Raw genomic sequence first — 72,089 nt, forward strand, 5'->3', positions numbered from 1 at the left:
GCAGAGTGGGGATATTTAATAGAAGATCATGTAGTTACACTAAACTATTCTAAATTTGATGAGTTTGATTTCACTTTTGCTGTGCTTTTCTGGTGAGATGTGCTTTCTTTTCTTTTTCCATCTCAAGATGCTAACTTTTGTAACAAATGGTTACGAGTAGTAACTTGTCCAGTGTTGGCAATTTTCATCTCTTTGACGTGTCTTCTAAGCTTTCTTGCTTAGTGAACTTTTTGCTTTCATTTTCTTGCAAAACATTGCCTTTAACATATATGCTTAAGGCATGAAATTTAAATGTTTGGCTTATAAAATATCTAGTTGCGTTAGATTCTATTCTTTTACAGCCTGAAGTGAGATTTCTTTTCTTATTTTAACTTCCTGGTTTGGGTGCAGATGATTCTTCCAATTGCTGTTGAGGATGTCAAGCGAGAGGTCAAAATATTGGAAGCACTGAAAGGCCATGAGAATATGGTTCAATTTTATAACGCATTTGAGGATGATTCCTATGTGTACATTGTTATGGAGTAAGTCTTGTAATTTATCTTCTTTTTGGCAGCTCATTCAGTTCTGATTTTCTTTGTATTATCTCCTTCTTCTCGTCTTTTGATGCTCGGTTCTGCACCAAATTGTTACAAACCTGACTGACTCTATCGTGTGTTGTTGTTGTATGATTCTAGATTATGTGAGGGTGGAGAATTGCTGGACAGAATTTTAGCCAAGTAAGGATGCTTAGTTATTTTTTAGAGCTGTTACTTATCAATAATTTGTTTTTATTGTCAAAATATAGTAGTCAGCACTTCCTTTCCCTTGATTTTTTTAATAGTGCAAGCCGGTTGTAACTTATGCTTGCCGTCTTCTATCAGAAAAGACAGTCGTTATAGTGAAAAAGATGCTGCAGTGGTTGTACGGCAGATGCTCAAAGTTGCGGCTGAGTGTCATTTGCGTGGCTTGGTGCACCGTGACATGAAACCTGAGGTATGCTCAAGTACAATAACATGGCTTACTTGTAAACTTTCCTATAGGAAGTCATGCTGATTGCTTTTTTCCTTGTTTCTTACCTGTAGAATTTCCTTTTCAAGTCAACCAGAGAGGACTCACATCTGAAGGCTACAGATTTTGGTTTGTCAGACTTTATCAGACCTGGTGAGTGGCATTTGCTTAATTTATGCTTTTAAAAATTATCAGGATCCGTGTTCAATATATGGCTTTTGTTATGATTTTTGCAACTCGTCATTGTGATTAGTTTCTGTTTAACTTGCACCTTGCTAATGTTATAATCCTCACCCAAGCAATACAATCCTAAACTACAACTAAATGCAGGGAAGAGGTTTCGAGATATTGTTGGCAGTGCCTATTATGTTGCCCCTGAAGTACTAAAAAGAAGGTCAGGGCCTGAATCAGATGTATGGAGTATCGGTGTAATTACCTACATTCTACTCTGTGGGAAGCGTCCCTTTTGGGATAAGACCGAGGATGGTATATTTAAGGAGGTGTAGTACATTTCCATATCATGGACCTTGATTTTTTTTCTTCATTATGGGTTCAGTCATTTTATTTATTATCAGACATGGAGAGAATATTACATTGGTGCTATGCATGTTTCTGCACTTTATTTAACCCTTTATGCTCTAGCTTTTGGTTGTCTTCTATTTCCACGAATAATCACGCTTTTTCCCATGAAATTTACTTGGTAATGTCCTAAGACGTGTTTTATTATTTTGTTGTAAAATGTGTTTATTTTCTGGAACATTTATATGAAACTGTCCATAACTACAGGTACTGAAAAACAAGCCTGATTTTCGTCGGAAACCATGGCCGACAATTAGCAATGGTGCTAAAGACTTTTTGAAGAAAATATTGGTGAAGGATCCTCGGGCTAGACTGACAGCAGCTCAGGCCCTATGTATGTTGCATCATCCCTTAGTAAATTATTTCTTTTCCGATTTTCTCTTTCTCTAGCTCGAGGAAGTGAATATCATGCCAATTTTGCTTTTACCCGCTTAAGTAATTCTTCTGTCGCGTTATGATTTCATCGTCCTGTTTATTTCTATAATATCTGATTGGTTTCAACTTCTCCAGCACACCCATGGGTTAGGGAAGGAGGAAATGCATCTGATATTCCCGTTGATATATCTGTTTTGAGCAATCTCCGGCAATTTGTGAAGTATAGTCAATTGAAGCAGTTTGCTCTGAGGGTAAACATAGAATTTCTTCCTCTTGAAACAGTACTGGATTATTTTATCATTATAGGCTTAAGAGGCTACTGTTCCCTCCTTTCATTGTTCACCTCTTTATATATAATGATTATTATCCTGTAGGCATTGGCTAGCACACTTAATGAAGAGGAGATAGCCGATCTTCGGGATCAATTTGATGCAATTGATGTGGATAAGAATGGCTCTATTAGCCTTGAAGAGATGAGACAGGTAAACATTTCTATAAAGCCTAACATCTATTAGATTGTAGAAAGCATTTTTCTTTTGGCCTAACTAGGATGGGTATCGGTGCAGGCCCTTGCTAAAGATGTTCCTTGGAAGCTAAAGGAATCACGAGTGCTTGAGATTCTTCAAGCGGTGAGTTATTGTTTCCCTTTTCTCCATCCAACATCATTCATTTTTGGTTCCATCTCTCAAATATTATTTCCTTTTAGTGGTTTAACTGTTGTAGCCTTATTTATTTCCTTTCATTTCAGATCGATAGCAACACAGATGGACTTGTTGATTTCACCGAGTTTGTTGCAGCAGCTTTACATGTGAATCAAATGGAAGAACATGATTCTGATAAGTGGCAGCTGCGTTCACAAGCTGCATTTGAGAAATTCGATGTAGATAGAGATGGTTTTATAACTCCGGAGGAACTAAGACTGGTAAGGGTTCTTTTTTTGGTGTCAATCTTTTTTTCCTTTTCTGAAAAAGCTGTTAATTCTGCTGAAATTGTCAAACATTAATCTGCAATTCAATCTAGTCCTTCTGTTTGGAACTGACTTTATTGCTTGTAAAAAAGTGTTTTTATCTAAACATTTTATAAAGATTGTTACCAGCATAATACTTATGCTCCCACGTGTACATTGTGGTTGTTTTGTAGCATACGGGCTTAAGAGGTTCGATTGATCCTCTGCTTGAGGAGGCCGACATTGATAAAGATGGAAAAATAAGCCTTTCAGAATTCCGACGACTTTTACGAACCGCAAGCATGGGTTCACGTAACATAACTAGTCCATCTTGCAGGAACAACAGAAGTTGTAGATTAAACATGAAAAGAGAACAAGAAAAACAGACCCTATGTTTTTCGGATTGTGCTCATCCATCTACCGGCCTCCATCAGTACTTCTAGGGATCCCTTTTTCACTAGAGTTTCGTTTGATGGCATCTGCTTAAAGGTATTGGATATAAGAGTTGATGTTAGGCTCTGGTTGTGGGATAGCTCCAGGTATATCGTCATTCTATGTACATATCTTTGGTTGGGGTATTTCCTGTTTTGCCCTCCTAATTTGTAACATGTGACTAAATAAAATTATCAATGAAAATATGGTGCATCGGAAATGAAGTGACAGCTCCTCCTCTACTAACATAATTTAGCAATCCAACCGACGTTGGCGTGAGGGGGGGGTGTTTGATTAGTGTTCCTTCTATATTAGGTGAAATGCCCTTTTAATACTGAGCTGCCTGATGGGAAACCAGTCTTTGACTTGACTGCTTGAAAGATAACAAGTACCTGCTTCAACTATAAGTTATTCGAACAGATAATTTTCAAAGAAAACTTGATCCAAGGAGAGAAGAAACTCAACTTTCAAACATTGGTTTTGCAACAAAATCTTCACCATTGACAACAATTCCTTCATGACTAGGAGGAAAAAAAAGATTCCTCCTTAGATGAGATTGACTGTCAACTTTTATGTATAAAAGAAAGTTACATGCATATACGCTTTGATGATGCAACTTGTCGTAACCGATTTTCGGCGATACGACGAGTCTCAACTTATTTCGTGAAAACCCGAATTTATAAAGAAACGTTTTGGTGTCACTATTGACCTTTTGGGTTAGGTAGGCCGATACCAAAAAGTTTTCTTTTAAAAGAGTTTTTAAGAAAAACGTCACTTTAAAAGATGCTCTGTTCCACGTATAACCAGAAATTTATTTTTTAGTAATAAAAAGCGTTCGGGGGTCGACATGAGGGGAAGGATAACACCCCACACAACGCCCAAAATTGTTACTCATCGATTATATATTCTCTCTAAATAGTAGAAATCTAACAATTTGAATACATATTTAAATCACAATTCCATTATTCCGAATTTAACCATACAATATTATAGAACAAAAATTCTAAGGAAATATAGAAAATATTCTCATATATCCAATTGAAGAGAAAATACTCCCTAAATACTTTAGGATGAATATTTCTCTTTCCAACTGAAATAAAAAGAATATAATAATTTTTCCTAAGGATTCAATATTAAAATAATTTTTATTCTGCCAAAGAAAGAAATTAAACCCATTAATCCTAATTATATTATTAGAAAAGATAAGGGATATACAATTATTTAAAAATACCGAGACTTAATCCCTAATAAAATTAACAAATTGTCTCAATAAGTTTAAAATAGTGAATATTTCATTTTCCCTTCAAAATTAATTAATTTTAAATGCAATCAATTTTTTTAGGTTTTTCTAGTGGGATATTTATTTATTTTTAAAATATCGAAAAAAATAAAATCTAGTTGTCTTAAGACTGTCTCTTCTTAATATTTTAAAATACATAAATACTACCCTTAATCCAATTATGTAATCGGTTAAAATATACTAATGAGGCTTTTAAACAAAATAAAATATGATACATTGAAGCACTTAGAGAAAAAAATATAAATGCACATATGGATTAAAAAATAATTTAGGGTTATTTTTAACTTTATTTTATTTTATAAATATATATACATATGTTTTTTAAAAAAGATATTAAACAAAGAACATAATATTTATTCTAAAATATAATGAAAATGTAAAATATAATATTGATACCATGGTTTATATACGATATTATGTACAAAATAATATATAAATAATACAAGCAAAATAAATATCTAAAACATAGAACATACTTTAATGGTACAAATAAACAATATACATATGACTCTACTCATTACATGGTCATAAAAATAAATATATAGTAACCTTAGGATCCTAAACATTAATAAACAAATATTATGGCATGAAACAAGAAAATAACAAAATAAAAGCACCAGAATCATAATAAAACCATAACAATAGGACTAAAATGGAATAGCATAAATATCAGTAGCCAATTTGGAACAAAAATAATACATCCAACAGAGGACTAAATTTAAATAATATAAAATCATGCATCTAATTCGTAAATCTTAGAAAATAAAAGGAAATGGGGACCAAAATGTAAACACGCTGAAACTAGGAGGACCTAAGGCTCGATTAACCCAAAAAAGTTACTGAAACACGAACCACCTTAAATAAAAAATACCAAAAGGGTGATTTAACCCTAAACTAGTGACCAGAACGCGAAACACGCTAAAGGTCTAGAGACCTTAGCGTGATTTACCCAAAAATCCTAAAATATCAATACTTCCCCCATTTCTAGATTTTATTTCTTCCCGAAAATAAAAACTAAAATCCCTAACTCTCCTCTCCTCTTTCCTTCCTCTCTCAACCCATGGCGGCAGTTCACCCCAAAAAAAACTGAAGCCTTCACAAAGACCACCACGCGTGGGTGGCCACTCACTCGACTGTCGACCATCGACACCATGAAATCCCATCACCAACTGACCTTGGAAAAAACCTAACCTAATCCCCTCATCGCTCTTCACGCACGGTGGCCAACCCACCATTTGGCCACAATCAACCACCCATCGGCCACTCTATTTGTGTGGCCATTCTTCTCTAGTTTATATCCTACCTGCTGTAGAAATACTACCCAAACCACTGCACAAAACCATTCGATTTCCTCTCCTCGAATGAGAACCCAGCCTAGAAACAACCATCCCACGCGCTGGTCAAACGACCTTAATTCATCGATGACTAACCTAGCATCTCCTCAACGACGGTGCTACCCAAAGAACACTAAAAGGTAGTAAGGTAACTCTTAACCCCTATCTATTTTATTTTCGTTTTTACCCTATAACTAGCATCGAACTGGAGAAAAAAAGCAAACAACACACATTAGAATACCTTAAAGATAATTGTTGAAGAAAACTTGTGGAATTTCTTTTGTTATTTCTGTCCAAATTTTTTTCTGCCCCTCTGTGTACTTTTTTGTTTTTCATGGGTTATATATCCCTTACATCAAAAATCAAATCCCAATAAACAAATACATTTGGTAGAGAAAATTTTGTATTTTGTGATTCTCGGCATGATTACTAACACCGTGTAGGGCATGGTGGTATGTCAAGCTTTGACTGGAGCGTTATGGTGGCCATTACTGGTGGCAGGAATGAGGTAATAGGGTATGGTGAGCTCAGGCACAGTGTTTGGACAGGGTCAAGTCTTGGATTGGATCCGGGTCGGATTTGGTTTGTTGGTTTTTTTGGGTTTGATTTAAATTTTGGGCTAGTTTGGAGTCTGAAGAGGTTTGGGTTATTAGATTTAGGATATGAAAAATGGTGATTACAGCTACCCCTCTTTGCTCATTCTTGTGAAATAGGAATGAAGCAAAGATAAAAAAGCACCATTTTTCATCTTGGTCTCTTTTTGTCACATTGCGACCTCTTCACTGGAAATGTCAATTTCTCTCTTTTTGTGATAGTTGATCCAATAGTGATGCCGATCCAGCTCCTTATGTGATGGATGAGCAAAACGATGATGTTGATCCAACTCCTTATACGATAGAATCGAGCGAAAAATTGAGCAAGTTCTTCTCTTTATGAACTTCCTTCTTTAAGGCGATTTCTTCTCATTATGAACTCTTCTGGAAATATTGGTTCACCTCCTTATGCGATGGATTTGAAAGGAACAAGTTATTCTCATTATGAACTTTCTCCTTTAAGACGAGTTCTTCTCATTATGAACTCTTCTGGAAATGTTGATTCACCTCCTTCTAGGATGGATTTGAAAGGAACAAGTTCTTCTCATTATGAACTTTCTTCTTTAGGACGAGTTCTTCTCATTATGAACTTTTTGGAAATGTTGTTTCACCTCCTTCTGGGTGGATTTGAAAGGAACATCTTCTTCTAATTACAAACTCTCTCCTTTAGGATGAGTTCTTCTCATTATGAACTCTTCTAGAAATATTGTTTCACCCCCTTCTGGGGTGGATTTGAAAGGAACATGTTCTTCTCATTACAAACTTTCTCCTTTAGGATGAGCTTTTCTCATTATGAACTTTTTGGAAATGTTGGTACACCTCCTTCTGCGGTGGATCATAGTTGTTGTTGAATATCTCTGCATTTTTGTCAAAATATTCAAAGCATTTCAATGAAAATGAATGGATGGGCATGCTCCTATTTATAGATGCCTACTGATGTATGCATGATGTCGTTTTAATATTGTGAGCTCTGTTATCCTGTAAATCTTCAATTCAAATGCGTCATTTGATCTTTTGTTTGCATTTCACGCTTCACTTGGGCTACTTTATACAAGTTCTCATTTCTCTCGTTCCCATACAAATCCTTTTCTGCTTCCATTTGAACCGCTCATCTCTGTCAAGTAAATAATTTCTTGACAAGATTTTGTCTTAGCAGACACCAAAATATCAGTGTTTTCAATGTGCTTTTCGAGATTTCAGCTCATATGAATTTTCTTTGGCCATGTTTTACCCTATATTCTTCGACTATATACACGAGTATTATGGACCTAACTTACTTTAGACTCTCTATACTGGAAATATTAGTTCAAAGTAATACCAAGAAATCTTTTATTTTCTTTTTAATGCCATTCAATCTACTTACAAGATGTTTATGTGTATGTACAAAACAAATAGAATTGGGCTTGAAATAACAAACTTCGAATTTACTGACAAGGAATTGAATTTACAAAGTGATGGAAATCATATAAATAGTGGAAATTTAGAACTACAAGTCAGATGTCCGTATGGATCACTAGCACGAGTGTTCCTGAACCAATCCACTTGATATAACTCGGAGCATTGAATTGAGCTTCTGTCTGGAGGACTTCAAGGGTTGCCATAATGTTGTGTACGTGAAGCTTCTCTCAAAATATCGGACTCTCAAAAGGGTTTATCTACCTGATACCTAATCTCAAAATGTCTTTGAGTCGCCTTTTCAGGTTTTCAACTCAAAGCCTTCCTTTGGTTTCAAGATTTCTTTGTGGATTTTCATCTCGAACCCTCATTTTTCTTTTCATTTTTATTTCTTTTTTCTCTTTTTTCATTTTTTTTTCATTTTTTCATTTTTTCATTTTTCCATCATTTTTCTTTTCTTTTTTCATTTTTCATTTTTCTTCAAGCATATTACTTCTTGACAGAGTCGAGTTTATTGGATTTCTCAGTTTTTTCCCATCTATCTCTGCCAAAATCAACGTTCCCCTAGAGAAGGCCTTATTGATAACATATGGACTTTCCCAATTAGGTATCCATTTCTCTCGGAAATCTTTATGAATTGGCATGATCTTTTTTAGCACTAGATCACCCTCTCGAAATTTTATTGGATGAACCTTCTTATCAGAGTTCTCATCATTCATTTCTGATACATATGACCGTGGCGAATAGCTTTTAATATCTTTTCTTCAATGAGATTCAACTGGTCAAACCGAGCTTGAACCCATTCAACTTCATCCAACTTCACCTCTTTCAAAATTCGAAGTGATGGGATTTCTACTTCCATTGACAAGATTGCCTTCATCCCGTACACTAAAGAGAAAGGCGTTTGCCCTGTCAAAGTTTGCATTGTAGTTCGATATGTATATAAAACAAAGGGTAATTTGTCATGCCAATCTCTGTAAGTATCAATGGTATTTGTAATGATCCTCTTAATATTTTTATTTGCTGCTCCCACTGCTCATTCATCTTTGGACGGTAGGTCACTAAATTAGAATATTTTATCTTGAACTATGCACAAAGTTCTACCATCATTTTGTTATTCAGATTGGTGGCGTTATCTGTGATGATTCTTTTTGGCAGACCACACCGACAAATTATCTATTTCTTTATGAATTTACAAACTGTAGATCCTGTTATATTGACATATGAGGCAGCCTCAACCCACTTAGTGAAGTAATCAATTGCCACAAGTATTAAGCGATGTCCATTCGAAGCCTTTGGTGTAATTGCCCCAATGACATCCATGTCCCACATAGAAAATGGCTATGGTGCAGTCATCATGTGCAAAGGTGACGGAGGTGTATGGATCTTATCTCTATAGATTTGACATTTGTGACATCTTCTTGCGTAATCAACACAGTCTGAATGCATAATGGCCCAATAGTATATGTATCTCATGATCTTCCTGGCCATATAAAACCCATTTGAATGTGTTCAACATATCCCGTCATGCACCTCTTCAAGTATATTTCTTGCTTCTCATACATCCATGTATCTCATCAAGACTTGATCACTACCCTTTCTGTATAAAACCTCCCCATCCAAGACATATTCGACATCCATTAACCTTATTGTCTTTTTATCAATCTCATACACATGTTGTGGGTACGTTTGATGCTTGATGTATTGCAAGATGTTATAATACCATGGACGACCATCTACCTATTCTTCTATGCTATAATAGTGTGCCGGGGTTTTAAATATTTTCATTTTAATTGGCATCATGTCAGCTTTTCTATTTGCTTGAAACATTGCAGCCAGTGTGGCCAAAGCATCTACCATTTAAGTGGAATAATTTTTCTTTGATCCTGATAGCTTCTCACTGAAAAAAGCAATCGGACGACCTGCCTGACTCAGAACACCACCAATGACAACGTCATATGCATCACAATTTACCTCGAACACTTTGTCAAAATTAGGAAATGCCAAAACTGGTGCCTCGGTCATCTTCTACTTGAGCAGTTGAAAACTGGCCTCTGCCTCCTCAGACCACTAGAAATCACACCCCTTGTGATAGGGGCGATCGGAGTACTGAAATTTCTATTGAACCAATGGTAGAAAGATGCCAATCCATGGAAAATTCGGATGTCATGTAAGGTCCTTGGTCTGGGCAACTCCAAGACTGCATCTATCTTTGACTGATCTGCATGAACACCATCATTAGACACAACAAACCAAGAAAAGTCACAAAAGTAGTGAAGAACGAACACTTATTCTTATTGACAAACAAGCACTCCGTTTTTAGCATCTCAAAAACAACACAGAGGTGATCGAAGTGTGAAGCCCATGTCGGACTATAAACGAGGATATCATCAAAGTAAACTACAACAAATTTCCCATAAAAGGTCGCAAGACCTGATGCATAAATCTCATGAATGTATTGGGCGTATTAGATAACCCAAAAGGCATGGACATACACTCATATAACCCTTGTAGCGTTTTAAATGCCGTCTTCCACTCATCTCTAGGTTTTATTATGATTTGGTGGTATCCACTTTTAAGGCCAATTCTTGGAAGACCTTAGAACCGGATAACTGATCTAACATATCATCTAGACGGGGAATTGGAAACCGGTACTTCACTGTAATTCTGTTGATCGCTCGACTGTCAACACACATACGCCAAGAACAATCTTTCTTTGGCACTAGCAGAGCAGGGACTGCACGTGGGCTCATACTCTCTCGGATATAGCCCCTCTCCAACAACTCTTTCACCTGTCGCTGCAACTCTTCAGCCTCCTTGGGACTGAGGTGATATGCTGGTCGATTTGGCAAACTTGACCAATGAACAAGGTCAATTTGATGTTAAATATCCCTCATAGGCGGTAGTCCAGAAGGAAAATCCTCTGGCATCAAGTTAAAGAATTCTGCTACTAGCCTCTACACCTCTATTGGTAAATATGTATCCACGTCTACTATATTATTCTTGCAAGGTAGTAAGGCATAAACCATGCCTCCATGCTCAATTCATCTAAAAACCTGGGCATAGAAAGTAGGTTAGTATTATAGGTTATCGGGGTAGGAGTGAGTCCTTCCCGCCGGGGTGCCAACACAATCTTTTTTCCCTTGATGCTAAGGGAATATGTATTATTTCGTCCATCATGAATGACACTGCGATCATACTGCCAAGGTCGACCCAACAATATATGACACACATCCATAGACACAACATCACACCAGGCATTATAAAAATATTTTCTACCAATTGAAAAAGACACGAGGCATCTCCTATCAACTATTACCTCACTTCCTTATTTAGCCATGACAACTTGTATAGCTTAGGATGACGGTCTGTCTTTAACTGTAATTTCTGGACAACCTCCTCGGATACTACATTCTCACAACTGCCGCTGTCAATGATTGTTTTGCAGACTTTATCTGCAACTGTGCAAGTCGTGTGGAAAATATTGGTTCTTAACCAATCGTCCCCTAGGGAGTCAGTAGACTCTTGCGAATGACCAGAGTCTCATGACCATCTCCATACAGCACATCATCAGTCTCATCATCGTCATACACGAGTTCTCTAATCTCCTCAGTCTCGTCTTCCGCGTTTTCCTCAATCAACAATTTTTTGCCCTTTTGACTAGTAGGCTTCCTGCAATCAGTCGCCCTATGCCCTTGTTCACCATAACGAAAACATCTAATAGTAGGGTTAGAATTATCCTACGGTGGCTGCTGAGCAAACGAGAATCCTGAGGGTGAACTGACTGACTATTGTGATTGCTCCTGATCACTGGTCTCCTGTTTTGTTGTTTTTCAATAGCAAGCGCACGTTGGTAAGATTCCGAAACACTCCACATTGAATGAAGGTTGAGGAATCTTCCAAGGGCTGGCGTAAACCCCCAAATACCATGCTACCATCTGCTCCTCCGTCTCAGATAAATTGTTCCGGGCGACCAATTAGTAAAACTCCTTCGTGTAATCATCGACTGATCATGCGCCCTGCCTCAACGCATGAAGTCGTTGAAACAAGGTTTACGTGTAGCCGAAGGAAAAGAAGTGACCCTTTATCTTCTTCTTCATCTTCTCCCAATCAGTGATCTTGGCCTTGCCCTACATGTCTCTTGAACGTCGTAATTGCTCCCACCACGCAGATGCTCTGCCCTTGAGTTTGATGGCTATCAATTTTACTTTCACACGATCGGGGACTTCCTTTTAATAAAAATATGTTTCACTTTATTAATTCAATCCACGAATCCCTCGGCCTGTAACGTACCAGAAAACTCGGGGAGATCGATCAGAAAATCGAGGTCTCCATGACGCTCATCCGACCACGGTGCTCCCGGAATAGATCATGATTGTGATATGAGTTTTCGAAAGTGGAATTAGTATCGTTATCAGAGGCCTCATGATTCTCGAAATCCTGCGCCGCCTGGCGCTGGGTTAATTCTGCTACTTGCCTTTGCAAATCCTCAATCATCGCATCCTGAACGATGCGATCACAGCGTTGGGCTTCCTCATTCGGAACCTGTTCATGACGACCACGACCTCTAGCCATTGAAACTGGAGAAATTTCCTAGGAAGATGTTGAAGCTCTGATACCAACTGACGCCGACAGGATAATGATTATCCTGCGGGCTAGTTCCAACAGATGATTCACAAGAGAAAATTTGCCCAAAGCCAGAGAAAAAAAAATTTCTAGGGTTTAACAGAATATTATAAAACCAAACCATGCGAAAATCAATCCACAAGCCGGATTGTTATAGCCAAAAATTGTCTTTATCCGAATTTTGCCAAAAATAGCAAAATCTCAAAAATCACTCTAAATTAAAATTCTAAATAAATTAAGCAATCTGCAAAAAATCCAGCCCAAATTGGATTTAAAATGACTTCCTAATTGACAAGCGAAATATTACCATAAATAGTAAAAAATAAATAAAACTAGTGATTCGAAGGGGAAAATGACAGAATTTGAGGTCGAAAAAAAGGCCAAATTGGGGTCTTATGTGCGATTATGACACCCGTAGACAAAGTTATAGCCAAAAGACTGAAACGCACTCAAAACGGCCCCAATGAGGAACATATCACAATCAACTCCCGCCTTTGCGCTGATATGCCAACTCATTGTATCTCAGCGCCATCAAGGTGCAATCTGACAGCTCAACATCATCTGTCTCGGATCCCCCTGCATCAGTTGTTTCCCAAACTCTTTATTGATAAAAATCATGCATCTTTCTCTTGTGATATTTTCCATCTTGTCAAACAAATCCATTGTACATATCATCCTTCCCTATATGGATCTTCTAAACCATTTGTGATTATACACGGTGATATTTAGGGTTCATCTTGTGTAAAAAGTCTGAATGGAGTTTGTTGGTTTGTTTTTTATTGATGACCACTCTCGTACGACGTAGACTTTTCTTGTGCGCGATAAATCTGAGACTGATGACTTTTAAAGCGATTCCATAAAATGATTAAGAATCAATTTAGAGTTCTATTGGGATTTTTAAGTCTGATAATTGTAGTGAATATTTTTCTCACTCATTGCGGTATTTCTTTCAGGAAAAATGAATTATCCATCTCACTTCATATGTAATACACCTAAAAATGAGGTCATTGAGCATAAAAATTGACATCTTCTTGAGGTTACAAGTCAATTCTTTTTTCTACTCATGTTCCTAAGTATCTTTGGGTGAGTCTCTCTTAGGTTCTACTTATCTCATTAATCGTATGCCTAGTAAAGTTCTACGATTTTAGTGTCCACAAGATGTTCTTACCTATTTTTTCCTCATTTTAAACCATTAACCGCTAGTGTTCCTCTTCGTGTCTTTGGTCGTATGCTTTTTTCCATGATCATACCAACTCTAGGTCTAAGCTTGATCCAAAGACAATCCGGTGTGTCTTTGTTGGGTACCATTATCTTCAAAAGGGTTATAAGTGTTACTATCCTTCTACTAAGAAATTTTTTTCTTCAATGGATGTTACCTTCCTTGAATATAAACATTTTTTTGTAAGTTTGAAATTCAGGGGGAGAGTAAAAGTGTGAATTTTAGCTTTTTCGGTTAATAGTGAATTATCAGTCACCCTATTTCCTTCTGAAACAATCAAAACTCAACCACCACCTCCACTTCTGATCTTGAAGGCCAAATAAACCTACATCAAATTGTAAACCCATTGAATTCTCCTCGAACACCAAGCTCATATGTGTCACTGTTTATCTCCCAAAGTGACCTTCTTACATACAAACAATGACCAAAACACGTCCCACCAGTCTCCACATAGCCTATACACTGTCAAAAATTGAAACCATGTCTAAATTCCTTGGAAAGTGTAAAGTTGATAAGAGTAAGTTGGATGTATTGGTTGATACTAGTGAGTTACTAATTGCTTAGAGGAAGGGAGTATGACGGTGTATAATTCATCCCATCAATAAGTTTGTTTTATGTAAGTTTATGCGATAAGTGGATAAGTATTAAAGTTGTAGTTTATTTTAAACTCCTAACCTACTATTTAGATAAGAGTAAAATACTTACTCGATGTCACTTACCCTAATTATTGTATATATTTTCAGGTGAATTTCATATTTTTGATTATGTTCCTATGTCACAATCTTTTGTTCTTAACCAACCAATCAAACCAGTCTTACCAGCTGAACTAACCTTATCGCACTACCCTACAGAAGCGAATCTGCCTTAAACTGAACATAACACAAGTTCACCTCATATCTTTTCTTATCCCGAAGTACTTGTTTAAAAAAGGAGAAAAAGACCAATTTTCTAGGTTCCCATACAAAGTGATCATTGTCGAGAGCTGGAACCAAGCCTGAATGCCTCGAACTTGAAGAATGTAACCATTATTTTTTGAATAATATGTCTTAATACAAGTGATTTGTCCATTTCTCAAAGGAAGAGAGTAAGGAGATGCACAAATTATCCAATTAATAGATTTGTTGCTTATGGGAGACCAATGCCTCATTTTAAGAGTTTTACAGCTAATGTGGACAGTATTATTGTGTCGAATACAGTGGAAGAAGCATTGAAAGATCCTAAGTGGAGGAAAGCGGTTGGAGAAGAGTTATTGGCACTGGAAAATAATAACTGATAACTCCATAAAAATGTTATATTTTGTGCCTTTTTATTTAAGTTATTGAGTGTCTAAAAGCCATTGCCATAGCATTTAGTAGCATTTTGTTGCATTTAGGTCATATTATTGCTTGTGGTGGAAAATTTTTGCTGCAGTGTAATTTTATTGTTAAAATTGATGCTGCTGAAGGGAAAGGTCTTGTGGTTGTGGTGTTGTGCAGGTAAAAAAATTAGCCGAGGAGAAAACTTTCACTGTAGCATTCTGAAGCAGAAGATCTAAAAGACTGGTGAAGGTGATTGAGAGAAAGTTTTTCTACAACATTTCTTTACAGCAATTATGGCGTAAAAAAGGACAAAATAGTAAAAATATCAAGCTACCAGGTTCCAAGGCTCACTTGAATGCACTGTCCTACTGATATTTGGGGACCACTTACCAATTTTTCACTTTGCCTCAGATTCACATGTATGGTATTATTATTAGGGTATAAGGGGAATTTTTGGGATCAAAACCCTATAAAATTCTCCACTATAAATACCTAAGGATACCCTACGTTTTAGAGGACATTTGGGGAGTGACTTAACCAAGGGAGGTGGCAGCTCACAAACCTCCATTTTTTTCTTCTTTTTCTCCTTTTTCGTGGTCTCCTCCACAGCCGAGCTTTGAAGGGGTAGTAACTAGGACCTTGAGAGAGGCTAGCTCACTAAGGAGGTTCACGGTAGTGGTTCTAAGGGTCACGACAGCAGCTCATATGGGAGTTTCTCTTCTCCTTGTGCTTTCATTTCTTTATTTTATATGGGTTTGTACTTAATGTTGATAATGGATGAACTTACCTCCTCCATGAACTAATTTATTTGGTGTTAAGTTTGCGTTGAATTACTTTTATTTTGTGTTAATGAATGGTAGAAGTGTTTTTATGTTTAAATGTTGTTTTGCTCCTTGTTTATATTTTAAATGCCTAGTCTTGTAAGAGCTTTTGAAATATAGCCATTTTCTAAATATAAATGCCTAATATCAAGAGAGTTAGGCTAAATCTACATGAACAAGGGAATTTAACCAGGATGGTTAGGTTCTAATCCGCCTTAGAGATAAGGAGAGAGTTTCAAACGACTAAAAGGGATAGGACGTATTCGATAAGCTAGTGTTGCAATTCACGCTGAGAGGTATTGTCGTTGCATTAGTTTTATCAGGTTCCTTACTAGAGATAGCCTAGGAGCACTTTTAGTAAATACTGTCAGACAACATAGGCATAAAATACTCAGACCATTCTAGACGTAGAATAACTTTCACCATAGAAAACTCAGCCAATTACCCATATAGAAGTTTGATTGTGTGAAGTTGTCAAGTCTTATTTCATTCATCAAAGTTCAATTTTATTTTTTTCTACAACATTGTTTTTCTATTAATTTAACACTTCAATTAAATTTCTGCCACAATAATATTTTATTGTTCACCACATCGCTTCATAAAACTTTCGCCACAACTATATTTTCTCACTTGTTCATACCATTTTTTCCACAACCAAAGTTTATTTATTTGTCTATACCATCATATATAATATACATAGATATACTTAATAACACCCTTTTTTCTATAACATCTTTTAAAATCCCTTCAATCCCTGTGGAGATAATACTCACCCACTACTATACTACTATATTACTTGATCGACTATGTATACTTACACATATTTTGCGTTCAATTTATAACACGCACAGCATGCATCAATAACACTTGGGTTATAGTTGATCTTCCTAAAGATAAGAAATTAGTCGGCTATAAATGGGTATTTACTGTGAAATACAAGGAAAACGGTAGCATTGAAAGATATAAGGCGAGACTAGTGGTAAAAGGGTTCACTTAGTCACATAGAATGGACTATCAAGAGACGTTTGTTCCTGTTGCAAAGTTAAACACTGTAAGAGTGTTTAATGAGGAGTGGATGCTTCATCAACTAGACATAAGAAATGTTTTCTTGAAAGGGAATTTAGAAGAAGAAGTTTATATGCGAGTTCCACCTAGAATAAATCCAGGAAGCAAGAAAGTGTACAAGTTGTTAAATTCATTATATGGTCTTAAATAATCTCCTAGGACATGGCTCGAAAGATTTACGAAGGTAATTATTCAAAATGGTTACATACAATGTCAATCGGATCGTATTTTGTTTGTGAAAACTGTACCAAACAAGAAAAGGGCAATTATAATTGTCTACGTGGATGACATCATAATAACCGGTGACGATGTTGTGGAAATAGAAAGATTGAAGAAACTACTAGCAAGAGAGTTCGAGACTAAAGACTTAGGTGTTTTTCGATACTTCTTGGGTATGCAGGTGGCCAAATCAAAGGAAGTGATACTCATTAAAAAGAGAAATTATATTTGAGATTTACTATAGGAAACAGGAATGGAATGATGCAAACCGACAGAAACTCCCATGGAGGCGAATCTAAAACTAAGGTGAAAGAAATGGGTAATCCGGTAAACAAAGAACAATATTAAAGACTAGTAGGTAAGTTAATTTATCTTTCACTTACTAGATCAGATATAACTTTTTTGTGAGTATTGTAAGTCAATACATGAATGACCTAAGAGAAGAACATTTAGAAGAGGTAAATCAAATCTTGAGGTACTTGAAAATGACACCAAGAAATAGATTAATTTTTCGAAAAAATAAAGATAGGACATTGAGAATTTTTACAAATTCAACGTGGGCAGGAGAGTTAACCGATAGAAAGTCCACCATAGGTTATTGTTCATTTATTTTGGGGAAATCTAGTAACTTGGAGAAGAAACAATCAGTGATTTCTCGAAGTAATTCATAAGCATAATTTTGGGCGATGGCTCTTGAATTTACGAAGGAATCTGGTTTAATGGTTACTGAATGAACTCGAGTTTTGTAGCGACAAACATTTTTAACTCCAAAGAGATAGTAAGTCTTCTATAAGTATCATGAAGAATCCATCTATCATGACCAAACTAAATATATAGAGATCGACAAACATTTTATCTCTAAATATGTGAATGGTGGAGTAGTAAAACTTAACTACGTTTCTACCAAAAATCAGTTGGTGGATATTCTTACCAAGACACTTCCAAGAATTACTTTTGATGAGATATTATACAAGTTGGGTCTCTACAATATTTACTTTCCAACTTGAGGGAGACTGTGAGTTATGCGATAAGAGGATAAGTATTAGAGTTGTAGTTTAGTTTAAACTCCTAATCTAATATTTAGACAAGAGTAAAACACTTACTAGTAGATTAGTTTAACTAAAACACTTACCCTAATTTTTCAGCAGGCTCTTGACCCAAATTCAACATAAATATGTTATAGAATTAATACTATGGTAAACTAATGTTTGACTTTAAAATTTTTACAGCTAAAATAGATATAATTCGCATTCCATATACAATGGAAAAACATTAAAAATTCCCGAGTAGAAGAATATGGTAGAAGAAGAACTTTTTGCACTCAAAAGTAATAAAACATGGATTATTGTTGATAGTCATAAAGACAAGAAACCAGTTGATTGCAAATGAGTCTTTACCATAAAATACAAGGCAAATGATAGTGTTGAATGGTATAAGGCTAGACTCATGGAAAAGGGGTTCACTTAGACTTATGAAGTAGACTATCAAGAGACTTTTCCTCTAGTTGTGAAACATAACACTATGAGGGTATTACTGTCCTTAGCAATAGATGTCAATAATGTGTTCCTAAATGATAATCTCGAAGAAGATGTTTATATGAAGGTTTCACCAGGAGTACAAATGAAATCCGAAAATCAGCGAGTGTACAAATTGTTGAAATCTTTATATGGATTAAACAATCACCTCGGGCTTGGTTAGATAGATTCACGAAGGTACTTTTGCAAGATAAATATAAGAGTGTCAATCTGATCACACTATATTCGTAAAGACTGCACCAAACATGAAAAAAAAAGCAATCTTGATTGTCTATGTTGATGATATCAGGTGGTGACTTAGTGGAAATAAAGAGATTGAAGGCATTGCTAGCAAAAGAGTTTGAAACCAAAGATTTAGGGACGTTGCGGTATTTTTTTTTTGCAGGGAAGTGGCAAGATCAAAAGAAGGAATTGTTATAAATCAAAGGAAGTATATTTTAGACTTACTTTCTAAGACTAGGATGAGACTAGAATGATTGGTTGCAAGCCTTCGAAAACTCCCATGGAAGCGAACCTGAAGTTACGTAAAAAGGAAGTCTAATAAATAAGGAACAATATCAAAGGTTAGTAGGTAAGTTAATTTATCTATCACTAACGAGGACATACATAGCCTTTTTTGTTAGCATTGTGAGCAAATGCATGAATGATCCTAGAGAAGAACATTTGAAGGTTGTAGATCAAATATTTAGCTATCTAAAAATGACATCGGGACACATTGATTTTCAGAAAACATTGAAGATAGGACGATAAAGATTTTCTCAGATTCTAACAGGATTGGAGAGCTAACGGATCAGAGGTCGACTACGGGTTATTGTTTGTTTGTTTGGGGAAACTTGGTGACTTGGAGAAGTAAGAAAAAAATTGTGGTTTCCAGAAGTAGTGCTGAAGAAGAGTTTCAAGCAATAGCACTTGGAATTTGTGCAGGAGTTTGGTTACAAAGGCTTCTAACTGAGTTAGAGGTGTGAACATTTTGAGTTTCAGAGTGATAGTAAGTCAGCCATAAGCATTGATAAGAATCCAATACATCACGACAGAACTAAACATGTGGAGATTAACAAACATTCTATTGCTGAGAAGATGAATGGTAGAACAATAAGACTAAACTACGTCTCTTTGAAAAATCAACTAGTAAATATCTTGACCAAAGCACTTCCAATGATTACTTTCGAGGAAATCACATCCAAACTGAGTCTTTAATATTTACTTCCAAAAGACTGTGAGTTATATTACAATTATTATTGTGTAAACATTAGTGTTTCATTCTATCACTAACTCTAACAACCTATTTATTAGATAAAAATAATTTTAAATAAGTTAGGACTCTTGACTTAGATAGAACTATATTTTATTTATGACTAGGATTCCTTGAACTACACCACCATTCTGATTTTTCATGAATTGAAGTAAATTCCTAGTATTTTTTCCAATAAGTTATATTTTCTACAAGCATTAAAGAGATATGTTCAAAGGGAAGCACACCATATTTGTTTACAACAATGATGATGGGATTGAATAGTGCGAGGATGATTCATCCGATATTATATGCTTGAAGGGATTGCCAACGCCGAAGCTTTCGACCATACATTGAACTGAATATAAGTGAACGTTCCCGTTTTGACACCAAAAAAAAAATGCGCATGATCCGGAACGTTATTTTTCTTGCTTCAATGAAGCCAAAATAAAACCTGAGAACAATTTCTAGTTCTAGATTTCTAAAACAGATAAAGGATGTACAATATCTACAAACATATTGAGAAGCAGACACAAATCCTTGATCAATTCAAAAACATGGATGCCATGTTGGATCCATCATGCACAATTTTATCGGCAGCATCCACCAACTCCGTTACACCCCTCTGCGTTGACCGTGGAGGGTCCATTACATTCTCCTCCTAAATGGACCACAAAACAATTGGTGTTTTAAGCCAGACGAATGATAAAACACGTAAAAATAATAGAAAAATTTACATTGAAGAGTGAGTAAAAACTTTTACCTCTTCAGATAAGCACTGTGGAGCTATTCCGCTGATGCGGTTGATGACTTTCTCCACATTGGTAGTAACCTTGTGTTTGAAGTCTGCTAGGTTTAAATTACCCCCTCCAGAAGAGGCTGAAAGAGGCATCCCGAGTGGTCTCCTCCAAGACCATGAAAACAGTTCATTACGGAAAAACATGGCTAGCTGATACCACAAATGCTGAGTTTGCTGCAAATTCAGGGTGGTGGAGAAATGTGAATGAACATGGTTTCCATTAAGGTGATTCTTTAGTTTTGACACATGATGCTCAAGGAACTTACTTTGGGTGAGACTACAGCCTGTGCTGCAGCACACATCGATGATAAAATAAGGCCTTCCACACCAAAATGTGAGAAGAATGCTTGCATGTTACTTGTCAGACGGAAAGGCACCAGCTCACTGAATTCAATCACTCCGTTCACATATGCAGGATGAAAATCTGTCTGGAATATCTTCCCCGTGTTTTTTGCAAATAATATCTTATTTGGAGACCTTCCGCCGATCCGTAGCATGTAAGACATGAAACTTGACAGAGCTAACTGGATAGCAAATTGCTTCTTAAAGGCCCAGATTTGATTGCCACTCGACAGGGTCTTGTACATGTACTGGGAAAAGATACCATCTGTTACGCTTGGAGGCGGAGATCAACAACAGCTTCAGGTGAAATTTGTCCTGATATGGCTTGGTTTAACTGCTCCTTGAAATAGGTAATGGGAAGATCTGCCTCTCGGTCATGCCCAGCACAGTGGTTCTCATAAACCTCTAGAAATGTATTGTACATCAAATCATCTTCAACCATGCGCACCTGTTAAAAAAATAGTTATTCTTACACCTGATAGAAATACAAAGGGAATGCCATGATGCGCAAAGGCTGAGCAGGTTATTCAAAGCTATATAAAAATACCTGTGATATATACTGAAAATTTCCATGCCTACAACAGAACTATAGAAGAAAACCAATGAATTAGAGAGATAATCGGGCAAGACAGTCACCTGTGACCAAACAGGAATTATTATGGGGTGTGTGCAGGACGAAGCCTGGAATTCAGAGAAATTGTTTGATTAGAACAGGGACAAATTGATTGAGAACTTGCAAGTCAACTCTGGTGCTTACACCACATTATTTTGGAAACATAATGGAAATTTGACGATATAGATTGCATTAGCTCACAAAACTAAAGGCAATATCCAGTCAATTTGTGGTGTTATATAACAGAAAGAGAACAGTATCTAATATGTAAGTACTATTTTTTACCTGATCACTGAAATACTGCCCTAGAATCTCCACGTCAACCATATGGAAGCACGTAAAACCTTGCTTTCCTCCTCCAGTTTCAGGGCGGCTGGAAACCTGTCCTCAACATTGCTCTGTAGTATATTTTTCCAGTGTTTTAGTCGTTCAGTCAGTTCAGAGAGAGTGGTTGGAAAAGTAGATGTACTATCTGGATCTAGATCGTCCTCAAAATCCTGCTTGTACTCCCTAACAAAATATAAATGCTTGATAATAGCATCTGCAGAGAAGCAAGCCCTGCAAACACCGGAGAGCTCCTTCTTAAGAGACTGCGGAACTTCTGCTGTTGATCAAATTAAGGACACTAGTAAGTTCTCCCTTCATTTCAAGGTATGCCTTTGCCTGTTCCGTAATCTTAACAAAGGCCTCCTGCATATATTCAAAAGAAAAAATAAGAAACTTTCAACTAACGGTATCACAAATTTATTAGGATAACAAAAATAAGATCAGGCAAAAGAAAAAGAACAATACAATGGTCGGAAATTGCTAGCTTTAGCGAGTATCAGATACTTTATGCTCATTCAGGATATAAATGCAATAAAAAATCATACAAGTAGGATTAAAAAGAAACAAATTTGGATGGCATCGAAAAACGTAAGGCCTTTAATGCATTAGCAGCTAATACAAAAAAAAAATGCCTTGATATTTGGCACCTAAATAAGATAAAGAAAAAATGTCAAGTCAATTGATGCAAAAACAAGCCAATATGATATCACAATATTCAGTACCTGGACTTCCATGGTTGAATGACCATACATCTTTTCAAGTATCGATACACATACATCATAATGTCCTTGCTTACGAGCAATACGGGCAAGCTTATTAACATTCCATGCCTTGTCACGGAAACCAAGATGATGAAGTTGTGGGTTTGTGGTGCTAAACTCTTTGAACACATCTATAACAGCAATATACATTTCATTCCTCCATTGAAGCAAATCATGCCAGATGGACATATTATCCCATTTATTTGGAGTTCTTAGTCTCCAAGTCTCAAGAATATCCTTGAGATCAGCATAAAGATTTCCATGCACACCAGCCACAGAATTTCCAGAAAGTTTGCTCCCATTGGCGATGTCCACAAGAATTCGGGCAGATTCTTGAACTTCAACTAATTGCTGAAACTGCTGCAGAAGAGGAACCCTAGCATGCACCGATATTTCAGGCAATTGCCACCATTGTTCTAAAGAAAGATCAACACCCTTTCCAACTATGTTTTCTGCATCCCCTACACCATTTGTATTTTTATCATGGAGGGCAACAAAGGCTTGAATGAGACGGAGTTTTGGAGTTTCTTCTACTTGAGCTTTAGGGATTACATGATCCTTCATATATGTCCAATCAGATAACTTCAAAAGGCTATCAAGCAGAATTTCATAATTCTCAATACTCTTTCCAAATTCTACCAATGCGTCCCACAGGCTAAGTTGACTGGCACAGGAAGAGGAAAGCCATTGCTCTTCCCAAAGACACGTTTCTGCTTTAGGAACAGTGTTGTTATATGTGCAATGAGTCGCCTTAACCATTGCTTGGTAAAAGGGGCTTTGAGCACGCTGCCAATAACCGTGCTGAACTAGTGAAAGACCAGCTTTGGTTTCTGCTGAGACTGACCTTTTTTTCCATAATCCACACCTAATGTCTTCTTCATTCAGCTAACGATAGAGCTCAGCCAGAGATTCTGAGCACTTCGTATCATTCATAAATAACATGACATTACTTTCCAGAAGAGCTAGTGCAATATGCCATGCGTTATATGTTTTTCGTATATATTTAATGAGTTCGCTGGGCATTCTAGGCTGAGGGTGGCTCAGTTGAAGCCCTTCCAATAGAGCTTGCACAACGTTTGGTCTGCTGGGCTGCTGCTTTTTATGATAATCTCTTGATAGGAGAGATATCATTGGTTTAGCTAGAGCAACCTGTTCTTCTTTGTGTAAGGTAACCCAGACAATAGGAAAAACCAACACCCACAGATGGTATGCAACATTAGAATCTGCATGCGCAAGCTCCCTCAAGGGAATAACAAGATCAGCAAACTGAACAAAAGAAAAGGGGTTAACTTAAATGGGATAACTTCTTATCAAGAGTGCAGACATGTTCAGATTTGACCAACTGCAGTATTTAACCAGTACCAAGGGAATCAGCAATCAGTTTTAACACCAATTGAAGGAATAAACAACTAACAAAGTTATGACATTTATTAAATGACATGTAGGTTATGCGATAGATAAGTTAGTATTTTAATATAACACTAACTCTTAGAAAGTTAGATAAGGATAACTACTAAGTAGTTTACTTCTAATAGAAAACTTACTCCTAACTTTTCCTATAAAAAGATGTATTTTCACCATTCACAATAAATAATAAAAGAGTTCCTTTTCATCTCCACTATGTTGTTTACTCTTTATCAATATGGTATCAGCTAGGTGACCGATCCTTCACCTAAATCTAGCCGATTTTTTTACCCTAAATCTAGCCGTCAATCATGAATTCTGCCACTTCTTCATCGGAGGTCACTTGGAATTCCTCGTTAATTCGCCCCATTTTGATGTTTCTTCAGCCTCTATCAAGAAAATTGTTGAACAACTCCCGATATTCCAGTTTTTGTCTGGTTTGCATCGGGATCTTGATGAAGCCCGCGGACGAGTATTAGGACTCAAACCTCTTCCTTCAATCCGGGAAATATTCTCTGCAGTACGACGCGAAGAAAGTCGACGTACCGTTATGCTTTCTGATTCGCAACCTGCTGAAGGGTCTGCATTGCTCACTCACTCTCAAACTACTACTCGGCCAAAGAAGGGGAGACCTTGGTGTGACTACTGTAAGAAGGATGGCCATATGCGGGATTCCTGTTTGAATTTACATGGCAAGCCTACTGATGGAAAGTCTTCAAAACAGCATCAACATGATACTCAAGGAAACAGTGTTGTGAATACTGATTTACAAGGAAGTTCGTTTACTAAAAAACAAATGGAAGAGTTGCAACAGTTTTTTAGTCAGTTAAACACTCATTCCCAATCAATACTTGCAGGTAGAATTCCTTCTGCTACTTTTGCTAATACATTCACCGCTCCTACTTGGATTGTGGATTCTGGTCAAGTGATCATATGACAGGTGATCTTCGGCTCTTTCACATTTTTCATGTCGACTCGTCTATCTCTCATATTCGAACAGCTGATGGTTCTCTATCTGGGGTTGCCGATCATGGGTCTATTCAAATAAATCAGGACATTTTGTTATCACATATTCTTTATGTTCCCAATCTCACTTGCAATCTTATCTCCATAAGCAAGTTCTCTGCCGATTTATGTTGTACCACGAAATTTAACTCTGATTTTTGTGAATTTCAGGATTCCAACTCGGGGAAAATGATTGGTAGTGATAGGCTTTGTGGGGGTCTTTACCTACTTCCAGCAACTTCATTTTCCCACCCATCTACTTTCTACCATGTTATACAATAATTTCCTTTACTCGAACCTTCAACCGATGTTATGTTATTGCATTTTCGTTTAGACATCCAGTTTATTTTATCTTGCAAAATTGTTTCCACATTTGTTTGTCAATAAGAGTCCAAAATCTTTTTCTTGTGATATTTTTCCACTTGCTAAACAAACTAAGAGTGTTTATCTACCTTCTCCATATAAACCGTTCAAACCATTTACCATGATTCATAGAGATATTTGGGGACCATCTCGGGTCGCATCTTTACATGGGTTTCTGTGGTTTATTTCATTTATTGATGATCACACTCGTACTACCTGGACTTTTCTCATGAAATCCAAATCTGAAGCTTGTGAAATATTTAAACGGTTCCATAAGATGGTTGAAACTCAATTTCAGTGTTCAATCCAAATGTTTCATTATGACAATGGTAGTGAGTATTTTGCCAATGTTTTGGGTTCTTTCTTTAAGGAAACCGTATTGTTCATCTTACTTCGTGTGTCAATTCTCCTCAACAAAATGGGATTGTTGAGCGAAAAAACATACATCTTCTTGAGGTTACTCGGTCTCTAATTTTTTCTACAAATGTTCCTAACTGTTTTTAGGGAGAAGCCCTTTTAACTGTCACTTATTTGATTAACTGACTCCCTAGTAAACCGTTACAATTTAAGTGTCCGAGAGATGTTTTTCTTTAGTTTTTTCCCAATTTTATGCCGATGACTTCATTGTCACCTCTTAGAGTTTTTGGTTGTACTCTGTTCGCTCATAACAATGTTCCTTTCAGGTCCAAATTAGATCCTCGAGCATTTCGGTGTGTGTTTCTGGGTTATTCATCGACTCAAAAGGGCTTTCGATGTTATTATCCTCGTACAAAGAAATTTTTTATTATTATGAACGTTACTTTCTTTGAAAAAACACCTTTTTTCCTTAAAACTGCTATTCAGGGGGAGTTATATAATGAATATCAGTTTATTGTCTCACAACAATTGTCACTTGATTTGCAGCCAGCTCTTTTTTATCAACTAGCACCATCAAACCAATTAAACCAATTGAATAAGCCTACAAAATCGCTACAACCAGACCAAACAACACTACCAAACCCAGAAAACGTATCCTTGACAGACCAGTCCACCGAAACACATTTACCTTGGCATGATTAACATATCACTTCGCCTCAAATACCTCAATCGAGTAGCAGATTTACAAGAGACGACAAAAACCAATTTCTAAATCAATCCCTGAACCTAATCCTGAGTCTCCCACACAGCATTGACACTATCATGAACCGGAACCGAACGAGAATCCTTTAGAGAATGAAGAAGGTAATCAAAGTTCTTCCACTGAATTAAATGCTTTAATTGATGATAATGACTTGTCGATTGCTCAAAAGAAAGGAGTAAGAAAATACAGAAATTATCCAATTGACAGATTTGTTGCATATGGAAAGCTAACGCATTGTTTTAAGAACTTTACAGCAAGTGTAGATAGCATTATTGTTCCAGATACGGTAGAAGAAGCTTTGAAAGATCCCAAGTTAAAAAAGGCAGTAGAAGAGGAATTAAAAGCACTGGAAAACAACAATATCTGGATTATAGTTAATCTTCCGAAAGATAAAAAACCAGTCAGCTGCAAATGGGTATTCACGGTAAAATACAAAGCTGATGGTAGCTTTGAAAGATATAAGGCGATATTAGTGGGAAAAGATTCACTCAATCTTTTGGAGTGGATTATCATGAAATGTTTGCTCTGGTAGCAAAACTAAACACTGTGAGAGTGTTACTGTCATTAGTAGTTAATGAGAATTGGGTGTTTCATCAGTTAGACATCAAAAACGCATTTCTAAACGGAAACTTGGAGGAGAAAGTATATATGCGAATTCCACCGGGTGTGACGAGTAATACACGAAAAGCATGTAGATTACTAAAGTCCTTGTATGGACTTAAGCAATCTCCAAGAGCCTGGTTTGACAGATTTACAAAGGTGATTATTCAGGATGGTTACAAGCAATGTCAATCGGAACACACTTTATTTGTCAAAACAACTTCAAACAACAAAAAGGCAATTTTAATTGTCTATGTGGATGATATTATTCTAACAGGTGATGATTGTATGGAGATAGAAAGATTGAAAATGCTAGTGGTGAAAGAGTTCGAAACCAAAGACTTGGGAACTTTATGGTATTTTATAGGCATGGAGGTTGCAAGGTCAAAAGAAGGAATAGTGATCAACCAAAGGAAATATATCCTTGATCTACTATCAGAAACTGTAATGAAGGGATGTAAGCCGGTAGAAACACCTATGGAAGCAAATCTGAAGCTAAGGAGAGAAGAATTGAGAAGTCCTGTGAATAAAGAACAGTATCAAAGGTTATTAGGTAAACTAATTTATTTATCACTTACTAGACCCGATATTGTGTTCCCTGTCAGTATAGTGAGTCAATATATGAATGATCCAAGAGAAGAACATTTAGAGGCTGTGAATAGAATTCTAAGATACTTGAAAATGACACCAGGACATGGATTAATTTTTAGAAAGAGTGATGATAGAACAATAAGAATTTTTTCGGATTCAAGATGGGCAGGTGAATTAACGGATAGAAGATCTACAACTGGTTATTGTTCATTTGTTTGGGGAAATTTGGTTACTTGGAGAAGTAAAAAATAGGCGGTGGTGTCTCGAAGTAGTGCAGAAGCAGAATTTAGAGCAATGACACTTGGAATTTGCGAAGGAATTTGGCTTCAAAGAATGTTAACTGAGCTGGGGTTATGTGCCAACAAATGGTTTGAACTTCAAACTGACAGTAAATCTGCAATAAGTATTGCAAAGAATCCAGTTCATCATGACCGAACGAAGCATGTGGAGATTGACAGACATTTCATCTCTAAAAAGGTGAATGGTGGAACGGTGAAGCTCAATTATTTTTCAACGAAGAATCAGTTAGCAGATATTCTCACCAAAGCACTTCCAAGAATTACCTTTGATGAGATTATATCCAAGTTGGGTCTTTTCAACATTTACTCCCCAACTTGAGGGGGAGTGTAGGTTATGCGATAGATAAGTTAGTATTTTAATATAACACCAACTCTTAGAAAGTTAGATAGATAAAGATAACTACTAAGTAGTTTACTTCTAATAGAAAACTTACTCCTAAGTTTTCCTATAAAAAGATGTATTTTCACCATTCACAATAAATAAATAAAAAAGAGTTCATTTTCTCCTCCACTATGTTGTTTACTCTTTATCAACATGACAGTACTTTTAACAATCTTGAAAAGGATATGAGAAAGCACTGCAAATGGCTAAATTGTTGTATGCTGTCAATATCTCAAGGATCCCAAAACAATGAAGGTAAAAAATTAGAAAAATACAAAAAAGAGATGTAAGAACCTGAAGCTTGCTCATTTCATTCAGAAATTGTGCATGTTTAAGAACAAGACTATCAAGGGTTAAAGGAGCTTCCTCAGAACCCTCTGAAGCATCAGCAACCTGATGCTGCATTCAAGAACTATCTGAAACAGAACCAAGAGCAACAAGTGGCAGAACCCTTGCGGAATTAGGAGCAAGCGTAATAGGTTTATCCTCAACTAAGATCGCTAAAAGGAGATCAAGACCCTGCTTGAGCCAAAAGACATCGCTTAAAGCTTCCCAGTCCTGTATTTGGATAATATACTGTAACCTTGTGAACAAAGTCTTGCTAAGTGACTCATGATACAGGGAGAAGAATTTCCTTCGAGCTTCAGGATCTTTTGCCCGGAGACCAAGCATGAACTGCCTTTCCACCTTGTGAAATACCTCTAGACGCAGAGCAGGTGGATATCTGAAATTGATCAAAATATACTATCACATCATAAGAAAAGCATGATTCATGAACCAAACTGAAGAATATAAAAGATAATTACTTGTTTGAATCAGCACAAACCCCATTAAGAAGATCCAGATATTTTCTGTCCCACTCTTCCAAGGCTCTAGCCTGGAAATTTTGCTTATCAACCTGTGAAAGCTTCTGGAGAAATTAAGAAATTTCCTTAGGCGTGAGAAAAGCATTAGAGGTTACCGTCGTGCCTTGCTTGTTGAAGTCATCTTCGATCCAACCTTTTATCAAGTCGTATACACAGAAGCACAGTAGCGTCAGTTCCCTTCTCCAAAAGCAAAGCATTCAAAATTTGAGTTACAGATCTCTTGCATTCCGGCACAAGCATGACCCTTTCACTAATAAGTTTCAAGACAGACTTCAGGTTGGAGATGACCGCTCCAACATCATCACCTTGACGAGATGAAGTGACGGAAGAATCAGGATCTTTTCGCTGACCCTAAATATAAAAGATATCTCAATCAATTAATAAAGCAAATGGGTTAAGAGTACAAGTTCTTGATTTTCAAGCAAATAAGATGTCAAAAGAAGATTAAAATGTAGAAAATATGGTTGGTAGTAACTCATGCAAATGAAACAAAGGTATAAATTATTTCTAAAGTTGGCATAATACCAGAAACAAATTAAACATAAATACTGTCGAGACAAGAAAATCAAAATAAAATCTATGGAAAAAACATACATTATAAAAATTTTAAAGGATAAGACAAATTAGAAAATAAAGTTATTTCATTCAACGTCAATCATGCCCACTAGTTCCATTAAAAAAACTGGAACCAGTAAATTTGAAACCAAAGGAAATCAAACTGCAAAACCACACATGCAAGCACACACTGAATTTCTAAACCTATGCGTGCTGCGTCTGTCAGTAATTAGAGAAAACTAAAAAGAATCTAGGAAATGACATACTTGTCTCAAGTGGGAGCCAGCCGTTGATCCCATATCACGGGCAAGCCGCTGAATGATACGAACCAAGATGAATGAATCAATAAAGTTCTTTTGCAGCTTTATCAATGTCTCAATGACAAGGAGCACAAAGCTAATTGAATTAGCAGAGTTATCTCCACCAGATGCGTGAGGAGCTGTAACAGTAGCAATGTGCTTCTAAATTAGCTCATCCACCTTCTGATACAAAAGCTTCACATCTGGCGGTTTATTACCCGCATCCAAAGGAAAAGTAACAAAAACCATTTTCAACAAAGAGCACAGTGACTTTCCAGCGTCTAACATTTTATACTTGAAACAAGGTTCAAGAATCTGACAAAGTTGAAACATTAATTTCATCAAAAAATGCCTGTCATGCGTTAAATTAATGACAGAAGGTTCTATTGAGGATCCGGTTTGGTCGAAGATGATTTGGATTGGTTATGCTACCCCAGATTAGAGGTGTTTATGTGGCAGGTTTTGCATAAAAATTAGTTGCTAAATCTGAATTAATCAAGTATGGTGTTAATGGGATAGAGAATATTTTATGCCCTCTTTGTGGTATGTACCAAGAGACGGTTTCACACTTCTTTTTTTTCTATTGTGTGGGGCATATGGGTAAGGTTCTTAAGTTTTTGGAACTATTTATGGTTTTTTCAGTGGATCCTAATGTTTTTTTTATCTTTATGGAGAAGTCTAGCTCAAAAATCAACTATTTGGAACTTTATTCCGGGAGTTGTCTTGTGGTCAGAATGGAAGTGTCGAAACCAAGTGGTTTTCGAGAATGGATGTATAGATAGGAAACAATTGTTTTTTATTTTTAGATAGAGAGTGGTTGCGTAGTTTTCGACGAAATTCCCTAATTTTTCAATTCTCCTAGATTGTCTTGTTGATGATCCGAAGTTGGCTGATGGAAGCAATCTGTCCATGAAGATTAATCTGTTAAAGGTCTTGTGGTGTCCCTCGCCCTCGGATTTCTTCAAAATTAATGTGGATGGGGCTATGAAAAGTGATTGGAATAGCAATGGAATTGGTGGTATATTGAGAAATAAAGAAAGCAAGATTTTGGGTTCTTTTTTGGAACCTACGGGTCCTGATCCTCCTATACTAGCTTAATTGAAGGCGATTCAAACTGGTTTAACTTTGTTTGAGGAATCAGAATAGTGTGGTAAGGGTCGGTTAATCACAGAGACGGATTCAGAAATCGTAGTCAAGTGGATTAAGAATCCCGTAATATGTCCTAATGTGTTTTCACAGCTGGTCAAGGAAATTGCCAGTGTTGTATTAGAATATAGTGTTATTATAAGGTCTCTAAGAAGGGTTGTAAATTGGTAGGCTGACGGTTTAGCTAAGTAGGGTATAGGGTAATTATTTAGGGTCTGTTTGTTTACCGTAAAATGAATTACATAATTGGTTTTCCCCGAAATCCCATGTTTGTTTCGTGTAATTCGTTTTCCGGAAAATGTTTTCCCGTGTTTGTTTCATGTAATTCGTTTTCTGGAAAATGTTTTTCAGTGTTTGGTTGGAGGAAAACTGGTTTGTCAACATAATTCATTTTTCTGGTCAACAGAATTTCCTTTGTGTTTTCTGAAAAATGACTTACAGTCTGATTTTCTGTAAGTCATTTTCCGAACTTTTCACTTTAAAGAATAAATACTCAAAATAATTTTATTTTATGAATTTAATATTAATAAAATATTTTAATATCATTTTCATCAAAATATTAATTATTAAAATATTTAAAATATATTTATTATTATTTATAATAATATAATATTAAATTTTATTATTATAATAAAATAATCAATTATATTATAATAATATAAGATATTATATTTTTATGTTAATAAATATATAATAAATTTTTTATATATTTAATAATGAATAATATTATTTATATATTTAATATTAATATAATATAATAATAATATTTTAATAAATATATTTAAAATATAATATAACACTATTACTTTAATAAATAATTAATATAATTTATAATATTTTTATTAATAAAATTATAAAGATAATATTTAATAATAAATAAATTATTTTAATATTTTAAAATAATAATATTAAGTTTTATGATAAATAATATTATTTATTGTATTTAATATTTGTAATAAATATTTTTTTAAAACTCATCAACTAGTGGAAAAAATGTTTAAATAACATCTTCCAAATATCATAAAACGTTTTCCAAATGTTTTTCAGAAAAATGTAATTCATTTTACGGAAAACATTTTCTGGAAAAGTTTTCCAGAAATGTAATTCATTTTCCAGAATTCAAATTCCAGTATTTCATTTTCCAGTAATTCAAATTTCAGAAATTCATTTTCTAGAAAACCAATTACAGGCAAACAAACAGACCCTTAGTATTTTTTTTGTTTGGATGGTGTGTTTGCAGGGTGGGTTGAGATTAAGTTGGTGGGTGGTGTTTTGTAACAGTCAATTGATGTATGAGGTGTATTTTCTTTATGGAAAAAAAATTATGCACTCTTTTTCTTCTTCCAATGTCCGTTGAGGTACTTATGTACAACGACGGGTATGAAGGGGGTTTTTAATGAGACCTAGTATCTTCTCAATATATATATATATAATTGGGAAATCTGATTGATATTGTTTCTAATGAACAACTGCGGCTGTTTCTATAAAATTCTATTCATGACATCCAACCTTCAGAAATAGCTGTGGAAGGGTCCTTCGACTTAGATGGCTGAACACTGCTCAGTAGCTTTTCTAAATAATTAAACTTGACATTGGCAGCAGGCCACACCTCCAAAGCTTGTGAAAGCAACTCTAAAGCTTGTTTGTGTCGTAACCAGTTTTCGTCCGGGCACGAATTTTTATTTGGCGGGAAAAATAATGTGGATAAATAGTTTTTATTGAAATGTTTTGGGAGTCGCCATCGGCCTTTTGTGTCAGGTAGGTCGAATACCTAAATATCATCTTTTAAAAGAGTTTTTAAGAAAACATCAGTTAAAAGATAAATTGGTCTGCGTTTAACCAAAAATTCGTTCTTTTTAATAAAAGAAAAGGGATTCATGGTCGATTACGTTTGGGGAAGGATTAGCACCTCCACAACGTCCAAAATTGGTCCCTGTCGATTATAAATTGTCTCTAATAATAAAAATTTAAGAATTCGACTATAAATTTAATTTAAGATCTTTTCATATTCAATTGGATAATAATAAAGAGAAATATTAAAATAATTTTTATAAATTATAAATAAAGTATATATTTACTTAAATATATTAGAAAAGGACATCTAGTTGCTTTAAGACTGCCTTTTCTTTAATATTAATAAATAAATAAAAATTAATATAATAATTTTTCTCAAAAATAATAAAAACAAAGTAAATATATATATATATATATATATTTATATGACTAAAATTAAATAAATATACAATGAAGAAAAATATAATAATTTGAATAAAACTAAAATAACTATATATATTTATATATTTGTTTTTATAAATACAATATTTATTTATTTAAAAATATCGGAATATGACTTCTAGTTAATTTAAGACAGTCCTATCTTAATATTTAAAAATAAATAAATATTATTATTAAATATATTTTTATATGCTAAAATAAATAATATTTAAAGTATTAAATTAAATATATTGAATTTAAAAAGATAAAAATAAATTGTAATTAAAAAGTGACTAAAATAGAGAAAATTAAAACTATATGAACAAATAAATAATAAATAATAAAACTTATGGTAAAAATTAAAAGTTATTAAAAGGAGTGATTAAATTATAATATATTAAAATTAAAGGCTCTAGTTCAAAATATTATGAAAACTAAGTATTAACAGTGAAATTTGACATTAATCAATTATTCATTAATAAAATAAAAATTAATAAAATTATAAGGGACTAAAATAGGTATTTATCTTAAATATTATATAAATAAGATAGTGACTAAAATATAAATAAAACAAAATTAAAAATGCACGAAAACATACTGTAGTGACTAAAATAAAAGTTTATAAAACATCAAGGATTGCGGGAATAGTTCATCCATTAATAAAATTACGCATATACCCCTCCCCAAAACAACACCGTTTGGGAGGGGGAATACAAACCCATTTAACCGGCATGAATGGTTGGTTCTCTCATTTCTCTCTTTCTCATTCTCATTCTCTCTCTAAGAGAGAGAGATATCAATTTCTCTCGCTTCTCTAGCTTTTCTTGCCGGAGTGAAGTCCGGCAGCCGCCGACCACCGTGCTCCGGTGGTGATCGCCGCCACCGACCACCATACACGGTGGTCAGATTTTACATAAATACGCCAAAATGAAACCCTAGACCCCCAAAGCCGAATCCGACCTTAGTTTCCCCTAAAAAACTCCCGATCAGAGTAGATATAGAGAAATACCTTCGGGTATTTTGAAGGTTTCGTCGGCGTGTAGCGTTTCCGGTCACCACGTGGTTTCCTCAGTAAGCTCTCTCTCATTTCTTTCTTTCTGTTTTATGGATTTGGTGGTTTTATTTATTGTTGATGTTCGTATCTTCTTCTGTTTTCCTTCTCGGTGGTTGCTCTGTCATTTCCGTTCTTGCTCTGTCTTTTTTCCTTTTGTAGGTGCGATGGCTTTTATAGCCATGGAGATACACCTTTCGGACCAATTCCATTGGTGACTTTCGGTGAGTCACCGGACTATGGTGGTGACTCACCATAGAGCATTGATGTGGCGGGGTAACTGGCTTCTGGAAAGCCCGACGAGGGTTGAGGCGTGGCAGCAGCAGCGGCGTCGTCGTGGGGCGACTGGAAGTGGAAACAGCGGCTGGAGATAGGGTGATGAAACCTTAACAGAAATGTAAAAACCCTAATTGGATTTAGGGTTCTACTAGGCCTTTTGGGTCAGATCCGGTTTTGGGCCTCTGGGTTTGGGTCTCCTGTGTAATTGGGCTCTGATTTTGGGCATGTAATATAAATTTATAATATTAATAAAAATAATAATATTAATTAAATAATAATAAATATAATAATTATAATAATTATAATAATATTTATAATAAATAAAACTAATAATAAAAATAAATAAAAATAAATAGATGAAAAAACTAGTATCTTCAGCTGTCCCTCTTTGCTCATTCTTGTGTTAACAAGAATAGGGCAAAGAAGAAAAGATAATAAGATTTTTTTATCCATTTGACTTCACTTGATTGGGATGGCAATGTTGAACAAGTTCTTCTCATTATGAACTCTTTTATTAGGGATGATAATTCATCTCCTCCTGTGATGTAATCTAGCAAAAAATTGAACAAGTTCTTCTCATTATGAACTTCTTATTCCTCATCAGATGAGTCATTCTCATTATGAACTCCTTCTGGAAATGTTGATCCTCGAAAGAGGGGTTGTTAATTCGACTTCATATGTGATGAATTAAGGCAAGGTTGAACAAATTCTTCTCATTATGAACTTCTTCTCCTTTTTCAGATGAGTTCTTCTCATTATGAACTTCCTTTGAAAATGTTGATCCTCAAGAGAGGTTATTCTTTCATTCAACTCCATAGGTGATGAATCAAACTATGGTCGAACAAGTTCTTCTCATTATGAACTTCTTCTTCCTCTTCAAATAAGTTCTTCTCATTATGAACTTTATCTAGAAATGTTGATGTTGATCTATCTCCTTCTGTGATAGAATCATGTAAAAGGTTGAACAAGTTCTTCTCATTATGAACTTCTTCTTCCTCTTCAGATAAGTTCTTCTCATTATGAACTTTCTCTGGAAAAGTGTATGTTGATCTATCTCTTCTGTGATAGAATCATGCAAAAGGTTGAACAAGTTCTTCTCATTATGAACTTCTTCTTCCTCTACAGATGAGTTCTTCTCATTATGAACACTTCTGGAAATGTTGATGTTGATCTATCTCCTTCTGTGATAGAATCGAGCAAAAAGTTGAATAAGTTCTTCTCATTATGAACTTCTTCTTCCTCTTCAGATGAGTTCTTCTCATTATGAACTCCCTCTGAAAATGTTGGTGCTGATTTATCTCATTATGGGATAGAATCGAGCAAAAGGTTAAACAAGTTCTTCTCATTATGAACTTCTTCTTCCTCTTCAGATGCGTTCTTCTCATTATGAACTTCTCTAGAAATGTTGGTGTTGATTTATCTCCTTCTGGGATAAAATCAAGAAAAAGGTTGAATAATTTCTTCTCATTATGAACTTTTTCTTCCTCTTTCTATGAGTTCTTCTCATTATGAACTTCCTCTGGAAATGTTGATCCATCGAGTGATGAAAATTTCTGTTTCTAGTAAAACTGTCTCAAGCGAGATGAATCTTGTTTTAAGAAAAACAATCTCAAGTGAGATAAATTGTTGTTTCGAGTGAAACTGTCTCAAGCGAGACGCAGTTTGTTTTAAGGAAAACAATCTCAAGTGAGATAACACATAAAGCATTTGATAACAATTCATTTTTTCATGTGGTTTCTGCATAGATGTTCGTAAAACATTTGAAACACATTCATCTTTTCTTGTGGTTTCTGCTCAGATGTTTGTAAAACATTTGACAACATATTCATCCTTTCCTATGGCTTCTGCTCAAATGTTCGTAAAACATTTGACAACATATTCATCTTTTCCTGTGGTTTCTGCCCAGATAATTTGTCAGTGAAGCTCTTTGTATAGTGTTCAGAGCTTTTGTAAAACGTCACTTAAGAACAAAGCTAAGTGATACCACAAGTGGGATGCTTTGAGATTGCCAGTATCGAATCACTAGAATAATACAACTGTATGATGAACAAAGCAGTTATGTATAATCAGCTCTATTGTCACTGCTTCACCATTTTCATACTTTTATGTCTTTTTATCTCATTGGAAATATTTTCTCAAATCAATAATCTTTCCACAAGATGATATAGGCCTTCAGTATGCCCAACAATTGTTGATACAAACGTTCAAAATGTGTCTATTCCTTTTTCTGATTGAAATTGACTTTCAGCATGCCCCCAATATTTACTAATATGAACGTTCAAAATGCATTCAAAATTATTTTCTTGCTGATATGAGCCTTCAAAATGCCCAAACATTCTAAATCGTAAGGTTTACTCTCAATGTTCATTGATTTGAATCTCATGGTCCCCACGAGATCCAATTTGGTAATGCCCCATTATGGGTTCTCGTGGCTCTATTTGTGCCCAAATCTCTTAATCTTGAATATTCTCAGTTGGGTATCAATAAACAACAATGTTGTTAAGTAACTTGAAGGATTCTCTTCATGTTGTCATAATAATTAATAAAGGGGTTATTATTCTAACAGAAATGTCTGAAATATGTGCCTCTTCTGAATGAGGTGATTTTTTGAATCTGGAGGGATCTAGTCAGACAAAGTGGTATAAATCGCTTGGTAATCCATTCCAGATCGACACGGTGGCTTATCATATTTTGGTTTTAAAAGACATGTTCCCAGGAGTATCAATGTTCTGTCTCTTTTCTCTGGGATCAGTGGTACAGAGATTGCCCTTTACCGGCTTAGCATACTTTTGAAAGCAGATGTGCAAGAACTGAATGGTGATCAGTTGGAGCAATTGATGAGTAGATTTTGCGGTTTCGACCTTGTTGTATCCTGTATGACAACCTTATTGGAAGAAATAAACATTATCGGGATGAACTAGAAGATTTTGGTACATCGATTGTCTCTTCTGCTGCTCCAAGATATATCATACTCTTCCCGAACCATGGAAAGGTTTAGTTGATGATAAAACTGGTTATCTCTACTTTTGGAATCCTGTAACCAATGTTACCCAATATGAAAGGTATATAAGTGTAGAATATGTTCCAACATCAAATTTAAGTTCAACAATCTTCTGAAGGACATAATGGATATAATCTTATCAAGGAAAATGATCAGCATGAAAAAAGTAGCAATGATGTATCAAGACTTGAGCCAACATCACGGTATAACCAGAGTGCAGGTGGTGGACTTGTTCATTCCCATAATACACCTAATGAGACTTATGGCTCTGTGATTAGAGGATCTGCTAGAGGACATGGATTGGCGGATGAGGGAAAGTAATTTGTCTGGTGATGCTTATCATCATCATCATGAGATAAGTATCCCTTTTAAATAGGGTAATCTTTCTTGATGAGTTGCTAATAATGTCACAGGAGATCGTTACAAGTTCAATTCTCCAGACTTTCTGGCTTCTTGGACCACTTACTTTCAAGAATGCTTCCTCACTCTGGCCTGGCTCATTCTTTTTCTTCAATAGAGGTAGAATAGGCAACAATTTGCTTTAAAGACCTTCTTCATTTGAGATTGTCTTGTTTGAAAATATTTTCTTCCTTTCCTTATCGAAGAATGAAATAATTTTGTAAAGTACTGCTTCTTACAGGTTCACAATAGAATCAAATCATAAACAATGAGTTTAATGAATATCAAATAAATCAACTACACTTTTAAATCAAAAAATCATAATCCTATGGCAAGAGTCAAAATTATTGACTGATTTAAGGTGTAGGTTGATTCTGGTAAAGTAAGGTCTCTTCAGGTTGATCCAGCATATATGTTCTTTGAATGTCCATTAACTTGAAGAAATGGTTGCTATATTCATCTCATAGAGATACTTCTTGGTCCCAGACTCTCAAGATGTGTGGTGCTTCATTAAGAGCTTAAGATCGTCTCTTATGTCATTATTGCACCATTCGATATTCGAACCGCCTTTTTAGGTTTTCAACTCGAATTCTTCTTTGGTTCCAAGATGTTATTTAAAAATTTACATTTTGAACCCCCCTTCTCATTTTTCATATCATGCTTTAAAGATTTTAAAAATCAATTTTTGCAAATAAAAATCAATCTGAGAAGCAGAATGAAATCAGAAGATAGTCTCTTTCACATAGAAATCCACGTATGATTAGAATGGACTTTTTAGGTACGTAACGTAGGCCAGGGTTTATGGTTACGAAAGAAAGGGATAAAAAGGCCTAAACAAGTGTTTAAGGGTAATTAAACCAAGGATCAATTCATTATAACGCCTTCAATCTTGCATTACTTGACTTGGATCTGCTTCGCTATTTGTCATTCTTCTTTTGGATCCTTCTAGATTGTCAATTTTTGAGTTCATTTCCATTTTCTCATATCTTCATCATTTTTTTGCTCTTCTTGTTGAATATGAATCTTTGAACTAATTGCACTTGATCAACCTTGTAGCTTGAGCCTCAATGAGTCACCCATCTTGATTCAATTTTTTTCTCTTTTTTTTCTAATGAATGAGTATAGGACTTCAATTGCTTTGAGAACCTCATTTTCCTCTTGTATTTTAGAAATTCTTTCATCTTGTCTGGATTTGATCTTCAAGCACTTTGTATTTGACCTTGTAGTTCAAAACTCTATTTATTTCATGAAGATTTGCCTTCGTAATAAAACTAGATTGACAATCTTTATTCCTGTGAGAAGATATCTTTCACCTTGCCCCTTAATGTGAAGGGTGATCCTTGGTTAGGGTTGAATCAGAAAAAATAATTCAGGCTCAAATGGGGACAACAAATGATATATATATATATTTAAAAGGATAAATGAAACAATGTCGTTCGTCATCTCATATATAAAAATTTTTGTAAAAAAATGTATCATCAGGGGGATGAATATCCAAGATTAATCTTTATTTACATGAAAACAATGCAATTAATACATGATATATTTATCTAAATCAATCTTTTTTCTTCTTCTTTGAGTATGCCCCAATCACTCGAAATTATCTTCGATAAGTTGATCCATGATTACTCATCTCGTCTCTTCTTGCAGGAAGATTCACGGATAATTTGAAAGTTTGGTTCTTTTAATGTCTTTTGGTTTATGATGGTTTTGTATTTGGAAGGACAACTGTGTGACTTTTGAAGTCGTGTATACGGTGGAATGTTATAAACCAATCAACTCTACCCAAAAAGGTAAACATCTGGATTCGGTGTCTCAAAAACAAGTAGAGACATTACTTCAGAGTCTTAGATAATTGTAGTGTCAGGATTTGGTTTTGGTAACCGCCAAGTAATTAGCATTGGCATTGGATGGGATATGGAATGTATAATTTTACCACTTGCCAAATATCTATAATTCTTGAAAAAGAATATTTAATTTACTTGATACTCAAAAACTTCAAGATTAAAATTTGATTCCTTGCTCATAACCATAAAAGCAACATAAATTTATTTATTGCACAAAAGGACGAAGAAAGGAACAAAAAACATGTTCAAACAAGATGCTAAAAATATAAAGTACTACAGTGGTATATAACAACTTCCACTTGTTTATTTAGCTTGCTCTATCATTCCTCAAATGTTGGGCGTGTACTTGGCCCAGAATTTTCATCCTTATTTGCCCCTCATTTCTTGATCATTTCTTGTGTCAAGACTCCCTTATCAACGAGCGTCTCTATTTCTTTTAACAGTGACCAACAATTCCCTGTTGAATGCTCAGGTACTCCCAAGTGAAATTTACAAAAGTTATTTTGATCATAGCAATGGGCATAAGGCTTTGGTGACACTTTCACCATCTTGGTGTAATATATTGACCTTTAACCAAATGAGGGTACAGATCTGAGATAGATTCTTGAAACACCTCCAGATTTTTTCTCGCTCGAGAGATTTTCACTTTCCTTGATTGTTCTGAACGACTAAATGTTCTCCTGTGATCGTGGGGGTTCTGGATGCTCATTTCAGCTATAATTGGGTAGAATTCACCAGACTCCTTAAATTGCCACTTGGGACCAAATCTTGAAGCTGTCTTGAATTACCATTCTCCCTAATAGGTTCTTGATCATCAGACAATATTGTTTCGAACTCATCATTATCATTCAGAACCTCATTCACAGCCTTCACAGAGGGCTCTCCATGGATCATGTCATTCATCATGTCCATTAACGTGGTCATTTGTTCTTTTGAATCAGCCTGAAACTTTTTTGCATGATCAGTCATTTCTTGTTGAGTCTTGATAAGTTACTCTTGCAGTTTCTCGATTCTACTAACCTTTTCTAAAATTTCATTTATGGCTCTTATTTTTCTTTAGGAAGATTAAGTTAGCTCCAATTTGATTTCAGAAATTCTGTCATGGAATCCTCCACGAATTATTCTCATGTTTTCATGATTAAATGCATGTAAAATAGTTTAAAACAAAATGTAATTATGCAAATATGCAAATGTAAAAATGAAAATGTAAATACAAACGCAAAAATGCAAAGATGCAAATGCAAAGATGTAAAATGCAAATGCATGTATGAAAAAGGTGTTACTCAAGAGTGATCATCTTAAAACAGGTTTCATTGAACACAAAAGTTTCGGTGCATCAAACAAAACTTTTACATGTAGGGGACAATTTTCAGTCCTAACTTCAACAAAACTTTACATATAGAGTATAACTTCCCCTCCTAACTTCTCTAAAGCCAAGTTAGTTTCCATTCATGCTCAAAAGTTGAGTTATCAATCTGCTTCAATTCCTTGTAAAATCAGCTAAGTCTATCAGCTTATGGGCCATATTGCTTGTCTTGACTGTAGCTTCTTCCATGACATTATCTTTTTCCTTCATCTTCTGTGTCAACTCTCAGAGTTGTTGGCAATGTTGCTCATTCTCCCTTGTGAGGGAATCTTTATGGTTATGGAGTTCTTTTTCCTTTATCTTTTTCCTTCATCTTCTGTGTCAACTCTCAGAGTTGTAAAGAGAATCGTAAATTAAATAAAATTGGATTCTTAATTCATAATTATAGAGACAATATATAATCGACTTAGGTTGACCAGGTCCCTAGCGGAGTTGCCAAGCTGTCGTAACCGGTTTTCTCTCGGGCACGAATTTTTACTTGGCGGGAAAAATAATATGGATAAATAGTTTTTATTGAAATGTTTTTGGAGTCGCCATCTGCGTTTACCAAAAATTCGTTCTTTTTAATAATAAAAAAGGGATTCGTGGTCGATTACATTTGGGGAAAGATTAGCACCCCCACAACGCCCAAAATTGGTCCTTGTTGATTATAAATTGTCTCTAATAATAGAATTTAAGAATTCGACTAGAAATTTAATTTATGATCTTTTATATTCAATTGGATAATAAGAAAGAAAAATATTAAATATTTTTATAAATTATAAATAAAGTATTTATTTACTTAAATATATTAAAAAGGACATCTAGTTGTTTAAGTCTGCCTTTTCTTTAATATTAATAAATAAATAAATATTAATATAATAATTTTTCTCAAAAATAATAAAAACGAAGTAAATATGTATATATATTTATATGACTAAAATTAAATAAATATACAATGAAGAAAAATATAATAATTTGAATAAAACTAAAATAACTATATATTTATATATTTGTTTTTATAAATACAATATTTATTTATTTAAAAATATCGAAATATGACTTCTAGTTAATTTAAGACAACCCTATCTTAATATTTAAAATAAATAAATATTATTATTAAATATATTTTTATATGCTAAAATAAATAATATTTAAAGTATTAAATTAAACATATTGAATTTAAAAAGATAAAAATAAATTGTAATTAAAAAGTGACTAAAATAGAGAAAATTAAAACTATAAGAATAAATAAATAAAAAATAGTAAAACTTATGGTAAAAATTAAAAGTTATTAAAAGGAGTGATTAAATTATAATATACTAAAATTAAAGGCTCTAGTTCAAAATATTATGAAAACTAAGTATTAACAGTGTAATTTGACATTAATCAATTATTCATGACTAAAATAAAAATTAATAAAATTATAAGGGACTAAAATAGGTATTTATCCTAAATATTATATAAATAAGATAGTGACTAAAATATAAATAAAACAAAATTAAAAATGCACGAAAACATACTGTAGTGACTAAAATAAAAGTTTACAAAACATCAAGGATTACGGGAATAGTTCGTCCGTTAATAAAATTGCGTATATACCCTTCCCCAATACGAAGCCGTTTGGGAAGGGGAATATAAACCCATTTAACCGGCCTGAATGGTCGGTTCTCTCATTTCTCTCTTTCTCATTCTCTCTCTAAGAGAGAGATATATCAATTTCTCTAGCTTCTCTCTAGATTTCCTCGCCGGAGTGAAGTCCGGCAGCCGTCGGCCACCGTGCTCCAGTGGTGATCGCCGCCATCAGCCACCATACACAGTGGTTGAATTTTACATAAATACCCCAAAATAAAACCCTGAACCCCCCAAAGCCGAATCCAGCCTTAGTTTCCCCTAAAAAACTCCTAATCGAGTAGATCTAGAGAAATGCCTTCGGGTATTTCGAAGGTTTCGTCAGCGTGTAACGTTTCCGGTTACCGTGTGGTTTCCTCGGTAAGCTCTCTCTCCTTTCTTTCTTTCTGTTTTATGGATTTGGTGGTTTTATTTGTTGTTGGTGTTCGTATCTTCTTCTGTTTTCCTTCTCGATGGTTGCTCCGTCACTTCCGTTCTTGCTCTGTCTTTTTTCCTTTTGCAGTGCGATGGCTTTTATAGCCATAGAGATATGCCCTTCGGACCGGTTCCATTGGTGACTTTCGGTGAGTCACCGGACTATGGTGGTGACTCACCATAAAGCATTGATGTGGTGGGGCAGCTAGCTTCTGGAATGCTCGGCGAGGGTTGAGGCGTGGCAGCAGCAGCGTCGTCGTGGGGCGGCAGACAGTGAAAACGGCTAGGATAGGGTGATGAAACCCTAATAGAAATGTGAAAACCCTAATTAGGTTTAGGGTTCTATTGGGCTTTTTGGGTCAGATTCGATTTTGGGCCTCTGGGTTTGGGTCTCCTGTTGTAATTGAGCTCCGATTTTGGGCCTGTAATATAAATTTATAATATTAATAATAATAATAATAATTAATAAAATAAAATAATTATAATAATATTTATAATAAATAAAACTAATAATAAAAATATAAATAAAAACAAATGGATGAAAAAACTAGTATCTTCAGTTTGTACATAGCACTTCCTTCCTTTTCCTTGGGATCAATTACTAAAGCAACCTAATTTCATAGCAAATTTGTTAGATTTATTAAGAGAATGTAAGTAAATAATGTGAAATGAGCCAAACAAATCACAAGTTTGATGGCCAGAAAAAAAATCACAATTTTCAGATGGAGAAAAGATAGTAACAAACAATCAAACAAACAAAAAGAGAGCGTGAATGACATTCTTGAAACAAAACAAAAACTGATGCTATTTCCAAAATTCAGTTTGGATAAAAGGGGAGGATAAAATTTTACAATAGTTTGACAATACAAGATCTTTATCATGGTTTATTGACACATCTTGACGAAAAAATGTAGATAAAAGGGGAGGATAAAATTTTACCCCTCTTCTAATAGTGTGTCGATCAAAGGAAACAAACCCCTCTTGAAATCTGTGCCCAAAACGTGTTTCAAGGCTACCAACAACACCTGTATTCAGCACAATCAGCATTTAAAACCAGCAGAACCAAAAGCAAAAAGAAAAAATAAAATCTCACGCACAACTCACCTTTCTAATGGATACCGAGTCAGAACATGTAACAAGTAAATTGACAATGCTTTTACATATACTTTCTTCACGTGGTCTTATATAATCAGCAAAGCTCTTCAAAAGGCATGTTAAAAAGGAAACTGTCTGCAATTGAGGAGAAAGAAAATAAGCAAACAAATAGATCAGATCCAGAGAGTAATTAAAAGGCTTCAAATAACTAAAATAACAAAGTTTACTCTCTCAAATGACAGGATTTGAATATACAATCAAAAATAAAAATTGGGGAGGATGTGCACAAGAAACATATTCAACATATTTCCAGCATAGAGAGTTCCAAGGCTCAATCCTTTAAATGATTCTCAAAAGTTACATCCTCAAGAGAAACCTCATGAAAAATTCAGTTTTCAATTCAATTACTTCCATAAAATTGATTGTATTCAAGGAAAAACTCAAAACAAGAGCACCTCTATACACAACATTATTAAACTGAGACATTCAGCAGCATTTCAGAAAGAGATCGTGCACACTCTTAGGCAGGAAAAGATTCAAGCAACCCAATCATACTCTCCAAGACCATTTCCTAGAACTAGTTATATAATACAAAGCATACTATCATGTGGCAAAACAACCATTGAAACAATGGAGAATGGAAGCCGTGAGCTAAAGAAACACACCTTAACCTGTACACCTTTTAACTCAATGAAATGAGTCTTCAAATGGGGAGGAACCTTTTCAGGTGCTGGAACAGATATTGCAGCAACCATCGACGGTAACAGATGAGGAATATTAGTTTGTACAAGTCGACTATACAATTGAAACAGAAACATAACTACAAGTGGACTCTCTGTAACTATCTTGAATGATCGTGTACTGGGATTCAACTGCCCGTTCCCAGCATATCCACTCGAAGTGATCCCTTGATCCACTGAAGAAGACGTATCCATAGGCTTGACATCTACTTCCATTCCCATAGCAGCATTATCAAAGAAATGGCTAACTGTCAACCTAAAGTTCTGGTAAATCTTGCACACAAAATCTAAAAAAGGTTGCACCTCATTCTCTAAAGTAGGCTGGAAATTCCTAAGAAGGTCGAAGATGATTCAGATACAAATTAAGCCATTTTCTTCATTATCAGTAGTTAGAACTTGCATGGCTACTTTTAATAGGTCTTGAACAAACGGTCGAAGAACTTCACTGTGAGGAAGCCTATTGAGAATTTCCACCACAACATTCCGCACTTTGTGCTCGAGATTGTCAGAGAATTGAGGCTTTGTAATCTGTAGAAGGATGACTGAGAAGGCTCGGAAGTAGTGTTTGAGGAAATTCAAGTACTCAGAAGAGTGAGCTATCTCCAAACTGTCTCTAACCTCCATTAGCCATTTATAACCTCGTCTGAATTGATGTTTTCCAAAAAATAAAAAAAGCATAATGCAACAAAATAACATTAACGTTTGACAGTGGTGTCACATTTGCCGTTATTGTTTTTTTTTTTTGAACATTTGGGCATTGAACGTTTATTTTTTGGTCAAAAATAACCCACGCTAAATGAAAACCGTCAGTCAACTGACAGTCTATGCCGGGTGCTGATGAAGCGTGCACGTGTGGAGGAGAAAGTTTACGTGGATGTCCAGGTCATCGAGATTGCTGACGTGGCGCTGCCACATCATTTTTTAAAATTATTATTTATATTTTATATTATTAATTCGCACCAATAAGAGAGTAACACGTGTAACTCTCTGATTGGTGCACAATGAAAATGGTGAAATGCATGAAAGGGACTCAAACTTGGGTCTCTCAAGTGAATTGCTCCTTGTTTTGCCACCATACTAAGCTACTTACTCGAGTAATTAATGAAACAGATTATACTTAATAGATTCTTCAGTCTGAATTTCATAATAAAAAAACAAAGGATTTGCATAATAAGGGTTGTATATTCTTTGCCACTAACCAAATGATTTCCTCTGCTGCTAACCAGGCTACCGTCCTCCGTCCACCAGATCCTGGAATTATTCAGGATTTGGAAATGTTATGTATAATCCCCACGAATTTATATTACAATTCGTGTAATGCTGAAACTGTTAAAAAAGATAATATATCAGAAAGTGTTAAAGGAGAGAAAAATAACCAGGTGGAAAAATTCACAACATTGATGGCCTTTGAAATCATCATCAACGCCTGGACGAAACTGTGAGTAGGGGCACCTCTTTCCAAGCTAATGACATAAACCCATGTTGGGATTCAATTAGCGAATACGAGGAGCTGTAATTATAATTCCAGAGTAGAATTTTTGCTTGACTATATCGCGTAGTGGCTAAGGGTTACCTCTGCAAAACCAGCACTTTCCATTAAACCCTTCCATTGCTCTTCATCTTCCATCCACTCCCATTGGTTTCCAGCTTCGTCCGGTCCAATAATCCCCGCTATTTTCCGACCCAGTAACAGTCTTTCAACTTGTATTCTCTCGGGTGATTCGCGAGTTTAAATTGTATAGTTCGGTTCCAATGATTCGAACACAATCGAGTAATATCGTAGAGCATTCTTTAACCGTTCGGGAACCCAACTCGATTTAACCTCGCTTCGTACTCACCCAATGTCACGACTTTGGGGTTTAAAGATTTAGCCAAACGGAGAGTTTCATCTACAACGACCGAAGTAACATCTAACGAATTATACAATTGAAACATGAAATTTACAGCCAGTACCTCACCTCGTGGAGTTCGAATCGGTTCGAATTCGAAATTCAAATCTAGAAGCTTCGCAAAGTTACGTAGATGGCTACCAGTAGCAAAAAGGGAAAGAGCCGAAGATGATCCCAAAATAGGGGCAGGTATACCGAAAATACGAATCCTGATCGATTTTCCAGCTGACTTGGTCGCTAAGGCTTGCAAAAGAGCGCGCAGACCATTGAACTCCTTGAACAATCCCAAAGTCCACTATGTGAATCTTACTTGCCAGCTCCGTTGCTTTGAGAATTGCTTGATTTGTCGTTAACTTGAGGAGCTGCTTGACTGGCTCGGGGGTTGCTTGCTTTGGCTTCTTCAACAGTAACTTGAGGAGCTAGAGGTGGAGGAGATGGGGACAACGTGGGTAGCTCAGGCTGAGGTTGAAGAATAGAGCTACGATTTTTCGTTGATTCTCTAAACGGAAAGTTTATTCCATAGGCTAAACTGGGAGGAACATACGAGCAGTGTGGTTCAGAGAGAGAAGGAGTTAGAGAGGAAATTAGGTGTTTCAAAAGTGAGGGAAACGAAGGAGAGGAGCAAGAAAGTTAGGACCGAAGAGAAAATCAGGGATAAGGTAGATGGACGGAAAGGTAAATTCGCACTAATAGAGTGACACGTGTTGCTCTCTTACTGTACAAAATTTAAAAAATATTAAATTTTTAATAAAAATCTGACATATTAATTTTATGTCAGTATACATTAGTGATGTAATACACTACATCATCATTTATGTCTATATGTGATTGCTTAATCATGGAAGCATTGATTTTTAATAAGAAAATAATTTCATTGACCAAAAATACCTTATAATATACGATTTTAACAATTTTTTTTAGATTTGCCAAAATGACCAACTAAATCGCAATGCGATCGATAATTCGCAACGCGATCTCCGGTATTGCAAATCAGTTTCAAGATTCGCAACGCGATTCTGACTATCGCATTGCGATTTTCCAAATTCGCGTTGCGATTTTCCTAATTCGCAATGCGAATACGTAGATCGCAACGCGAATCTGACTATCTCAATGCGATTTACATAGCGCCATTCGTATCGCAACGCGTATTTTTTTTTTCAAATTCCAAACACGAATATATTAATATATCGGAACACTGAACCGTCCACAATATATCCCGTAATCGCAACTCATAACCTAAAACCCTAAATCACAACTCAGTCTCATCTCCATCTCTCACTCTCTAAAGCGACATCCGTCCCCATCTCCGACGAAATCAGTCCCATCTCCGACGATATCAGTCTCCATCTCCGACGAAATCATTCTCGGTAAGAAATGGAAAATCAACCAAATCAACCACCGAGGGTTAGTTTTTTTAATTATTTTTATTTTGAAATTTTTGCATTATTATTAGGTTTTTCATATTAAAATTGATGATAAGTTTACTGGTGTTTTCAATAATAGATTAACCATTTCACTTAGATTGCTTATTAAATTCATTCGATTGCTGCCAATACTGCTAAATTGTTTAGTCTTTAACCCTGTGAAGTTAGTATTTGTCTTTGTTTTGTCTTTTGGTTGAAGTAATGCAATCCATTCAAGTTTCTTTCAATTTTAGTATTTGAAACCGAGAATGACTATCGCAATGCGATTCTGTCGTTACGATTTTCATTTCGCGTTGCGATTATTGCGTTGCGATAGTCAAATTCGCGTTGCGATAGTCATTTTCGTGTTGCGATTTTCATTTCGAGTTGCGATTCTTGCGATACGATAGTCAAATTCGCGTTGCGATAGTCATTTTCGTGTTGCGATTTTCATTTTCGTGTTGCGATTTTAAGTTTCAGAAACTATTCTTCTTCTGCAAATTGAAACTTGAATGAATTGCATTACTTCAACCAAAAAACAAAGACAAATATTAAATTCACAGTGTTGTAAATTTAAGTTTGAAGAATAAACTACTACTCTTTATGTTTATTGTTCTTGTTATATCTTCACAGTGTAGTTTTTGTATATCTAACTTGGTATGTTTATTGTTTTTGCAGAACTTTTATTTGGCTCAATTGACCTTAAGAAATAAAGTAAGTCTGGCCAAAACAATTGCGTCGAAGCTTTCACCTGTACAAAGAAAAATATTTGAGGATACTTGCTTCGGGCCATGGCTGAAAGTACAACATCCGGGTATAGATGCTATGTTGACCCATCTGTTTCTTCAAACCATGACTAGCGATCTACCTGAGACTATACAAAGTCGTGATGAAGAGATATGATTTGATTTTCCACCGGCGTATACGTGTTTTGGGCGGGAGGAGTTTTGCTTAATCACCAGTCTACGCTTCGGACACGATGATGTAGATCGGTACACTAGACGTATTACCCGCCTATCATGGTTTTCCCGGGTTTTTCCTGAGCTGTCAACGGATAAGTCAAATTTACACGTGGAAGACTTGACGAGATTATTAAATAAAAAAGATGGTTTTACTCGGATGGATGACGTCGATGTTGTCCGAGTATGCCTTCTAATACTTTTGCAAGCCGACTTTTTAGGCAGAGAGGCCCGACAACCTATTCCTAATGATCTAATTAAATTGGTAGAGGACCTAAATGCATGGAACCTGTTTCCATGGGGTTCGTATCTATGGAAAGCTACATGGAATAAGTTGTCGTCTGCCTTTGATGATCGAAAAAGTTTGCGTGGCGATGGTTCCAAATACACTTTGTCAGGCTTTATTTGGGCCTTTAAGGTAATAATTTTTATATAATGTTTCCAAAATTATAATTAATTCTTTAACAATTACTAATGTTTGTTATTATATTGTTTATAGATTTGGATATTTGAGGCCTTTCCCGCCATGCAGACATATGCATTAAAAACTTCTAATGATATTCCTAGGGATATTTCCTGGAAGAGGAAACGGTTCTTGCAGCAATGGGAAGATTTACTATCGTATACTATAATAAATAATGTAAGTTAACACAAATACTACCATATGTTTATAAACAAGTTATTACTAGTATACGTTTAACTTTGTTTGAGCTTTTATATTGTTAAGAGGTCAACACTCCATTACAGAGGCTAACACCCACGGAAGCTGAGCTTGCCACTGATTGGTGGCAAGCTAGTAAGCGTTTTTTTGATGGCACGGATGATGAGCACCATCACCTCACCCAGAGCCATCACCTGATCGACCCGAATATACACCTCCACAACGAGAGTCATCATCTATTCTGTCACATTATCGAGCCTCTTCTCTACCATCACCTCATGATAGGCGACCGGCAAAGATGCCACGACGTTTATCTCCCTGTTCTCCACCTCCACGGGATGAGTTAGGGGAGTTACGTAATGAGGTCAATGCCTTGCGTGAGGAGGTCGGTACTTTACGCGATGATAATGGTGCATGGCGTGTTGAGGTGTCTACTTTACGTGGTGAGGTAGCAGCTCTACGTGAGATTGTAGCATCGTTGCAGAACGAGGTTTATACTCTACGCAACGAGGTAAGTTTAATATTTTTCATATTTAACTTGATGATAAATTTACTCGTAATTTCACTTAGATTGCTTAGTAAATTCATTCGGTTGCTGCCAATATTGTTTAACTGTTTATTCTTTAACCCTGTGAAGTTAGTATTTGTTTTTGGTTGTCTTTTGGTTGAAGTAATGCAATCCATTCAAGTTTCAATTTGTAGAAGAAGAATAGTTTACTATCGCAATGCGAAAATGACTATCGTAACGAGAGAATCGCAATGCGAAATGAAAATTGCAACAACAAAATCGCACGCGAAAATAAATATCGCAATGCGAAAATGACTATCGCAATGTGAATTTGACTATCGCAACGAAAGAATCGCAATGCGAAATGAAAATCGCATTGCGATTCTCTCGTTGCGATAGTCAAATTCGCATTGCGATAGTCATTTTCGCGTTGCGATAGTCATTTTCACGTTGCGATAGTCATTTTCGCGTTGCGATTTTAAGTTTCCGATTCTATTATTCTTCTGCAAATTGAAACTTGAATGAATTGCATTACTTCAACCAAAATACAAATACTAATTTCACAGTGTTGAAAATTTAAGTTTCAAGAATAAACTACTACTCTTTATATTGTCATTAAACCTGCACTAAACCTATATGTTGTCCTTTTAAATGTTTATATAAGTGCTTACTTCTGGAATGTTATCTGATGCATTTTGTGAACAATGATATAATAATAACTTGGGTGAATACCGTGCAAGTTTAAAATATATTTGTCTTTATTTTCACTGTTTAATATCGTGTCTGTTTATTTACTGATGGAATGTCGTTGGATATAGGAACGGATGTCGCCGGAGAGAGTGATAGATGGAGATGGAATGAGTTGCGATTTAGGGATTTAGGTTATGAGTTGCTGCTGCTGCGTAGTTATATACCCAAAACATTTGTGTTGCGAAACTAAAACCTGTTGCGAATTTAGAAATCGAGTTGCGAATTTGAAATTCAGTATTGCGATTGTCAGAATCGCGTTGCGATAGTCAGAATCTCGTTGCGATAGTCAGAATCTCGTTGCGATAGTCATAATCGCGTTGCGATAGTCAGATTCGCATTGCGATTTACGTATTCGCATTGCGATTTACGTATTCGCATTGCGAATTAAAAATCGCAACGCGAATTTGGAAAATCGCAATGCGAATTTGGAAAATCGCAATGTGATAGTCAGAATCGCGTTGCGAATCTGGAAACTGATTTGCGATACCGGAGATCGCGTTACGAATTATCGATCGCATTGCGATTTAGTTTGTCATTTTGGCAAATACAAAAAAAGTTAGTGAAAATCGTATATTATAAGGCATTTTTGGTCACTGAGGTTATTTTTTCATTTTCAATTTATTAATAATTTACATCCAACAAATGACTTTTGAATCAAAATGAAACGTTAAGGAATCAAATGTTTCAAAAAAAAAATAATACAAATAAATGTGACACTAAGATTATTTTATGACATTATGTCAAAAAAAATACAAAACAAAAATAAATAAATCAAAATTACAGCAAAGATGGTATCTTCGCAAACAGAGAAAGAATATGAAGAGAGGGAAGGGAATACGGAGGTCAGGTTCCATGAGGTGACGAGAGTGTTGCTCCAAATTCGGAATAGGACTCATTGTTGGAGCAAAAATCTCAAGCCTTTAACTTTCTAGGGTTTTCCCACACAACCTTCACTCTTCTTCCTTCTTTCTTGCTCCTCTCCTCTTCTCCAAAATGTGTGAATTTTAGTAGCCCTGCTTGTATCTCTTGCAGAGCTTTGGGTTTAATGATATTTAGGGACTGAAAAATAATTTCAGAAGACCGATGAGAAAAAGAAAATGTAGTTTGGGGTATCATTGGTCACGTTCCCTCTCGATAGGTCATGGCGCTCGAGGATTCGCTGAAAAATTGATTGTAAATGAGTTGCTTAATAGACCTGATTTTCTCAAGACTGATGCCCCGGATCCGTTTCAATGGGTCCGAAAGTAATGGGCTTGGGTATTTGAACCTAATCCAATATCTATTTACCCTATGTCCAATAAAGTTGTACTTTTCAACCTAATTTCACTTGGTACCTTCTTACCTTCTTACCCATGATCTAGCCACATCCCCATCCAAATTTGACTCGGTATCTTCATTTTTTTTCTCTTTTCTATTTGAATTATAAATTTGGTCCGATTTATAATTAAACTTTAAGTTTTTTAAAAAATATACCTAACGTTTATTTTTTTTATTTTAATACCCGTCATTAAAAATTGAACACATTTAGTACCTAAACTATCAATTTTTGTCTATTTTAATACCTAAACTTTCATTTTCTTCAAAATTTAACGATAAAATTTGAACATGGGTACTAAAATGAAATAAAAATTACAATTTAGGTGTGATTTTTAAAAAATAAAAAATTTAGATACTAAAACGAACCAAAACTAATATTTTAAGTACTAAACATATATTTTACCCATTAGCCTTCCACATGGAGAGAAGACCGAAGTCATGATAAAAAACGGAGCATCTGTTGCTAAACACTAACCATCAACAAACAATTGGAAAAGGTAATCATACAACAATATTCATCAAAGAAGATGAGCCAAAATTAAGGTATACTCAATGATGGCGTCAAGCCAAAATGAGTAACACCGCAAACAAAGGTACTGGCAAAAATATGAAAGTTAGAAATCGGGAGAACATAAAATCCCCAAAGGTCCCCTTATTTCGGATTGGATCCAACACCTCTCGTCAAAACAGTATGATCCTTCTATTCCTAGCATAGTTGACCAAGCAAGGTCCCACCAGATACCAAAGGAACCAACGATGCTAGTTGAATCCATTACCAGTGACACGTTTGATGATAGCGCCCAACATATGGAAGTAATTTCGTCAACTTAATAGATTTGTTATTACGGATTTAATGTTTTGGAACACGCATGGTGTTGTTGGTAATATTAATTGCAAAATCACACCGTTAGCACAAAATAAATAAATAAATAAATAATTTGAATCAACCAAAATCGTGTCGTGGTAAAAATCACTGCTTTAGAAACGAATTCATCACGATGTGTGTAATTTCTCCAATAGGTGGATCGTCCCTCGAGGTTAGCATGGTCACTCCAAATTTCGTATACCCGAAATTAAAGTGGACTGCTACTGGTATTGCTTCTCTGATAGTCGGAAAGACTCAGAAGCTTAGAAAGAGTTGAGAGATGTTTGAGTGCATTGTGGTATGAGTTAAGAAACCAAATGAGCTCTCTATTTATAGGATGTGTCCAGGGTAAAAACGTCCAAGAAAAATCAGAAATTAAAATTCTGATTTAATTACAGGGATTTAAACATTTGTAACTCTTGATATTAATCTCTTGATATTAATCATATGAAACTGCTGAAATAACACATTGAACCTGGTCATTAGCACATCCAAATTCATTCTAAAAAATACAACCTATTTGTAACTCTATAAATAAATTTATGTAACTCTTGTAACCGACCCAATAACAGCTTGCTTTTTATCTTGAACAATGCTCTGAAATAGTTTAGGTTCATCCAAACATTTCTCTAATTGTTAAAAACTGAATGTTTGAATTGTTATTTCAGAAATCAATACCAATTGTTATCCTCTGAAAATATAGAATTCAAACATACCTCTTGGGCACCCTATAAATACTATTTTTTTCTAAAAAAAATAGAATTCACACGAATATATCAAAGACATGTATTGCCCATTAGTCGACGAGTCAAATTGAGACAAACAACGGTGGTGCGCAAGAAGCCACCCTTATTCTATATCACTCAACAAGGAAGTGGAGAATAAAAACCTTAAATATTCAATCTCAATGTATTTACTCACTCAACGTGGGATTGAGTATTACTAACAAATGTTGTACACCCAACTTTCCGAAGACAGTTTAGAAAGCTGATTAAAGAACATATCCCCAGTATCATAGCGCTCTTCGAAACTAATATCAATGTCAGAGCGGATAAGATAATCTAATCGTTTGGATTTAATAACTCGTTCAGAGTCCAAGCAAAAGGCTTTAACAGAGGCATCTGGATTCTTTGGAACTCATCGATTAGAGTCAAAACTATAAAGGTGGCTAACCAATTCTTTCATGGCAAGTTTAAAGGTGAAAACAGTACTACCTGGTATTTCTTCATTGCAATTTTTTCCAATCCTTACATAACTATCAGGAAACACTTATGGGATATACTATCAACCCTCAAACCACTAAATGAAGAACCTTGAATAATCGAGGGGGATTTCAATTGCATTATCAGGAATGAAGTTAGACTCGGGGCATCCTCAACAATAAAGGATGTAGTAAAGCATTCAATGACTTTGTATTTGATAACGTCTTGAAGGAAGTAGACTATCGAGGGTCGTGCTTCACCTGGTGTCGGGGTAATCTTTGGCGAGTTTGGATCGTTGCTTAATGAACCTTAAATGGGAGAACCTTCATCCATATTGTTGCGGAAGACGTCTATCGGATAGAGCAAAATCGCAACTGATAATTTGAGAAAATAAAAATGAAGATAAAGAAGACACAAAATTTACATGGAAAACCCCTAAATAATATAAGGTAAAAATCACGGGCAACGGTAGAAGAATTTCACTATGAGAAAATAAGAATTACAACCTCTCTCGATCTACCAATGAGAAAACAATGATAATTCTCTCCTGATAAAAAGGAGAAAACAACTCTCAAGAAACTCTCTAAATTCTCTCTAGTATTGGAAGAAAGCTAGAATGCTTTGGGATGATTTTAAAGCTAAATGAGCTAGGGTATTTATAGTTGAAACATAAGGACTAATTTATAAATACCCTAAAGTTTAGTGACTAAATTGAATTATCCCATTTAATATTTAAACAAAAATTTCCATCACTTTTTGACTAAAATATGCCGGTGGATTATTTTAATTCACCTTTCGGTGGATTTGCTTATTTTTCAACAATCTCCCACTTGAAGATTTGATTGGAATACTCATATCTTCACACTATTCTTTCTACCCTGTACCTTCATGTTACTTATGTCTCTGACAGACCACAGGAGGATCGACACCAAGTAAATTTATCAGTGTTGATCGCCTTCATCATGAAATCTGCTATGTTGTCTTTGGTATGGATCTTCTGCATATCTACTGTCCCTTCTTCCACCTTTTCACGAATGAAATGGTACTGAACTCGTATGTGCTTTGTTCTTGAATGAAATGTTGGATTCCTTGCTAGATGCAAGGCGCTTTGACTGTCATAAAATAGAGAGACATACTCTTGATTGTGCCCAAGCTCTTCCAATAGCATCTTTAACCAAATTGCTTCTTTACTGGCTTGTGTAGCTGCTACATATTCTGCCTCTATTGTGGACGTAGCCACAACTGACTGCAATTTTGAAACCCAGCCTACAGCTCCACCAACAATTTTGAACACATATCATGTAGTAGATTTGCTTTTATCCAAATCCCCTGCATAGTCAGAATCTACATACCTATTGATTAGTAAATTTGATCCTCCGTAACATAATGCAACATTTGAGGTCCCTTTGATGTATCTTAGGATCCTTTTTACTGTATTCCAATGCTCTTTGTCTAGATTCGCCATGTACCGACTAACCACTCCCACTGCTTGTGCAATGTCTGGTCTTGTGCATATCATAGCGAACATTAAACATCCCACTGCTGATGCATACGGTACTCGAGACATCTCCATCCTCTCTTTTTCACTGCTAGGACTCATATTGGAGGATAATTTGAAGTTAATAGGAAGAGGGGTAGAAATTGGCTTACAATCTTGATGTTGAATAGTGACAAGATCTTCTTCAAGTAATTCTTTTGTGAAAGCCAAATCTTCCTATTACTTCTGTCTCGGTGAATTTACATCCCTAGAATCTTTTTTGCTGATCCCAAGTCCTTCATTTCAAATTCCCTAGCCAGTTGTGCCTTCAATTATTCAATATGATCTTTGTTGGGTCCTGCAACCAACATGTCATCCACATACAACAATAATATAACAAAATCGTTATCACCAGACCTCTTGAAATAAGCACAAGGGTCAGCATTAAGTCTGTTGTATCCAAGTCACATAATGAAGGAATCAAATCTCTTATACCAACACCTCGGCGCATGCTTTAGACCGTACAGAGATTTGTTCAACATGCAAACCAAGTTCTTCTTTTCTTTTTCTTCAAAACCTTCAGGCTGGAGCATATAAATTTCTTCTTCAAGATTTCCATGAAGAAAAGCTATTTTAACATCTAGCTGCTCTAGATGTAAGTCCAATGTAGCACACATTGCCAAAACTACTCGAACTGTTGTTAGTCGAAACACAGGAGAAAATATTTCATTGAAATCAATACCTTCTTTTTGAGCATATCCTTTGACCACCAGTCTTGCACGATACCTCTCAACTTGATCGTCACCATTTCGCTTGATTTTGAAGACCCATTTGTTACCAATTGGCTTCCTTCCTTGTGGTAGCGGCACAAGGTCTCATGTATTATTTTTATGAAGGGCTTCATTTCCTCTTGCATCGCTATCATCCATAGTGAAGCATCTGAGCTGTTTATTGCCTCCTGGTATGTTGATGGCTCACCGTCCTCTGTTAAAAGGAAGTATGTAATATTACCTTCTATAACATAATCTGAGTGCCAATTGGGACGACTTTTCACACGATCTGATTGACGAGTTGTTGGAGCTTCAGAACTCTCTGGTTCTTGTTCATCATTTGTTAGTTCTGCTTCAAAAGAATCTCCTTGTTCAAACTCCTTTTCCACATGTATCTGTGTAGTCTCTGACTTTTCAGCGCTACCATCTTCTTCTTTTCTTTGTAGCTTATCTTCTACAAAGATAACATCCCTGCTAATGATCACTTTGCGGGCAGTGGGATCCTACAAGCGATACCCTTTTACACCATCAGCATACCCCAAGAATTTGCATTTCCTGTATTTTGGATCCAGCTTTGAAATTTCTTGGGAGTTGTACATCACATATACAATACTTCCAAATACATGGAGGCTTGAATAATCAGCTGGTTTACCAGTCCACATCTCCATTGGTGTCTTCAGCTCTATTGCAGTTGATGGAGCTCGATTCACCAAATAACAGGCGGTATTGACTGCTTCTGCCCAGAATGATTTTTCTAGGTCTGCATCCCTCAACATTGCTCTTGTTCTTTCTAACAAGGTTATTTTCATCCGCTCTGCCACTCCATTTTGTTGAGGAGTGTTCGCCACTGTGAACTGTCTTTTGATGTCTTCTTTCCTGCAAAAGTCATCAAATTCTTCGCTTGTGTATTCTTCTCCATTATCTGTTCTGAAACACTTGATCTTATTTCCAGAATCAAGTTCCACCCGCGCTTTAAAGATTTTGAAAGTGGAAAACACATCTGATTTCTTCTTAATAGGGTACACTCAACATCTCCTGGAGTAGTCATCAATAAATGGGACAAAATATTTTGCTCCGCCTAGGGATGTAACTGGTGTTTTCCATACGTCAGAATGAACCAATTCTAGAACACTTTTGCCTCTAGAATTTTATGTGTTGAATTTCAACCGGTGTTGCTTACTTGTTATGCAATGCTCACACAAAGTAAGTGATACCTTTGTTAAGCCTGGAAGTAGCTTTTGCTCCATAAGGACTTTAATTCCTTGTTCTGACATGTGTCCAAGTTTCTGATGCCATAGCATTGCAAAATCTGAACTACATGAGGCAACAGAGGCTTCTGCTTCTAGCAAAGTCTCTCCCTTCAGCATGTACAAGTTTACAGCTATCTTTTCGCCTTTCAGCACCACAAGCGCTCCACGGAATACCTTCATGATTCCTTTCCGTGTTTCAATCTTACTAGCATTATTATCCAACAATCCGTAGGATAATAAATTTTTCTTCAGGACTTTCACGTGCCGTACATCTCGAACAACTTTAATTGTTCCATCATACATCTTCAATTTGATGGTTCCCACGCCAACGATCTCTAAGGCATGATCATTGTAACTATACACAGATCCTCCTGAGACAGGTTTATAATGATGGAACCATTCTCTTCTTGAGGTCATGTGATATGTTGCTCCCGAATCAATGAGCCATATATCTGCAAATCGTTTTCTTCCTTCCACAGTGGTTGATGCTTCACAGCATAGAGCATCTCCATCATCTGAAGTGTTTGCGGTATTGCCTTGTGGATTGGAGTTTTTATTTAGACTCCAACAATCCTTCTTCAAGTGACCCTTCTTTCCACAATTGTAACACTTTAAATTCTTTTTGCTTCTTGACTTCGATCTACCATGTTTGTGACTGCTACTTTGGCCACGTTCTGTTGATCTCCCTCTCATCGTTTTCATCATTGTCAACGCTTCTGCTTGTTGTAGATTTACTTGTCTGTCTTCCTTGTTCTTGCGTCAATTTTCTTCTTGTAGAACAGCAGCTGCAACGTCATCGAAGACTAGACTGGTGACATTACTGTTTGTCAAGTTGATGATGAGTTTATCATACGAATCCGGTATACTTCGAAGTAGAAGTTCAGCACGTTCTTGTTCTCCTATTTTACAGCTTAAGGATGTAAGCTAAGAAAATAAAGTGTTCAGTGTATTTAAGTGCTCCGTCACTGAAGTAGATTTTGGTATACGGAGAGTGTACAATTTTCTCTTAAGGAAAATTTTATTGTGCAGCGATGTGGCCTCGTACAGTTTGGTGAGATGATCCCATATCTCATTAGATGTCTTCTTCTCCTAGATACTTGACAATACTTCATCTGCTAATGCTAGATGAAAGTTTGCCATAGCATTTCCGTCCATTTCGACCCATTTGTTGTCATCTGTGAAATCCACCGGCCTTTCATTTATAGCCGCTAGACACCCGTCTTTCCTCAGGATTGCCTTCATCTTCAATTTCCACAATGAGAAATTTATCCCATTGAATTTTTCAATATCAAATTTTGTTGCCATAGCTTCTATTACGGATAGCTCCCACTATTTCACTATCGTGAATAGTTCTCTGGAACCTTCAAAGAATGGGTAATACCTTCTTACTTTCTTATGTTGGAGGATCCACCTTTTGGTGGCAACCACAAAGACAATAAGCAGATATTACACACTCTAATATGGCTCGGATACCAATTGTTGCGGAAGACGGCTATCGGATAGAGCAAAATCGCAACTGATAATTTGAGAAAATAAAAAATGAAGATAAAGAAGACACAAAATTTACGTGGAAAACCCCTAAATAATGTAGGGTAAAAACCACGGGCAACGGTAGAAGAATTTCACTATGAGAAAATAGGAATTACAACCTCTTTCGATCTACCAAGGAGAAAACAATGATAATTCTCTCTTGATAAAAAGGAGAAAACAACTCTCAAGAAACTCTCTAAATTCTCTCTAGTATTGGAAGAAAGCTAGAATACTTTGGGATGATTTTGAAGCTAAATGAGCCAGGGTATTTATAGTTGAAACATAAGGACTAATTTATAAATACCCTAAAGTTTAGTGACTAAATTGAATTATCCCATTTAATTATTAAACAAAAAATTTACATCCTTTTTGACTAAAATGTGCCGGTGGATTATTTTAATTCACCTTTCGGTGAATTTGCTTATTTTTCAACACACATATGGAAGTACTTCACCTTGATCGTATTGGCTCGGACGACAGTCCTCTACTAGTGTGGACTCTTGCCCCGCCAACAATGAAAAAAAAAACAATTCCGGTTCTTAGCAAAATGGCTCGACCAACCTGACTTCAAAAACTTCCTAGATTCCACTTGGATTACAATTGAAAATGTATCAGTCAATACCCAATGTTTTTCCCATTAGATAACAGAAGGGAACCGCAACGCATTTGGAATCATAGGAACAAAAAGAAGAAAATTCTAGCCCATCTCAAAAGCACCGACAAGGCGATGCAAAACCACTGCTCGCAAGCTTTCGTAAACCTCAAAAGGAACTAAAAATGGAATTAGGATCCATCGAACATGAGGAAAGGCTACTTTGGGCACAAAGGGCTCGTTGCAACTAGATTAACCATGGAGACAAAAATACGAAGTACTTCACACAAAGGCCATTACTAAGCACAAAAAAAAAAAAGCAATTGCCGCCCTGAAGCTTCCCTCAGGCGAACGGTTCATGAACCAAGAACAACTAAAATTGCACGTCATAACTTTATTTCAAGATTTGTTCACAAGCTCAACTTCAGCGACAGCATACGCATATCGTAATCTCTTCCCCAAGATTAATGAGCAACAACTACAACTTCTGAACAAACAGATCGAAGACTCAGAAATTAAAGAAGGGTTATTCAACACGGGTCTTCTCAAAGCACCAGGAGCGGATGGTATTCACGCAATAATCTACCAACAAAATTGGAATGTAGTTAAAGTGTGTGCTAATTTGTCAAGGGAATCTTTGCTGGAAAACCAATCCCGGAAGCGATGAACAGAACTCTGTTGGTACTTCTTCCTAAAATTGAAAATCTTGAGTCTATCACACAATTCAGACCGATCAATCTATGTGTCATAATCTACAAAATCGTCACCAAGGTTATTGTTAATCGTATCAAACCTCTTTTATCAAGTTTGATAACAAACAATCAAACGAGCTTTGTGCCAGGAAGATCAATTACTTATAACATCATCTTAGCACAAGAGACGATTCACTTAATGCAACGACAGAAAAGAAGAAAATGATGAATGTCAATAAAAATTGACCTGGAGAAAGTATATGACCGTCTTGAATGGTCTTCCATCGACAACACGCTATCTGATTTGGGATGTCCTAACATACTAAAAAATGTTATCATGTAATGTGTAACCTCTTCAACCATGCAAGTAGTCTGGAACGGAGAACTATCAGATTCTTTCAAACCTTCTCGAGGAATTCGACAAGACAACCCATTGTCACCATATCTTTTCGTTCTCTGCATGGAAATATTAGCTCAAGCAATTCATAAAGAAGTCGAGAAAGAAAATTGGAAGCTGATGAAATTAGCCGCTACAGGTCCTGCCATATCCCACCTATTCTTCGCGGACGATTTAATTCTATTTGCAAAAGCAGACAACACTCAACTAGAAATGATTAAAGAGGTCATGCACAATTTCTGTCTGAGCTCTAGACAAAAGGTTAGCATCCTTAAGACCAATATCTTCTTCACAAAGAATGTCTCGCCCGAATCTAGAAATCATACCAATGGAGACTTCGGTTACAAAGAAGTGAATGATCTCGGAAGATACTTGGGTGTACCTCTTTTTCACAAAAGGCCCAAGACACATATCAACTAGTAGTCCAACGTGTTCTTGATCGGCTATCTGGATGAAAAACAACCTCCCTATCCCTGGCTGGCAGAATAACTCTAGTCAAATATGTTCTTACGACCATACCGTACTATGTCATACAAACAACAATGCTCCCGAAAGGCGTTTGTGATGAAATTGAAAGGCTAATCAGAGGCTTCATTTGTGGGAAAACTCAGGAGAAAGGAGGCGTGCACCTAATCAATAGGAGACCTATGCTTACCTTTCAGAAACGAGGGCCAAGGTCTGAAAAAACTTAGGAGTGCAAAAGCGGGCCTTCATTATGAAATTAGTGCATAAATTCATCGTTATACCAGATCTACTCTAGGTCGATATCCTGAAAAGCACAAGATCAAGGAACAAGTACCCAATTCACTACCAAAGAGGAATAGATCGCATCTTTGGAGAGGATTACTTGCAATATGGCCAACGATTAAATCAAATATCATTTGAAATGTACAAAACGAGAATAACGTCAACTTTTAGAACGATAATTGGCTTAGAAGTCTACGACCCCTTCAAAATTATTGCACCAATCCCAGCACTCTTGAAGAGGAACGATCCATTAGGAGCGATCTGGTCACCAAGGAAGGAGCTGGAATTGGAACGTTATAAAAATCTACTTCCTTCTCACGTCCTACAAACGCTGAAGACTTTCCTTCCACCAATCAACCGTAGTTTACATGATTCTCCTGGATGGAACAGTGTTGAAAATCACAAGTTCTCGGTAAGCTCTGCTTATAAGTCTTTAACTATGCCTACTGAAGATCATGAAGAGAAAACTTGGGACGTTATTGCTAAACTTCCAACCCTACATAGGATTAAATCCTTTCTATGGCTCATGGGCAAAGACCGCCTGCTGACTGATGAAATGTTGATGCTCCGGCACAAAGGCCAGGAATTGCTGAACCGCAATATGAAATAAAAAGGAGAAAGGAAATAGATGATGGAAAACAAATAGAAATATTAGGTTTTTACTAACTGTAGAAAATGGCTTACAATAATACTCAACACATTACAATGATTGGGTATTTATAACCTAATATTAACAACCAAACAAATCTAACAAATTCTTAACTAATTGCCAACTAACATCAAACTACTTAACTGTCTAACACTGACCAATGTCGAACGAGTCAGAAGACACATGGTTATGGAGTCGAGCTATTACGTATATGGTTTCGCAACTGAAGACATTAATCACATTATGGGATACTGCCCAATAGTTTCAATAGTATGGTAACAATTAATACCGTCAGACAGACTAAATAATTTCCTTCATGGGAATGTACGATTTGGATAACCAGAAATCTGGTTTGCACTAAATCTCAATCGCTGGTGATTGAAGAGTGAAGTCTTTTCTTCAGTGCTATCTTATAGCGAAGGTATAAGATTACTGCAGGCAGATGCAAATTAAGACAGACCCCCTCACAACACTGCAACATATCGATGAACTACGTAATCGGGACTGGATAACCACACTGACCCATATCCCAAGAGAAGCCAATGGAGCAATCAACACTACGCATAGTATCAAATTGCGGTTGCGATTTTATTGCGGATGCGGTGTCGCGGTTACGGATGCTTACGTAACGTGTTGCGGCTGTCGTGGGCGTGATCTCTTCCTCAAAAATCACAATACGTCTAAAATATTATTTTTATACATTTTACAGTTATCTTTTAATATACTAATATTAATATACTCTTTTAATATTTTATTTAGAAAATAAAAAATTAATTTCATAGATAAAAATTTATTAAAAACAAATATAAATCATAGAAGTGTTATCATACTGATAATGGTAATAACAATTATAATGTTAATGAATAACATATAAACAATATCACTAAAATCATATCAATTTTTTTTTATTGTAACATAAAAATATTTATTTTACATAACTTAAAAGAAAAAAAAATACATAACTATAAATATAAAAATGCTATATCTTACGGTTCACCACCAAAATGAATGGCATTGTGGATTTAAAGCATTTCTATATTTGTCTTTGTCTTTGTTTTGATTCCTTCTTATTCCATGTGAAGAAGACATCACATTATGTGCATCATAAGATGCATCATTGGTAGGAAACATGTTGTATGATAAAATTTTATAGTAAATAGATTAGATAAAGTTTTTAGTATCATATTAAATAGATAAAATGCATATACTATTATAGTATTATAAATTGAATTCATCTCTTATACAAAATTTATATATAATAAATAAACATATAATTATTATACTTAATGTTAATATAAAAATTTAATTTAAAATTAATCATAGATATGAGAAAATTTTAATTTCAATTTAAATTAATTTAATTTTAAAATAATGTTAACAAATATTTTAATTAATTCAAATTTAAGTAACTAATTTTAAACATAACTATTACGATATTATTAATTATATATATTTATAATCCAGTTTAAAGAATTTAATTACAACAATTCATCTATGTAAATTTATATTTCACATAATTTAAAGTTTGTTACGGTGTTGCGGAGCAATTTACAACGTGTTGCGGTGTTACGTAACGGTTTTTGACCACAACAATCGTGATGCGGTTCTCTTATCGCGTTTCGCCGATATTACGTCACGGAAACCTTAAAAAACGATACGATACGGGCGTTACACTGCGTTGCGGCCGCAATTTAGTACTATGACACTACGTCAAAACATGCATGGAACCTTCAGATGGGATTCACAAATTCGCTCAGTCCCCGGAGGTAGTATGGGTTAGAGTAGAAGCATATAGGAAACAGAAGTTTAAATAGGGTTTTATCTTAGTATCTCCTTTTTACAACAAAAAAATATTAATCCTAATTGGGTCATTATTTAAAAATTTGTAGTCAAATAAATCTTTAAAATTTGATAAAATAATTTTTTTAAATAATAACTCAATTAATATATCATTTTAATTTTAAGGGTTTTGTTATATTTTGAATTAAATTATATTTGATAATTAATTTATGTTTTATTGTAATTATAGCGGTTGAAGATTTCTTGGTAATTGATTTTATTTAATAAAGTAAATATTTTATTTTAGGCAATAATTCTTATAGAATAAGAATTCATGGTGACCAAATATTTGACTCTATAAATAGAGATTATATCTTAACCTTTAGGGTGATGTGAGAGAGAATTATTTTGGAGAAATGTAATGCTTTTTTGATCTCTGCAACTTTTGAGAATTATGTTCCAGAGGTAGTTTTGTAGGGATGTTGGAAAAGTGTTTTAGGATATATCAATTTGATATTTATACCGAGTTTTGAGATACATGTGATAGAAATATTTGTACTTTTCTTGTTTCTACGTTTATACTGGATTGGTGTTCATGTCACCCTTAGAGATAGACAATGTCAAACCACATTAAATCTTATCTCACAGGCATATTTTATTTTATGTTGATATTGCTTTTGTTATTTTTCGCTCTCAAATTGATAACATGTGGTATCATTAGCTATGGTTCGGGCTTTGGAGTTTTGAATGAATTTGTTGCTACATATTTTGTTAACGGTTTTGGAGACATGCAAGATAAAGTTGCTACAATGAGTTTTCAGTTGCAGGGAAGTAATTCTCGATTGATTCAGTGATACTTCAATGTATATTGGGTAAGAATTGAAGTTGTTGAAGATTTAATAGTTTTCCTTCAACGGATATGTGACTTACGTAAAGATTGAAGTTGTTGAAGACTAATTTTTTATGAAATTTAGGTCAAGGGGGATTTGTTATATTTTGACCTAAATTAATTGATAATTAAGTTAAATTTTTATTTTAATTCTAGTGGTTGAAAATTTCTTGGTAATTGATTTTATTTAATAAAGTAAATATTTATTTTAGGCAAGAATTCTTATGGAATTACAATTCCTAGTGACCAAGTATTTGGCTCTATAAATAGATATTATGCCTTAACCTTTAGGGTAATGTGAGAGAGAATTATTTTGGAAAGATGAATCTTTTTTAGACATCTGCAACTTTTGGAGCTTATGTTGCAGAGATAGTTTTGTAGACATGTTGAAAGAGTGTTTTGGGATATACTAGGTTTTGGTATCTATACGGGTTTTGGGATACATGTGATATCATGTATTTGTACTATTCGTGTTAGCTACGTTTATAGTGGATTGTTGTTCATCTCACCTGTGAAGGTAAGCAAAGTTGAACCACATTAAATCTTGTCTGTTATGCATGTTTTATTTTATTTTGATGTCGCCTTGATTATTTTTTAACACCCGAGTCAAAGATGTCACCTCAACTTGAAAACATTCACTGAACTGAAACTTGTCTAAAAATTTGTTTCATTTTCAAACGTTTCTATTTAACTTTAAAAACTATTTTATGAATATCACAACTTATAAATAAACTCTTTGTCATAGAAAAATAAATCCATTTGTTAACTAGTGATTTTACCAAACCATGTATTTTTTGTGAAATATTTTTAAAACATAATAATATAATATGTTCTTTTCATGTATTATACTGATAAAACTAAACTCAGTAAAATAAACTAAATAGTTCTAGTTTACTATTACAACTATTTAAAAATAAATACGATAAATAGAAACTAATGACATAATTATACATGCCACTAAAAGTCAAAAGTAACATCATAGGTGTCTTACTGATACTCATGATATGTATGTCTTTTCAAGATGCTCTGATTGCTCCTTACTACTTGTACTTATCCTTATTAGCATCTATGCATGAAAGTTCATCATGCGCAAGTATAACTTAGTGAGGCAGTAGTAATCTAAGGTGAGAAAAATCTGAAAATATCATAAACATAAATAAAATAATTCGAATTAAAACATTAAATTGAAAACCAACTTATCAAGTCGATTTCTTCACTGAGACCTGAAATTTCTTTGAAGTCATGAACTCATGAATATTCTAATAAACAATATCTCATAAAATAAGCATATCATGCTTTCTATCAAATGGAAATCATTTAAACTTTCATCTTCATTTCATAGCCCAATGCATATTTATGAGAATATAAGATACGTGAGTAAGGTGCGCACTATGCACAACACGATGCAAATCATATCTGATACTGAGATATGATGCACTTCAATGCCATCATAACTGAACACCAACGGTGCTGGACATTGGTACACGAATGTACCAAAACTGATATGATAACTGATAACATTGGTACACAAATGTACCAAACTGATAATTGATAAGTACTCAACAAATGGCATGTCAAGTGTACCAACGATTCTCATTATACATACAATGGGCTCATGTATCATAAATAATTCATCATCAAAATATCATGCTTGGGCAGTTAATATCCTAAATCATTCATAAAACTGATATAAAATATTATAAAAACATTATTTATAAGCTTTATAAAATCATATTGTAAATTAGAATGAGGTTGACTTATCGCAAGTCGTCCTCGATCAAAATAATTAAATAAATAACTACACTCACCTTTGCTTCACTATACTACCCTTTACGTGATATTCCAAATCACGTGTTTTTTCTTTCGAATCGTCTAGATTGTTAGATTTGACGTGGTCTGACAATACCAAATAATAACACAAAGTGTTCAAATTACATATTAGTATCATATTAATATAAGCTGATTTTAACATTTGGAAATTTATAAAATAAAAAATTGGAATAAAACAATATCACACTAAATCATATCTCCACTATAATTTCTAACTTCTCAAAAATACTCATACAAATCCATGAATATTTTATTTTCATCCTTAACCCTTCGTCTTTTGCTAATTTACACAAATAAGCCACAAGTTGTGAATTCTTTTTATAGTTCACCTCAACCTTTCCATTTAGTTCATAATGGTCCTTCATCATTAAGATCATTGCACATTAATTATAAAAATTCCAACACTTTAATAAAATGCTCAAATCAATACCTTAACATTCCAAACATTTATAATTTTAACTCAAACTTTCCTAACTTTCAATTTTCAACCACCTAACTTTATAAATTTGTAATTCAACCTCAACTCAATATTTAATTCAAAATTCAGCATACTATCCAGATTTCAATAATTTACCCAAATAATACTTCTACCTTTAGGAACTTGTAAACAAGTCCCCAATGTTTTGGGACCTTTCGAATTCCACCTCAAGATTTGCCAAATTTGCAATTTGGTTTTCAAACAACTTTCCAACTAAAATTCCAACATTATAAATATCAAAATCAACATTGAATCCTTCAAGTATTTCAATCTTACAATAATATCCCACAATTCCAAAAACTTGTAAACTAACTCTTTTACACTTTTAAGGTTCCAAATTGATCCAAATCAATCTCCAAACAACATAGAATACTTCTAATATCATTTCTAATCCATAGGAAATCTTTCAAAATTTCCCCCCAATTTTCTTCCTGATGGCCGAATACATTAAAGTCATTTAGGGGTCTTTTTGTTCAATTTAAGCATGAATTCAACCTCCTATGATTAAATTCATGCATTTCCAATCATCACAACATCAAATTGAATCAAAATCTCATCATTCTCACAAACCCTAACATGGCCAAATCTTATTTACACATGTACAATGTAACACCCCCATTTAAGAAATTAAGGACTAAATTGAAATTTTGGAACATTGTAGCATAGATTTGAACTTTTAGGTAGTTAATGAGATAAACCTTGAATTTCATCAATTTTTGGGGATAGTGAAAATTACCCCCTTTTCCCTGTGTTTGTTTCAACCCAACAATCCCAAATTAATCAAATTTCCCCCCTCGTCATCCTTAATCATTTGACCATCGATATGTTTGCCTCCGACCACCGTTGCGGTGTTCGGACAACACCAGATGAACCAACACCATTTTGGCACATTCCCGACTTTGTAATCATCGAAATAATAGTCGATTTACCGCGAGGGATGATGAAAGCATTGTCGAGCAATTCATCTCCGATCACCAATCACCGATCGGCAGTGGCTAACACCGCCAACACTAGGCGAAGCTCCGACCACATGCAATCAAAACCCCCATTATCCCTTGTCGTGATACAGTGGAAGTCGTCGTGAATCAGTATTTGAAACATTTGATGGAAACCAAGCCACCGCCTTCGATTTCTTCAAATTTACGCTGATTTTGTCCCCGTTGTGTTACACCGCCTTTACCAATGAACTCCCCATTTCTTCGCGTCAGGACCCAGTCAGTGGTGTCCCCGATCGACGTGATTTTCTTCGGTCGCTGTTGGTAATTAGCTCTGATCGCTCCCTTAATTATTTTTAATTGGTTTTAGATGGTTTTGATGTTGATTGGGGTTGATATTAGTGTTTGTTAAATAGGGAGTAATCGATCGATCAAAATTGGCTTCATCGCCGTCGCACGCGCTGGCGGTGCACGTGGGCTTGTATTGGCCTAGAGAAATTTCTAGAACCAGGTCTGTTTGACCTGACCCGCCTGGTTCGGTCCAATCACCGAGTCAACTCGTCTAAGTCAACCGTACGAGTTAACTCGGTCTGAGTCAACTCGTCCGAGTCAACCCGTTTACTTTGACCGTTTACTTTGACCGAAAAAGTTAAAATTTCTGAAAAGCCCTATTTTATGGTTTTCGACATCCTGACCGAATTTAAAGTTTTTTTTTTGAATTCACACCCGATAAGACGTTTTTCAGAGATTTACCTTCGGATTCAATATGGTTTTCAAATTAAGTTCAGTTCAGACGTAAATTGATTGCTTTGTATTTGAGGGATTATTGGACGTTGAATTCAATTTCGAGGACGATCGAATGGAGTTTAAATGGTCGATCGGTATGGTACAGAAATCGAGGTAATACTCTACTATCTTTTGTATGCTTCTCGATTCAGTGATGTATGGTAATTGCATGAATATAATTGATTGATGCATTAGATGTATTTAATTATTAGTGGACTAAGACGTAAAATTGGAATAAGGATAGAAAACGATATAAGACTCAGACGGCTCGATAAAGAGAAATTGATGATCAATCGAAAATAACTATAAGTTTAGAGATCCAATAAATATATGAATCAGTTTCAAGATCCGTAAATTTTGATAAATCTCTTTAAAGGTTAAATATCGAGATTATTTGGATAAGAAATTACCTAAATTATCCTTAAGGGGTAAGTTACGAAAATGCCCTTGTACTGAAAAAAACTAAGACTTTCTCTAGTGGTGAAAGTAACCTCTAGTGAGTAAATGTGCAAGTACTCTGAACTTTAATGGAACTAGAATACTTTCCAGCTTAAGTTACCCGAAGTTTGCCACTGATGGATTGAATGAAATTACGATAATACCCTTAAAGAGTAAAAATCAATATGTATAATTATGATTGGGACGACTTGAGAGCTCATATCTTGATTCAATTGAACTTGGAATCATCAATTTAAATTCCAAATCGATATTGGAATTATAAAATTACCCCTAAAGTGTAAAATGACCAAAATGCCCTTAAAGTGTAAAATGACATGAAGTACCTCTAAACCCTAGAATAACTAATACCCTTAACTCTTAAATGAAAAAATCAACCTCGAATACCAAAATAAATTTATTATATAACCAAATTAAATTGAACGAAAGTACCATATGTATCTAAATGTCAGAAGTGTCCTAATTACTCTGAAAAACTCTGAAGTGACCGGGATAAACTTGACTACTAAATGAATTGTAACCTCAATGACTGAGGATTAAGTAAATGATTTGGATAAGTCTGGAAATGCTGATGATCTTACATGATGTATCGTCCTTAAGTGTTAGTAACCACGAATTAAAGTACATCGACAATTCTTAATATTGTTGCAATGTGAAAATGAAATAAAGACTATAAGAATATCCGCTCGTCTCCTTAAGATATATTCAGCTATGATTCTGAAAATGATCAATGGACAAGAATTGTTGGTAATAAAGAGTGAATACGCTGGAAGGGCAATGAATGGACCGATCAACATGCATTAGTTCTGGGAGTTGTTCAACTCGAGTTATTTCGATAATCCGATAGATCGAAACATATTGTAAATGTTCTGAACCTTTATTTCTCTCTTATCAGCTCAAATCACTCCTCTCATAACTGATCACACAAGTAACTCAGATGCAAAGGATCATGAATACCCCATTTGATTCATTGGACTTAAAATCTTGATAATTCAATATAAAATCATGAATACCCTGATTGTTTGAGTAATGGAATCACTTTCTGTAAATATGAATTTTAGAATTATTCTGTATAAAGGCTCCTGAACACCTTCCTGGTGAACCTGAATTACAGCGGGATTCTAAAGTATCAACTTTAACTGTCGAATTAGTTCCATTAGTAATAAATTCCTTTTAATATGACCTCGTTCTTGGAATCCGTTAAAATGAAATAATTCATGTTTTCCTGATACTATTAAGTACTTTTGAAAAATGCTTGGATACTCTAGTGTGTTCCTTATGTGACATGTAAATGTTTTACTTGTTTTAAAACACGATTTTTTGAAATCACTGATTTAATGATTTATTGGCTGATAAACTATGACTACATGGTATATGTTCCATGGTTACATGTTTTCACTGGAAAATATGAATTGTTCCTGATTTATGGAATAATGGAACCTATTGGTTTATGAACTATGATTTCATTCTTTTACGAGTTATACTCAAATTGTTTTATTGGGATATTATCTGGGTAGACTATAGTATGGAGGTACAACTCTGATCAAGCTGGTAAATCCTTACGGACCTAAGGTGACCCTTGGGTAGGCTCTCAGGCCCCAAGGCAGTCACTTGGGTTAATCATGGAACTATATATGGTGTACATGTGGAGATCAGTTATATGGTTTATTTTATTTTCACGGTTATGAGATATTACTGGATCACGATCCAAATATTACGGTTTACTGTTAAAACTAATTTCTATTAGATTTTTATATGAGTAGGATTATGGAGTATGGAGGTACAACCCTAATCCAGCTGATAAATCCTTACGGACCTAAGGATACCCTTGGAT

At 35.2% G+C, this 72,089-nt stretch overlaps 2 protein-coding genes and 1 pseudogene across 2 annotated transcripts in view; 1 reads left to right on the forward strand and 2 right to left on the reverse strand.

Moving 5' to 3' along the window:
* Positions 1-3,540, forward strand: part of LOC120195331 (calcium-dependent protein kinase 28-like) — a 4,739-nt gene extending 1,199 nt beyond the window's left edge. Inside the window, exons 2-12 of the mRNA XM_039197400.1 lie at positions 391-521; positions 675-716; positions 861-972; positions 1,062-1,140; positions 1,318-1,487; positions 1,774-1,900; positions 2,077-2,192; positions 2,316-2,423; positions 2,508-2,570; positions 2,690-2,863; positions 3,082-3,540. Of these exons, the coding sequence (XP_039053331.1) occupies positions 391-521; positions 675-716; positions 861-972; positions 1,062-1,140; positions 1,318-1,487; positions 1,774-1,900; positions 2,077-2,192; positions 2,316-2,423; positions 2,508-2,570; positions 2,690-2,863; positions 3,082-3,330 (1,371 nt within the window). The 3' untranslated portion in view covers positions 3,331-3,540. The remainder of the gene's footprint in view (positions 1-390; positions 522-674; positions 717-860; positions 973-1,061; positions 1,141-1,317; positions 1,488-1,773; positions 1,901-2,076; positions 2,193-2,315; positions 2,424-2,507; positions 2,571-2,689; positions 2,864-3,081) is intronic.
* Positions 3,541-20,504: 16,964 nt separating this feature from the next.
* LOC120195343 lies at positions 20,505-41,130 on the reverse strand (annotated as a pseudogene).
* A 1,969-nt stretch (positions 41,131-43,099) lies between these two features.
* LOC120195329 (transcription-associated protein 1-like) lies at positions 43,100-47,953 on the reverse strand. Its single transcript, XM_039197397.1, has 6 exons — positions 47,018-47,953; positions 46,821-46,907; positions 45,370-46,695; positions 44,714-44,839; positions 44,549-44,634; positions 43,100-44,031 (listed from the first exon to the last, which is right to left on the reverse strand). Exons 3-6 carry the CDS (start codon positions 45,664-45,666, stop codon positions 43,944-43,946), a joined length of 597 nt encoding a protein of 198 aa, XP_039053328.1. The 5' UTR covers positions 45,667-46,695; positions 46,821-46,907; positions 47,018-47,953; the 3' UTR covers positions 43,100-43,943.
* Positions 47,954-72,089: the final 24,136 nt, after the last annotated feature.

Source organism: Hibiscus syriacus, unplaced genomic scaffold (genome assembly GCF_006381635.1).
Source record: "Hibiscus syriacus cultivar Baekdansim isolate YM2019G1 unplaced genomic scaffold, ASM638163v2 tig00117012_pilon, whole genome shotgun sequence".
Lineage (NCBI taxonomy): Eukaryota > Viridiplantae > Streptophyta > Magnoliopsida > Malvales > Malvaceae > Hibiscus > Hibiscus syriacus.

What these genes read in the sequence shown, in the direction of transcription:
- LOC120195329 (XM_039197397.1), bottom strand. Translation starts at nt 45,666, where the DNA reads ATGGGAATGGAAGTAGATGTCAAGCCTATGGATACGTCTTCTTCAGTG. An exon ending in ACTCGGTATCCATTAGAAAG is followed by an intron (nt 44,635 to 44,713) that starts GTGAGTTGTGCG and finishes TGCTGAATACAG; the next exon opens with GTGTTGTTGGTAGCCTTGAA. An exon ending in GACACACTATTAGAAGAGGG is followed by an intron (nt 44,032 to 44,548) that starts GTAAAATTTTAT and finishes TTTATATTACAG; the next exon opens with GCCCAAAATCGGAGCTCAAT.